This window comes from Carcharhinus amblyrhynchos, chromosome 6 (assembly GCF_965287045.1).
Source record: "Carcharhinus amblyrhynchos chromosome 6, sCarAmb.v2.hapA, whole genome shotgun sequence".
NCBI lineage: Eukaryota > Metazoa > Chordata > Chondrichthyes > Carcharhiniformes > Carcharhinidae > Carcharhinus > Carcharhinus amblyrhynchos.
The window spans coordinates 101,773,946-101,846,034 of NC_137329.1; the positions used below are offsets into that span (position 1 = coordinate 101,773,946).

The window sequence follows — 72,089 nt, forward strand, 5'->3', positions numbered from 1 at the left end:
GATACATTTGCCTTACCCCCATATTCAGCGAAAGACTTTCAACTCGTCATGAGCCAATCCCACAGTGAACCCAAGATATATAGATTTTTAGGTTGCGCCCACCCATAGATGGGTCTTCACTTTCTGAGGTTAAATTCTCCTACTTGTCTCCTCCTATTAATGCCCCGCTACTGCTTGTCCCTTAGAGATCACCACACAGCTAAAATCAGATCATTGGATGTCATTAAAGAGTGTAATGTCTGCCCTCAAACTATCCTCTAGATTTTGTAGGCAAGAAATGTGAACTCAATTCCTATTGAAGGAAAATTAGATAGATTTTGATAATATGATGACGTTCTGATCATCAGATTTCCTTTGCTGCAGTGCATCCAGGCAAGCTTTGTCTTTTAAAAGGCATTTAGACAGTTACATGGGTAAGATGGGTATAGAGAGACATAGGCCAAATGCGAGCAATTGGGACTAGCTTAGAGGTTGAAAAAAAAAGCATGTGGACAAGTTGGGCCAAAGGGCCTGTTTCCATGCTGTAAACGTCTATATCTCTATGACTGATACCCAGATGGTAAAGATGAAATGCCACCTCAATTCATTAATACCATCAGTACTAAAGTAGTGTTAACTAGTAACCATATCCAGCACACCAGCTAACATTCTGTGTCATCTATTTTAAATGGCTAAACAACAGAAAGCAGAGAGTTAAGATCATAGAATCATAAAATCCCTACCATGCAGAAGGAGGCCAATTGCCCACCGTGCCTGCACTGACAACAATCCCACCCAGACCCTATCTCCATTACCCCAGGTATTTACCCTGCTAATCTCCCTGACACTAAGGGCCAATTTAGCATGGCCAATCAACCTAATGTGCACATCTTTGGAGTGTGGGAGGAAACTGGAACACCCAAAAGAAACACACGCAGACACAGGGAGAATGTGCAAACACCACAAAGACAGTCACCCGAGGCTGGTATTGAACTTGGGTCCCTAGTGCTTGAGGTAGGAGTGCTAACCACTATGCCACTCTGAGTAAATGGGTCTTTTTCTGGTTAGTAAGAAGTAACTAGTGGCATGCTACATGGTTTGGTCCTTGGGCCCCAACTATTTATATTAATGATTTGGACCCAGGCATGGAGGTACAACAACGAAATTTGCAGATGACACTAAAATAAGTGAGATAGTAAGTTGCAATGAAGAAAAAAGCAATTTACAAATGGATATGGATAGCTTCAGTGAGTGGACCAAAACATGACAGATTGAGTTTAAGATGGATAAGTGTGAAGTTATCTGTTTTAGTCAGAAAAATAGAAAAGCAACTTATTATCTAAATGGAGAGAAACTTCTGACTGCTTCAGTGCAGAGGGAGCCAGGTATCCTCATGCATGAATCACAGAAAACTAGTATGCAATTTCAGAAGGTAATAAAGGAAGCAAATGGGATTTTGGTGTTTATTGCTGAAGGAATAAAGTATAAAAGTAGGGAAGTGTTGCTGCAACTGTACAATGCATTAGTGAGGCTGCACTGGGAGTATTGTGCACGATTTTGGTTCCCTTACTTGAGGAGGGATCTAGTTCCATTGGAGGCAATTCAGAGGGTGTTCATTAGATTGATTCCAGAGATTTGATTGAATTTAGTCCTATATGTTCCAGAATTTAGAAGAATAAGGGGAGGTATTATTGAAGTATGTAAAATAATACAGGGGATTGTTAAAGTAAACGTAGACAGCGGGTGGGATTTTACGACTTCACTCGGTGAGACTGGAAATTCCCGCTCAAGGTCAATGCTGATTTCTGTTTTTGGACCCTCACCCGCACCAATTCTGTGGCAGGGCAAAGTGATAGAGTTCCGGTCAGGATGCTTCCTCTTATTGAGTAATCTAGAATGAGAGGTCATAGTTTTAGGATAAGGGGGAACTGATTTAAAACAGAGATGAGGAGAAATTATTTTCCTCAAAAAGTCATTAATCTGGGGATTTCACTACCTCAGAGTGTGGTGGATGCCAGGACATTGAGTAAATTTAGGCAGGAGATAGACAGATTTTTCAATAGTAATGGGTTGAAGGGTTATGGAGAACGGGTAGGAAAGTGGAATTGAGGACGAGGCAAGATTAGCCATGATCATATTGAATGGCAAAGCAGGCTGAAGGGACTGAACTGCCTACTCCTGCTCCTAGTTCTTATGTTGTTGTGCTTATGCCATTGCTGAGAAAGAGTTAGCAATGGCAGATAGAATGGATACTAGAGGTTAGGCTGATGCCCTGGGCGGTGGCGGGGAGGGGGGGGGGGGGGGGGGGGGGGGAAGGAATTTATACTGTGTCCAGTCATAGCATTAGCAAGTGTAGGATATTGTTTCATGCTGTACTTCTACCTCCACGCCTTAGATAAAAGTTTCAAGATGATTTAGTAAATTTTATGCAGGATAGCATAATGGGTTAATTGACCTAGATCTTGAAAGCTGATATTGGTTTATATTGCTACTAGACAATCATCATGATCTTTTTGCACTATCAGTAATTGATGGAGAGCTATTACAGTAACAAGGTAATGACATTTAAATGAAGGCAAATTTAAAATATAATGGCAAAGATTCTACTGCTTTCACTTCTTGTGTGTGTGTGTGTGTGCGTGTGTGTGTGTGTGAGTCTCTATGTATCTGTGTGTGTCTGTGTCTGTGTCTGTCTATCTGTCTGTGTGTGTGCGTGTCTGTGTCTGTCCAGAAAGAAGGGGAGAAAACCACCTGAGGAGCTGTTTCATGCCATGTTAAACATGTTCCGAAAGAGCATCTCATTAAGCTAATAACAGTGGTTTTAAATTGCAAAAATAAAGAAATGAATTAAACTACACTTTTCTAATTATGTTTTGCCTTTAGTCATATTTGAAAAGATAATGAACGAGTGCTTTTTTTTCAAGAAATTCATGTTCAGACAATTAATGAACTTTAATAATCAAGTCCATTAATTTTCCTTGATGAGCTCATCTCAAATCACTTCCACTTTGAAACTTTTGCATAGTAAGGATTTTTTTTAATTGAAATAATGTAAAAGGGACATCCTTGTCAATTGCACATGTCCGTATGCTTTCTGCATTTTGTTTTGCAGCCACGTACGTTTTAACAAATCTTCTAAATTATACCACTTTTTTGATGATAAATTTTATGTCAATTTACCATCTGTGAAGAACCACAGTTTAGATGTTAACCCAAGTCACCAAAATAGCTTAAATTGATATTTATCTCATTGCTGATTATGAGACTCTATTATGTGTAGCTGACTGGCAACTTTGCTATAGAATGATGACCACTCTTCAAAACAAATTTATTGGTTACGAACTATTCTGAAACATGGAAGTTATCTCTTAAAGCTACTTTGTGAATTACAAACATCAGTTTGAAACTGTCATGTAGTGGTAAATGTTTTATGCAACCGAATAAATACACCAATTGAATAATTATTTGGGGACAATTAAAATTCATTTGATTTGTGTTTTGTAGTTGAAAAGTGCTAATTTGAATGTTGATGTATGCCAGAGGATTGAGATAAAACTGAATTCACTTGCCATTGGAACATGTGTTACAGCTATAAGTACCAGAAAAGACAGCATATTCTGATTATGGTGAATTCTTTCCATCTACTGAAAAATGACCCAAATTATGCAGTTGAAAGGATTTGCACTGTCCATGTCCAACACTGCATCTTTAAAGTTTACAGAGAGGCACATCTGACTTATTAATTCAAATAACTTGTCACTTGTACAACACTTTAAAAGATAAAACTGTTGTGACACCTTGTGGACTCCAGCTTTGATATGCTTGCTTTTGAAAGTGTGTGCTGTTTTTATGCCTTGGCCCACGTTCCTGCATTTTGTTTTTGATGTATTTGAATAATTAGTATTAACCCTTACACATTAACACAGTGGCAAAGTACTCTTTATCTTTGAGAAAGACAGAAGAACCCAGTGATCATTCATCGTTTCCTCTAGTGATCAATATACTTCAATTAAATTAGAATTGCTTAAACTTGGACACACTAAACTATAAACCATTTATAGAAAAATGAAAATTCAATTCTTATAGGACTCAGTCTACTGATGGAAATTGAACAATAGATGCAAGACAAAAACGTGGGGAAAAAGTCTTAAGTATAAAAATGTTCTCAATGTGTTCAATGTGCATTGCCTTTTAATTAACGTTCGTTTGAATCGGCACATTGAATATCGATGTAAACACAACGTTCAGTGATAAAAATAATGTAATGTTGCACTCACAAATCAAGTTGTCTTGAGTATAATGATGATAGCAAAATATACAGGTTAGTGAAGTTAGGTGAAATTAAGCATTCTACAACTTATTCTCAGACAGTGAACCAGCAAGTGCTGGCCCCTAGTAAAGTATAAAGTTTGTTTATTAATGTCACAAATAGGCTTACGTTAACACTGCAGTGAAGTTACTGTGAAAATCCCCTCATTGCCACACTTTGACATCTGTTTGGATACATTGCGCAAGGATTTAGCATGGCCAATGCACATAACCAGCATGTCTTTCAGGCCCTGAGAGAAAACCAGAGCACCCGGAGGAAACTACAGAAATGGCGGGAAATGCAGACTCTGCACAGACAATGACCCAAGCTGGGAATCGAAGCTGGGCCGCTGCGAGACAGCACTGTGTCACGGTCAGTTCTTGAACATTTTCATTAGAAATACAAAGCTGACATGATCATAGTGTTATGATTTTGATTGAGACCAGGATTGTTATTAAAGTAAGAAATCTGAAACCCCAGTTACTTACAGAGGGAATGAAGTCACAAGATTGCCAACCCACCTTACCTACACATCTGTAGACATCAAGGGGAAGTTCAGCATGGCCAATCCACCTAACCTCATATTTTTGGACTGTGGGAGGAAACCCACACAGACGTAAGACAAACGTGCAAACTCCAAACAGACTATCACCCGAGGCCAGAATCGAACCTGGGTCTCTGGCCCTATGAAGCAGCAGTGCTAACCACTGTGCCACTCTTGGGGGTAATAGTCTTAATGCAGTTTAGGAATGAAAAGCATTTTAGAATCTAATGACTTCTTTCATTAAAAATAAATAGCTCAGACTCCATTAAGTGTAGCTATCTTTGAACTTTAATTCTGGCATCCATTCGACATCCTTTATTACTGCTAATGTTTTTTTTATCACATTTGTGGTGTAGGTCAGGTTGATAGTTCACTCCTACTGAGTTGGTAGATTTTAGCAATTCCAACTTTACTGTCAATGATGGGTTGTATATCAGAATTTGCGGTGTTTCTGCCCACTTGATGAGATGAACAGATTCTCCACTGGGTAACTGCCTAAAGTTTTATATTGCCTGCAGTTTGATATTTCATTCATGTATAACCAATGAAGCAGGCTGTGTAAAAAGAAATTGCTTTTTTTTTGTAATATTAAGATCCCTACAAAAAAAAGAGCCAATATCAAAAAGAACTAATGGGTGTAATGTTATATACTTTGATATCGTAAACCACCAGTAATATTTTTGTAGTTAAATTGTCCATATTATCATTAAAAAAACTGCCATATTAAAGCATTCATTTGAAAAATTATCTCAGGAAATACAAAACTAGTGCTTGGATGAAAATGTCTGCAATTGTCTTTAAAAAACATTATGAATTGCAAACCATATAAATCGGTGCTTACTTGCATAATTTTTAACCAGTTTTAAAATGCCAAAGTAAATAACATGAAAAATTCTCAAATCTTGCATAATAGTTCTGACTAAACAAATATGCATCATCTGTATGTAATTTAATTTATGATTAGACCATTTGTGGACATGTAGCAAGACCAAGAAGATGAAACAATTAAAGTTACAAATTGTGGTATATAACTGAGGTTTGGGTGGAATTACATTGCAGGTGGACTAAGGATTTTTCTTCCTTTTGTGTGATGTAGGGGCCACAAGCAAGGCCAGCATTTTTATTGCCAATTCCTAATTGCCCTTTAGAAGGTGATGGCTGGCTACCATCTTGAACTGCTGCAGTTCATCTGGTGTAGGTATGCCAACAATGCTGTTAGAGAGGGAGTTTCAGGATAATCACCCAGGAGAGTGAAGGAATACTGATATAGTTCCGAGTCAGGATGGTGACTGGCATGGAAGGGATCTTCCAGGTGGTGGTGCTCCCATGCAGCTGCTAGCTTTGTCCTTCTAGGTGGTAGAGCGCATATTGTCGAAGATATTGTCGAAGGAGTATTGGTGAGTTGCTGAAATACATCTTGTGGATGATATACATGCTTGCCACTGTGTGTCAGTGGTCGGATTGGACGCTAAACGTGGTGACTGGGGTGTCAATCAAGTGGGCTGCTTTGTAGTTGAGCTTCTTGATTGGAGTCACACTCATCCAGGCAAGTGGAGAGTATTGCAATACATTCCTGACATGTGCCTTTTAAAATGTGGACAGGCTTTGAGGAGCCAGAAGGTGAATTCCCAGCTTCTAACTTGCTCTTGCTGCCACAGTATTGATATGGCAGGATATTGATAGTGGAAGGATTCAGCAATGACAAGGCCATTGAATGTCAAGGGAAGCCAGTTGAATTCTCTCTTATGCTGGATGGCCATTGCCTGGCACTTGTGTGGCATGAATGTTACTTGTCACTCATCAGCCTAAGCTTGAATGTTATCCAGGTCTTGTTACATATGGGCAGTACCTGAGTAGCAAATAATGCTGAACTTTGTGCAACCATCAGTGAACATGCACCTTTCTCACTGTATGATGGGGAGAAAGTCATCATTGAAGCAGCTGAAGATGATTGGGCCTAGGACACTACCTAAGGAACCCCTGCAGTGAGGTCCAAGGATTGAGATGATTGACCTCAATTAAGTACAATTATCTTCCTCTGTGCTTGGTATGATTCCAACCAGTGGAGAACTTTCGCCCCGATTTCTATTGACTCCAGTTTTGCTAAAGCTGCTTGCTACCACACTTCGTCAGTACTCCCTTGATGTCTTTCTCATCTCACCTCTTAAGATCAGATCTTTCATCCATGTTTGGACTAAGGCTGTAATGAGGTCAGGAGCTGAGTGATCCTGGTGGAATCCAAACTGAGCATCAGTGAGCGGGTTATTGCTGAGTAAGTGTCACCTAGTCACACTGTCAATGATCCCTTTCATCACTTTATTGATGATCTAGAATAGACAGATTGAATAGTAATTCACCAGGTTGGATTCATCCTGCTTTTTGTGAATTGGAATACCTGAGAAGTTTTCCACATTGCCAGGTAGATGCCATTGTTATAGTTGTACTGGAACAGCTTGGCTAGAAGTGCAGCAAGTTCTGGAACACAAGTCTTCAGTACAGTTGCCAGATAAGTTCATGACCTATAGCCCTTGCAACAACCAGTACCTTCCCTCATTTCTTGATATTAGGGGAGGCAGTAGCATTGTATACATTACTCAACTAGAATCCAGAGATCCAGGGAAATGCTCTGGGGACCCTGATTTGAATCCCACCATAGCAGATAGTTAAATTTGAATTCAGTAAAAATCTGGAATTCTAAAAAACTTATTGTCACATGTATTGGTATAGAGTGAAAAGCATTGTTTCTTGTGCGCTATACAGACAAAACATCCTATTCATAGAGTACATAGGGGAGAATTTAAGGAAAGGTGCAGAAATGATGGTCATGAAACCATTGTCGATTGCCATAAAAACCCATCTGGTTCACCAATGAACTTTAGGGAAAGAAATCTGCCTCCATGTGACCCAAGACCAAATGTGGGCAATTAGTGATGGGCAATAAATGTCCAGCCAGCAACACCCACATCCTGCACAATGAATAAATAAATAAATCCCAGGAATGAATCAAATCTGCTGAATACTGGCATCTGTGATGCTGGAACCATCCAGAGGAGACTGAGAGGGATCATCCAGTTGGCACTTCTGGCTGAAGATTTTTGCACTGATGTGCTAGGATCCCCCCATCATTGAAAATGGATTATTGTGGCGTGTCCCCCCTCTTAAGGGTAAGAACATAAACGAGAAAGTAAAAATAATTGGCACCAACAAACCACATTTGTGTAGAAAGAAATCTCTGCCAATTTACAAAAAAATGTAATTCACTATGCTTGAATAAGTAATAAGTAACAACATTGCAGGAGTTATACTTGCCATACAGGCTACAGCCATTCATGAAGAAGGCCCACCCCTAACCTTCTCATGTCTAACTAGGGATGGGTAATAAATGTGAGCTTTGCCAGCAAGGCCTGCCTTCAGAGAATTCATTTTAAAAAGGGATTCTGTTCCATCTGATATAACCATCCCATTATAAATAAATAATCTCATGCGCACTTATTTCATGGGATATGAACATTATTTACGAGACCAGCATTTGTCACCCATTCCTAATCACCCTTAAGAATTGTGCCTTCTTTAACTACTGCAGTTCATTTGGCGTAGGGACATCCACAGTGGTGTTAGGAATGGGGTTCAGAGATTTTGTCTGGGACTTGAATATTGGCTTCTAATTTGCTGCAGGTTTACCAACTGGCTGCAGGAATGTAACATTCTCTTATATTTAAGCTCATGGAGTTCCTCATCAGTGTCCCCTGCGGCAGAATCATCTCCAAGTCAGCCCTCCAGTGATCTGTCATCTGTCCTTTCCCTCTGACCTGACCACAACCCGTTGTCTAGTGACCCTCCCATACATTGATCCCAACTTTAGGCTAGCCTCTGAGGTACGCAGTGTGCTATAATCAGAGTTTGTGGCTGAGGTTATTGAATTAAGTGATGGTCCTCCTTCCAGAGGTCTCAGCCACTCGCTCTTGTCCTCCTGTATGTATTGTGCTAGTCAGGCAAGCAGTTCTTGGGGATTTCAGAAAATATAAAATCAGAAAGGGGTGGTTTAAAGTGATGAAGAAAGCAAAGATGATCAGACTATTTGCAGCTTGCACTTCATACCACATGGCAAGGTCTAAGGTAAAAGTGGAAGTCGGGAAGGAGTAAAAGACAGCAAAATACCACCAGCTTGACTGCTCTCAGCCAGGGCTGTCAAAGCTGGCCAAGTGATACCTGGAACTCTCTCTCTCTCTCTCTTTCATAAGGCTCAGGGGATGAAGATATTATGCGTACCCACACTCCACCATTTCAAGCTTTGCTCCCTTCTTTGGCCCATGAGAGAGAACAAAGATCTTTTGATTTGATTTATTATTGTCACATGTATTAATGTACAGTGAAAAGTATTGTTTCTTGCGCGCTATACAAACAAAGCATAACATTCATAGAGAAGGAAACAAGAATGCAGAATGTAGTATTACTATCATAGCTGGGCTGGAGAGAAAGATCAACTTAATGCAAGGTAAGTCCATTCAAAAGGCTGATGGCAGCAGGGAAGAAGCTGTTCTTGAGTTGGTTGGTACGTGACCTCAGACTTTTGTATCTTTTCCCAATAGAAGAAGATGGAAGAAAGAATGTCCAGGTGTGTAGGGTCCGTAATTATGCAAGCTGCTTTTCGGAGGCAGCGAGAAATGTAGGCAGAGTCAAAGGATGGGAGGCTAGTTTGGATGATGGATTGGGTTACATTCACGACCTTTTGTACTTTCTTGTGGTCTTGGGCAGAGCAGGAGCCATATCAAGCTGTAATACAACCAGAAAGAATGCTTTCTGTAATGCATCTGTATAAGTTGGTGAGAGTAGTAGCTGACATGCTGAATTTCCTTAGTCTTCTGAGAATAGAGAGGCATTGGTGGGTTTTCTTAACTATAGTGTCAGCATGGGAAGACCAGAACCGGCTGTTGGTGATCTGGACACCTACAAACTTGAAGCTTTCGACCATTTCTACTTTGTCCCCATTGATGTACCTTAGGGCATGTTCTCCACTAGGCTCCCTGAAATCAATGACAATCTCCTTTGTTTGATTGACATTGAGGAAGAGATTATTGTTGCCATACCAGTTTACCAGACTCTCCATCTCATTCCTGTGCTCTGTCTTGTCATTGTTGGAGATCCAACCCACTATGGTGGTGTCGTCAGCAAACTTGAAAATTGAGTTGAAAGGGAATATGGTCATAAAGTCATAGGTGTATAAGAAGTATAGTGGGGGGCTGAGAACACAGCCTGTGGGGCACCAGTGTTGAGGATAATCATGGAATTGGTGTTATTGCCTATTGTTACTGATTGTGTTCTGTGAGTTAGGAAGTTCAGGAGCCTATCTCAGAGCAAAAGTAAGGGTTAATTATTCATCACAAGTAAGGCTTACATTAACACTGCAATGACGTTACTGTGAAATTCCTCTAGCTGCTACAGTCCGGCACCTGTTTGGGTCATTACATCTAACCAGCATATCTTTCAGAATGCGGGAGGAAACCGGAGCACCCGGGAAAAACTCACAAAGACACAGGAGAACGTGTAGATGCCACACAGACAGTGACCCAAGCCAGAAATCAAACTCAGCTCCCTAGCATTGTGAAGCAGCAGAGATAACCACTGTGCTACTGGAGCTGAGGCCATGGAGTTTTGAGATGAGTTTCATAGGAATAATTGTGTTGAAGGCTGAGCTGCAGTCAATAAACAGGAGTCTGACATAGGTGTCCTTGTTATCTAGGTGTTCCAGTGTTGAGCGCAGGGCCAGGGAGATGGCATTTGCTGTGGACCTGTTGCGGTGGTAAACAAACTGTAGTGGATCCAGGCAGTCTGGGAGGCTGGAATTGATTCATACCATGACTAACCTTTGGAAGCACTTCATAATCATGGATGTTGGAACCAGCAGATGATAGTCATTGAGGCACGCTGCTTGGCTTTTCTTTGGTACTGGGATGATGGCCATCTTCTTGCAGCAGATAGGGACCTCATTGTTGTAGAGAGAGGTTCAAAATGTCTGTGAATACCTCCGCCAGCTGATGCACACAGGCTCTGAGTGCTCGTTCAGGTACCCCATCCAGGCCAGTCGCTTTCCTCTGGGTTGACCTTCAAGAAGGCTGCTCTGACATCTGCAATGGTGACCTCTGATACAGGTTCATCCAGGGCGGAAGGCATGCTCTGGCTGACCTCTTGCTCAAAATGGAATAGAATGCATTGAGCTCATCAGGGGCAGGTGCATTAGAGCTGACGATTTTACATGCCTTCATCTTGTAGCCCGTTATGTTGTGCAGATCTTGTCATAGGCAACAAGGTCTGTGTGGCTAGCCTGGGACTCTAGCTTGGTCTGGTACTTTTGGCATCTTTGATACGATCTAAGGAGATCTATCTGGCTTTCTTATATAGGTCAGGGTTACCTGATTTGAACATTTCAAACCAGCACAGACCCTTTAGCCTTCCAAGCCTGTGCCAATCATGATGCTGTACCCAAACTAAAACCCTTCTGCCTGAGTCCATTTCTCACTATTCCCTCCCTATTCACGTGCCCATCCAGCTGCCTCTTGCATATTGCTAATATGCCTGCTCTACTACTCTCTGCATGAAAAACTTCGCTCACACATCTCCCTTAAACTTTCCCCCTCTCACCTTGACCTATGCCCCCTTGTAATTGACACTTGCACTCTGGGGGAAAAAAGCCTTTGACTATTCACCCTGTTTATGCCCCTCAATTTTGTTGACCTCAAACAGGTCTCTCCTCAGCCTCTGGTCTTTCCAGTGAAAATAATCTTAGTTTGTTCAACTCCTCCTAGCCAACAGCCTGGGAAAGTGCAAAGCTTCCACATCCTTCTGGTAATGTGGGACCTAGCTACCTCTGCCTTTAAAATATTCACAGACTCTGGGCCTGATTTTACCATCACCAAATTTTCGTGCCCAAAAGTGGGCACAATGCAAAGTCTGGTGAGAGTGTGATTAGCATGATCCACACCCATGCAGTTACCCACTTTACCAAGGCCTAAAAGTGGCCACAATCCAAACCATGCCCAAAACAAGCATGATGTCTGTAATGAGCTGGAAGCTCAATCTTACCAGCATTCCCCTTTTACCATCGTGTTCCCCCGTCCAGATTCAGTGCGAAACAGACACGCTTGGCAAAGGTCTGTTTCAGGCCCTACAGTTTCTGAAGGGGTAAGTTCAAAGTTTCCAGCGGCTCTGACTCAGATCGGTGATTGGGGGAAAGGAGAGACTAGGTGCAAATTTTCAAGTTGTGTATATTGGGCGGGGGGGGGGGGGACAACAGACTTCCAAGTCAGATCTGAATTGCACCCAGATTCAGCACTTAGAATCAAAATAGTAAAAATCAGACCCTCTGCTTCCATCACCTTTTGATGAAGGGAGAACTTCAAAAGACTCACCTTCAGAGAAAATAATTCTTCTCATCCCTGTCTTAAATGCATAAGACCTTATTTTTAAACGCTGACCCCTAGTTTTAGATTCTCTCTCAGGCAACATCCTCTCAATAATACTCAGGACCTTAAAGGTTTCAACCATGTTGCCTCTCAGGTTTGTATCTACTGGAATTTAGAAGACTAACTTCTCCAACCTTCTCACATCAGACAACCTACTCATTCTTAGCATAAGTCTATTAAACCTTCTCTGAACTGCTTCCAATGCATTTAGACTCTTTCCTTCAATAAGGAGACCAATTCTATACACAATACTCCCAATGTAGTCTCACCAATGCCTTGTACAACAGAAACATAACCTCCCTCCTATTGTAATTAATTCCCAATTGGTGCAATGCTCCAAATACACCTAACCAAAAGGTTTTACATAGCTGTAACATGATTCCCCAACCCTTGTACTCAGTGCCCCAGTTGAAGGCAGCAAGCATGCCATATGCTTTCTTAAATCACCTTAGCAACCTGTGTTGCCACTTTTAGGGCACCATGGACCTTCACACCCAGATCTCTCCATATGTTAATGTTCCTAAGAGTTCTGTCATTTATAGTATAATTCACATCCAAATTTGATCCTTCAAAATACATCACCTCACAGAAGGCAGAATGTCAATGATTGTATTACAAGTGTTGGGTTGCCTACAGGTCAATAGTTGAGGTCTGTGGAGGAATCGGGAGGCAAGTTAGAGGCTGGAAGCATTAAGTGTAAAAGGGAGTATCTGCATTTAGGTGCAAGTCCTGGGTGTGAGGAACTGGTACCACAGAAGTGAATAGGATGTAGTGCATTGAGCAGCAAGAGGTGGTATGGATGAACAGAAGATAGCCCTTACCAATAAAAGGTCTTTATTTCTTGTGGCATTGCTGCCAGAGCCTTGCAACAAGGCTCCCATGAACTGATTTCCCTTGGCACCTGTGCCCATTTCCTCTTGAGGGATTGCTTCCAAAGCTTCCCAAGGGACTGAATTTTAAAAAGGGCCTGCAAGAGCAGGGCATGATGTGGAGGCTACAAAATGAAGTGACATATCCATCAGCTTCCCAGCACCATGACATTTTACCTGAGGTGGCAAAGTTGATGGATACATTACACATAAGAACATAAGAAATAGGAGCAGGAGTAGGCCAACTAACCCTTCGAGCCTGCCCTGCCATTCAATAAGATCATGGCTGATCTGTCGTGGCTCAGCTCCGCATTCCTGCCCTCTCCCCATAACCCTTAATCCCCTCGCTTATCAAAAACCCATCAACCTGCATCTTAAAAATATTTAGCGAGGCAGCCTCCACCACTTCAACGGTCAGAGAATTCCAGAGATTCACCACCCTTTGAGTGAAGAAGTTCCTCCTCAACTCCGTTCTAAACCGCCTCCCCCTTTATCTTGAGGCTGTGCCCCCTAGTCCTACTATCCTTTCTGAGCGGGAAGAGTCTCTCCACCTCTATCCTATCCATCCCATTCATCATCTTATACGTCTCAATGAGATCTCCCCTCATTCTTCTAAACTCTAACGAGTACGAGCCTAATTTATTCAGCCTCTCCTCATAGCTCAACACCAAGGCCAATTGTACCACTCAAGTGTTAAACCATAGTATTTACCCTCCTAATCAGGCACCCCTAACAAAGGTCACCCCCCTCCCTTGCCCTCACCAACCACCTGCTCCCTCCCCTTGCCAAAGCCTGCCATTGAGTCATTGTAGCAATTCCAGCTGTGGCCATCAACTCCTTTCATTGACTGACAGAAGCAGCCATCCCATTTTCTTTAAAATGGAACATATTTTGGCATTTTCTTGTGCAACCTTTTAAGCTAGATTAAATGACAAGTGAGGACATATGATGATAAAGCTGAATATGAAGATAACAAGGCTGAATATGAAGATCACAAGTTCCATTGTTGTTTTGTGGAAAGTTTACTGTTTTAGTAATGTCCATTTCATTTGACTATGTACATAAAGATTTAGCACATGGATCTTTTACACAAGATTAAAAATCTATACAAATTTTACAAATGGTTATTGCATACAAAACTTGTAATTATACAATGACAGTACATTTCAGTAGTTTAATGACCTTGAAGAGAGATTGGGAGACTCAATCATCAGTGCTCAAGCCCAAAAATTGTTGCACAAGTATTTAGTTAATGCCATCATTAAGCTGTCAAAATCTTCATTTCTTCCCTCATGTCAAAGCTAGCATATTATCTGTGCACTGTTAAAGTTGTAAACCCATTTAGGCTTTCTAAAAAAGACTGGCTGAGTTTTGAATGAGTTTTTCCTTTCCCATTCTATTCTACATGTTAAATCATTCATACAGTTACATTACTTTCAGGAACTCTACATTGTTTGAAGAACAGCCTTCTGTAGCAAGATTGCAATTTGATCTCTATGTAAAAAAAAATTTGGATATCACAAGTGTTCCACACGGCACATTAATCTCTGATCAGTTTAGGACAGTTCCAGCAGGTCCAAAATTGTATTCAATTACACTGATACAATCATCATCAGTTAAATGAATAAAGGCTTATTATAAAAGATCATAGGTTTCAACATTTTATACTGCCTGGATCAAGTCCTGCTTCCCCAGCACTTTGCCAGTCTATGTTGGCACTTGGTTCCCCCCACTGAGCATTTAGAAGTTTAAGATTCTCATCCTCACCTTTTAACCTGTTCACAACCTCATAATTCTCCACATCTATAGTGAGATGGGAACCTTCCATTTCTCTTGGCTCTGGAGGGTCTCTTCTGCATTTACCATCATACATTTGGCAGCCATGACCTCAGCCCCACACAAGAATTCCCTCAATTTTCCACCTCCCTTTAAGACCTTCTTAAAACTCAGCTCAAGTTTTTTTTTTGGGGTCGCTTCCTGTCCCCATTTCTTGGCTCAGTGTCCCATACGTTTTATTTCCTGTTACTTTAAAAGCACTTCAAAATATTTTGCATACAAATGAATACAGTTGTTGAAAACAAAAAGAAATAATTAAGAAAAGCTCTTGCAATGCCCTTTTGCTGATTGCAACATTTTTAATTATGCCTTTCTTGCCTACCAATCAACAGGGTCTGACAATTAATACATTGTAGGGAAGATAGCTCTGACACCAAGGAAAATAGGTTACTCTTTAAGATGGCTTCTGAGGTACATTTCTATTTCAAAAGGAAGATCACTGTTGTACATTATGAAATAAAGCACATTATGAAACAAAACAATGTAAATTCCAAGACTGTTTGCAAAATACAAAGTTTCTAAACATTCTTTAGTAACTAAACTTTTCTGAAGACTCCTTGAAATTGTGGGAGCTTTCTTTCAGTGTTTTGAGAAAAAAATCAAGAATGTATTAAGTGCTTCCTATAATATGCACTCACTTAATGCATTACTAACAAACTAATATACACATCTTAGTTATATTCTAAGAAAGGGTTCTTGTGTAATACTGCAACATAATTCTTCCATATTTCCAGAAAGGAAGAGCCAGTATATACAACAGTTTAAAAAAGTTTCATGTGGGCACTTATTTTTCAAAATGAACTCACCCTCTCCCTTTTGCTCAAAAAGAAAACAGAAATGGGAAGTAATGCATGATTCTAATCCACACCCAGTTCACCAAGTTGAAAATCTCCCTTGAAGCACAAGAATGTAGTTGGGACTCCAAAAAAAGTACATGGCAAAGGGTTAGGGGAGGAAACAATTATACCTTACATTTCTAAACGATACAAACATTTTTTGTATTCAGAAAAAATGCAATTCCAGCTGACTCTTCAATAAACCATCTAGTATCTATAACCACTCAAACTGGAGACAGTAATGTTGTATCTACATAAAATAGTTTATCCAACTCATTTTTGGCAGATTCTTATTTCTATTTTTCTGTCCCTATGTCTCCTCCACAAAATTAGACATTCATTTTCAAGAAAGTAACAACTGTTCACTTCAATTTAAGCCCAAGTTTACCAATCAATTTGCAAATCTATTTGGGGAAAGAAATATTGGAGCTTTACTTTCCCTATTAGTTGTGCACACTTTTACATATTTCTTCTGAAAATATGCAACTCTTATTTTGTCCATGCAAACACTAGATCTCAACTTCCCTCGTGAAGGATTATTAATAGCAGCACCAAAAGGTGAAATAAAGAGCAAACCTGTGGAGAGGATTTTAACCTTCAGAGTAAAAAGTTTAACAGCTTGATGTGCAACTGGCACTCGGCATCAAGCAGTACGCAAATCATTTTTAAGTAGTGAAATGATCATCGTCCCTCAGTGTGTCACAAATGATATTTTTCATAATTCCTCATCATCTGTACTGAAACTGCTTCTCCTGCTGCTTCCTTTAGATGCGCCAGGTGATGTTGCTGACAACAGGGGGTCAGCAGCCAATGGAGAAATTGTATTATCCATTAGGACGTTATCAAGGCGGTTTTCCTGTTTCAAAGCAGCACTGAATGACAAGTCTGTGAAATGGGACAATGGATCCAGGAAGCTACAGGATCCTTCATTGAGTTCACTCAACATCTGAGGCAAGGTTGGCTGCTGCAGGTAATCAGGGCAATTGTCTCCTTGATAGGACTCATGCTTGACCAGGTGGGTCACCAGTTCTGTTGGACTAAGAGTCGAGGACATCGTGGGTAACCCATGGATTCGGGCCTGCATTTCAAGCTCCTGAAAATGAGAGAAAACCACCTTAAGTTATTTATAAATGCAAAACAAAACCATAGTTTGCTTTAAAATAACAAACGAGAAAGATACAACCTTTAATTTTTATTGGTTGCAAGACTTTTCCAGTACTTGAACTAAGTTACAACAATGTGAAATGAAACCTAAGGGTATTTCTTTGAGGTTTTGGGTTAGAAGAGAAAGTTAAAGACACTTATCGAAATGGACCTGATGTAGGGCTTTGAGTGCTTTTGGTGCGATTATGTAGCTAAACAATTCTACCCTTTATCATAAAGGAATTGCAGTGTCGGGGTGATGGAAGGAAATTTAACACGAGAGTTGCTTTCACATCTTAATTGAAGCTACTTATTTAGGTGAAACATTTATTGGTTACATCAGACTGTGCTTTAAAAAAAACTGATCTGCAATATTAAGATTGGTCTGATTTTTATTTGGTATCATTTTCATTTGAACAATCCCAGTGAGTGAATTAATCTTGAGGGCACAAGAGAATATGATTTTTTAAAAAAAGTTAAAATCCCAAGAGAAACAGTTTACTAGCGCTGTCAGTGCATCAAGTCAGACCTCATTACAGCCTTAGTTCAAACATGGAGAAAGGCTCCAAATTCCAGAAGTGAGTGAGAGTGACTGCTGCATTTAACAAGAGTGTGGTATTAAGATGTCTAAGTAAAACTGAATGTAATGGGAATCACAGGCTAGAATCAAGTCTAGCACAAAGGGATGTTAGTCTAAGTGCAGTGGTTAGTTCTACATTTCAGTGTCTGAGTTAATCCATGCCTAAATGCAACAAGTCCTTGATAACATTCAGACTTGGAGTGAGATTTTGCTGATACACGTGCCTCAAGGCTGGAAAATTCCATCTGAAGTCAACAGGCCTTTGCATGTTCCATGTCTTGCTGCCACAGGTATTGGAACAATCAGGAAAATTCTGCCCCAAGATTGAAAAACTGGCAAGTGTCATGCTCGATTGAGAGAATCAGATTGCTTTTGAAGCTCATTGTGCTTGATTTGTTGAGTGTGGGTGTGGGCTACAGAAAGAGCTGGGGACCAGAACTGTACAATATGGAACATATTGAAAAAACCTGTCAGATTGGTGTCATCTCTGCATTGCTCAGATGTCAACATACAAGTAACACTCACTTTGCCCACAGGCTGGACAATGATCATAGTCTAATCATCTCCCCATGATATTCAACAGCATTTCCATCACCAAATCAACATTCTAGAATGGAAAATGCTTGGGAGACGCAGTTGGGACTGCCAATGTAAACAGAACATTTACTCAAGTGTAGCATCGTGAATCCTACCAAACTAAATTTGGGGGGGGTGGGCAGCGGCGGTGGTGGTGGTGGTGGTGATGGAAAAACCACACTCCAACATACATAAAAGGAAAATGGTTTTGGTTACTGAAGATTAGTCATCTCAATCCAGGGGCATTGATGCAGGAGGTCATCAGGTTGGTGTTCTAGATCCAATCATCTTCAGTTGTTTCATCAATGACCATCCCTTTATCATAAGGGATGAAGTGGAACATTCAGATACTTGAACAACACTCAGGTTTGTGCAGACAAGAGGCAATTGACATTCATGCCACATAAATGCCAAGCAACAGCATATCTAACAAGAGCAAATCCAATCATCCATCTGAATTGGAATGGTATTATCATTCTAAATTACCACTCTGTCAACATTTTGGGAGTTACCATTGACCAGAAACTAAACTGGGTTAGTCATATAAATATTTTGCTACAAGAGCAACACAGAGCTGGGGAATCCTGCAGTGAGTAATTCACTATCAATTCCCCAAAATCTGCCAAACACACAGAAGGCACAAGTTAGGAGTCTGATGGAATACTCTCCCCTTGCCTGGGTGAGTGCAACAACAATTCTCAAGAAGCTCGATACCATCAGAATCAGGGACAAGGCAGATAGCTTGATTGACACCCTGCCCACCATCTTAAACATTCAGTCCATCCACCTCTAATGGACAGTAGTAGCAATGTGTACCATCTGCAAGATGCACTGCAATTACTCACCAAGGCTCCTTCAACAGCATCTTCTAAGCCTACAACCCCTCGAAGAGCAGCAGACGCAAGGGAACATCACCTGCAAATGCCCCTCCAAACCACACACTACCTTGACTTGGAATTATACCACTACTCTCTTTCACCATCACTGGGTCAAAATCTTGGAATCCCTACCGAGAGTGTACCTAAGCATATGCCTGCAGAGGTTGAAGGCAGCTGAGACCAATTAAGGATGGGCAATAAATGTGTTGTCAATAACACCCCACTTGTGGAATGACTGAAAACAGTGTCAAATGTTTTTTCAGGAAGCTTCACACCTTTGCGGATATCTAATTCAGGCTGTTGTAGCTGGGAGAATATCTTTTGTTTTCACAATTAGAAAATTGGAATGCATTTTTGAATATTTTGTTTAATGTTAAAGGAACACAAGCCATTCCATGATGCGTTTATAAACTCCAGCCTGAGTTAATAATCACAGGTTTAAAAATCACACAAGCTACGAGCTGCTAATCCCCAGTCACACAGGGAACATAGAAAAATCACAAGTCTTCATTAAAACAGACCCAGATAAGAGTCAAGGACCATAAAACTTGCAGTTACAAGGATGGCCTCACCCAGGCAGCATACACACAAGGCTGTCATTGAATTATACATAGCTGCAACTTGTTAGTATCTATCCTAACAAGGGACAATGAAGTTGTTTGGGGGGGGGGGGGGGGGGGGGGGGGGGGGAAAGAGATGTTGGTATAACTGGTTCAAGATGTAGCTATCATGTTTGGAAGGAAATAATTAAAAAAATATGTTTGGTGATATTATGATTAGATAGATGTGCACAAGTTGTAATTGGATAACTAATTTATGTTATACATTAACTTGTTTATTATGAGCTGATATAGATGACTTTTGTGCAAGTGTACATCTAATTGAATTAGATGCACCAATCTGGATGTATATCTGTCAGAGTGATGCTGTATTTGATGCTGTGGACTGCATCACTGCCATGTTGGAGTCTGAGCAATTGCTTGTAATAAAGGCCGATTTTAAACTCCAAAATTCTGTCTGATCTCTGGTGGGCAATGCAAAACAACAGCTTTCTCACCAACATCTCAAAAACACTGCCTATTTCATTTTAGACTTGGGGCTAGATAAATTCTGATAGCTGTAATCAGAAGTGTCTGGGCAGTGACATTGAGAGTTATGATTAGTTTACAGCTCATGAACAGTACAACTTAATTTTGAGAGTCAAATTCTTAATGGAAGTTCTTCATTCAGATTAAGCACAGAAGTATCTGCTAATAGGCTCCAGAATAGAAAAGGCTGTTGAGGGGAAAACTGTATGGAAACAGGTAAAGAATTGAATGTTTTTTATACAACTATATATTATTATTTATAGCTGGATCAGAAATAAAAAATGGTTCCAAAACCAGAGAAGTTATATATATTTTGGAAGAAGGAAACTATAAGTAGAACAATACTATTTTCAAAAGGGTAGAACAGAGGCATTTGCTGGGTGAATACATAGAAACCTTTGCAGAAGGTCAGACCTAGTTTGAAGACACTTTCAAAAATATGTTTCTAGAATCATTGGTATTACTAGAATTCAAATTATAGAACAGGCCTCAGCTGGAGAATCAATTCAATTCTAGACACCACACACTAGGAAGATTATCAAAGTCTCAAAAGGGTGAAGATATTTTCTAGATTGTGCTGAGGGATTTAGCAATGTGACTGCATGACCTGGTGCATCTCTCAATGTTGTCATTATTAAACAACATGATCAATGTTGGTGTAGAAGAGCATGCCAGGAGCAGCACCAGGCACACCTTAAAACAAAGGTGTCAACTGGAGGAAGCCATAACATAGTGTGTGTTCAAGCAGAATATAGACAGCCAATTAAAATGATTCCATAACAAAAGATCAGATGCAAGTTCTGTAGACTTATTGCATTCAGTCATGAATGCAGGTAGACAATTAATAATGGAAGGAGATGGAACCCAGTGCACAAGTGGGGAAAAAGAAAGTTGAAGCACTCAGTCCCCTTCAGCTACAAATACCAACTGAATGATCCAAAATAGGCTCCAAAACTCCACTTGATAAAGAAACAATTAAGCCTACTGCAAACAGCAACAAGTACAAGCCCTGACCACGCACAGGCTATGGCTATATTATCAGTAACTTGCACTGCAGAAATAGCTATTTCCCTAGCCAGTACAGCTATAATTCTGGCATCCATCAGGGAATGTGGAAAACTGCCCAAAATTGGCAGTCAATCACAGGATAAAACCAATCCCCCCCCATATCCAATTGGTATACGCTTAGCAACATCCCAATCTACACACACATGCAGTTTGGATTCTCCCTAGATCACATGGTTCCAGACCTTGTGCAGCTTTGTTCAAAGTGTGGAATTCCAGGGGCAAGGTGAATGAACAGGTTGAGGGTTTTGCCCTGTGTTCAAATAACAATCACCATGAGCTCACACAGGAATGACAGGTAAGCAAAATTCTGATAAGCAGCTTTGACAGCAATAAGTGAAAGCAAAAGGTGGCACAACAGTTAGCACTGCTGCCTCAGTGCCAGGGTCCCATTTCAATTCCAGATTTGGGTCACTGTCTGTGTGGAGTTTGCACTTTCTCCCTGTATCTTTGTGGGTTTCCTCCAGGTACTGGTTTCCTCTCTCAGTCTAAAGATGTGTGGGTTAAGCTGATTGGCCATGCTAAATTGACCCTAGTGTCAGGGGGATTAGCAAGGGTAAATGCATGGGGTTACGGGAATAGGGCCTGGGTGGGATGGTGGTCAGTACAAACTTGATGGACTGAATGTCTTCCTTCTGTTCTGTAGGGATTCTATGAATACCTTTGACTCCAAGATAGCATTTGACCAATTGTGACGTCTAGAAGCCCCAATAACATTGGAACAAATGAAAATCAGGGCAAAAACTATTCAGCGGCTGGACAAATTTTGCAATGCCTTGGGCCAAACAATTTTTAGCTGCTTCAGTGACCTGCCCTCCAGCGCAAAGGTTAGAAAATATTGACCAAAACTCCCCAGCTGTTTGTTAGTAGTGGATTTTCTAGTCCCACCAACAGCACAACCTTCACTGCTCATTTCCTAGTGGTGTTGGGTGGCTTAACCTAATTGACCCAGACCTTACTCCTGTAACCTCATGCATTTACCCTGCCACTAGCAGATGGAACACTGCCTCTTGCTGCTGAAGAACCCGCTGATGAGAGGCCAGAGAGTTCTGACCAATTATGTTTAAAAATACTACTTGATGAATGCAGTGTTTAATTCCATTTGCAATTCCTCAGCTAATGAAATAGTCTATGCCCACATGCAGAAGAACACCACTAAGGGCTGGGCTGAAGGCAAAATCATCATCATGCCCCAAAAGCACCAGGCATTCTAACAGGATTTTAGCTCCCTAACCTTGATGTTTTTGTATCATCCCGGGAGTGGGTGGGTGAAGCATGGCAGGAGTTTGCCATTGACCAGACTGGACCAGCCACAAGCACATCACATTTTTGGCCTTGAGGATCCTTACAAACCTGAATTCGCAGCAGTAGTCTCCGGTTAGCTTGTTCCAGTTTCTTTTGCCTGTTTTCTAACTCTCGGACACGGTGCTGTTCTTTCTGGAGCCACTTGATGTACTCCACAGATGCTTTCAAAATGGTACCTTTGTTCCAACGCACATCACTGCAGAGCAAAAGGTCATCTTTTAATAAAAGTCTGCCTCAGCAGAATTTTATCAAAAAAGGAGAAATTTATTCAAATTAATATTAAAAGCTAGGAAATTGCTGAACAGTTACTTTAAAAGTCAAAACAAAAATGACAATGTAATGAGTGTTGTGGATTCTCAATTAAATGCGAGTTCTGAGACAACAATAGGATATGCATTTAATATTTGCACTTAATTCACCAATGAAACACGTAACAACTGGTCTTAACCCTCAACCTCAGAGGATAGCATCATTTTCAGACTGGATGCCAATTTATAAGTAGTCTAGTCCATCAACAGACTGGGGATTAGCACCCTATGCAGTCTGGTTTGAAACCAGTTATTCATAGAATCCCAGGCCCATTCCTACAACCACATGCATTTACTCTGCTAATCCCCCGACACCAATTTATCATGGCTTATCAACCGAACATGCGCATCTTTGGCATGTGGAAAGGATGCACATGTTTTTAAATATACTACCAAACATTTACCTCAGTGCCTTTGTCCCAATTTTAATTACTTGGGTTAAAGTGAGTTATTCAGAATGAATTCTGTTGGATCAATCCTATTCTTTAATATCAAAAGCAAGTTTCCAAAAATAGAATCTGGGATCTTCCACATAACAGGCTATGCTAACTGGTTTCTGTCAATGGATTTTATAGCTGTTAGTGCTCGTTTCTAAAGCATTTAGATCCAGAAGGATAACTTGCTTACAAGTTCAGAAGTATACTTCAGGGTTGTAAGTCACCGATTCAGGTTTCCAGAGAAATACAACTGAAACCCAAATATTAAGAAGAGTTTGATCTATATTCATCTTTACTTACGGATCATTGGACTTTGGAATTAAGGTACCAAGCTCTTTGATACGATAATTGATGTTGAATCTTCGTCTTCGTTCAACTGTTAAATAACAAGAGTTAAACTAGTCACACAAGGTAGTTAAATTCAATTAAATATGAATAAAGCCTGATGGAACAACTACTTCTCTATTAGCTTTCTTTCCATACTTACTCAAGTTGTGATTATCTTTCTTTTGCCTTTCTTTGACAAGTGCACGTGTTTCAGCATCTGCAGCAGTTAGAGGGTTTTGTTAGTTTCATGTAACCATGAGCTTCATTTTAAATGAAAAAAATTCAACTATATGCATTGATAGACTATTGAAATGGCAGGCACAAGTCTATGATAGTCATTCATAAACACATCTTGGTAAACCATCTTTGCAAACAACTTCTAAATAAGTCCCCATTTCTGAATTAATTTATTCCACAGGAACTTCCCAGAAATGAAATTAAATTTTCTTATATACAGCCCCCACTCAAGAATATCCAGAGAGAAATAGTATTTGTCATCACAGCAACTAATCTTAATCCAGTTAACCAGCAAAATCTACTCAAGTGCGCAATTGTGAATTTTTATAAAAAGCCAGTGTTTGAAGTAAATCACAATCTGAAAGACTGCTATATTGATTTAAATATTGAAGGGAGGAGTTTACTCAGCTTCCTAAATTCATTAGGCTTTAGTAGAGCATGATGTTAATTAAAATGTCAGACAGAGGGTCTTATTCTTGGTTACAGAAAGTGCTTAAAACACCAGCTGAAACTATCTTTTTATGTTGAATTAGTGGAATGAGATAGAAGTCTTTTTGTTCTTTAATAGATTAAGTTTTTCACTTTCCCTAGGACTACAGGCAAACAGATTGCAAAATGGATGGGATTTCCTCTGTCTGCAATTTCTGAGGAGGGTAATAGAGTTGTACAAATGTGTCACAAGCTAGAAAAAAAATCTATTCTTTTTAAAGAGCACAATTAACGGAGTACTCCTTTTATAAGAGCAATATGCCTTTGTCACTTTCAATAGGTCCAGTGGATGTGGTTTATTTAGACTTTTGACAAGATTTCACAAAACAGGCCACTAGTAAAGTTAAAGCTAATGGGATTGTAGGTAATGCCTTGAGATGGATAGAGAGCTAGTTAGCAGATAGGAAGCAAAAAGTTAGCATAAATGGGTCTTTTTCTGATTGGCAGTCAGTGACTAATGTGGTTCTGCAGGGATCTGTGCTACAACAACTAATTACATTATATATTAGTGATTTGGAAGAGGGAACTGAATGTATTATCTCCACATTTGTAGATGATACGAAGTTGGATGGAAGAGTGAGCTATAAGGAAGATGCAGAGATGTTTCAGCGTGATTTGGACAGGCTGAGTTTGTGGGCATCCCCATGGCAGATGTAGTGTGGATAAATGTGAGGTTATCCACTTAGGCAGCAATAATAGGAAGACAAATTATTACTGGGCAGCACAGTGGCAAGCACTGCTGCCTCACAGCACCAGGGACCAGAGTTTGATTCCCCGCTTGTGTCACCATCTATGTGGAGTTTGCACATTCTCCCCATGTCTGCATGGGCTTCCTCAGGGTGCTTCAGTTTCCTCCCAAAGTCCAAAGATGTGCCTGTTAGGCCGATTGGCCTTGCTAAATTGCCACTTAGTGCTGGGGGACTAGCGGAGTAAATATGTGGGGTACGAGGATAGGAGCTAAGGGGGAATTGTGGTTGGTGCAGGTTTCATGGGCTGAATGGCCTCTTTCTGCACTGTAGAGATTCTATACTTGAATGGGTGCAAATTGAGGGGTGGATACTCACACCTTCCGTGCATCAGTTGCTGAAAGTAAATGTGCAGATACAGCAGGCAGTAAAGGCGGCAATAGCTTTGACAAAAGGCAGATGGGACTCGAAACATCAGCTTTTTTCTCTCCTTACAGACGCTGCCAGACCTGCTGAGATTTTCCAGCGTTTTCTCATTTGGTTTCAGATTCCAGCAACCACAGTAATTTGCTTTTACCCAAGAGGAATACTATGTTGGCCTTCATAGCAAGAGGATTTGATTATAGAGATAAGGATGTTCAGCTGCAATAGTACAAGATGTTGGTGAGGCCACAACTGACATACTGGCAGTTTTAGTGTCCCTATCTAAGGAAAGATGTCCTTGCTATAGAGGGAGAACAGTGAAGGTTTTACAGACTGATTCCTGGGATGGCAGGACTGTCATAGGAGGAGAGACTAAGTTGGTTAGGATTATATTCACTGGAGTTTGGAAGAGAGACAGGGGACCTCATAGAAACTTATAAAATTCTAATAGGATTAGACAGGATAGATTCAAAAAGAATGTTCCCAATGCTGGGAGAGTCCAGAACTAGGGGTCATAGTTTGAAGATAAGGGTTATACTTTTTAGAACTGAGGTGAGGAGAAATCTCTTTTTTACCCAAAGTGTGGAGAGGCTGGGGAATTCTCTACCACCGAAAAATAGTTGAAGCCAAAAACATTGTCCGACTTCAAGAAACTAGATACAACTCGATGCTAAAGGGATCAGGGAGGAGGAGAGGAAAAAAAAAAATCAGGATATTGAATTCAATCATCAGCCATGATCAAGCTGAATGGCAAAGGAGGCTCAAAGGGCCAAATGGTCTACTCCTGCTTCTAGTTTCTATGTTTCCAGGTCCATTGTACAGACAAGAATCATAGATCATAGAGTGGGGCCATCAAATCGGCACTCAGAGAGCATCTTACCCAGGTCCTCCCCCCACCCCTGCTGCAACACACGCATTTAGAGTCATTAGCCTCGTTCGCTCCAAAACTGGAAAATCCCATCCAAAAAGGTCCATGAACCTTCCCATAGTCCGCTCCTCACCCATTGCAATTCCTGTGGTGCGTGGGATGGTAAAATTCACCCCATAAAGTCATAAAATGCAGAGAAGTCCCTCAGCCCATTGAGCATACTGACAATATCTACCTCAAAGTGCACTAATCCCATATCCTGGCAGAGATATAGAATACAAAAGTAGAAATGCAATGATGAAACAGGAGACCGTAACTAAAGTATTGTGTGCAGTTGTGGTCAGAGGTGCAACAATATACGATAGAGTCAATGTAAAGCTCTTCAACATCTGAAAAATAGTGATAGTAGGAAAGAAATTATGGGAGGCATAAACAATCCTTTGGGAGATGCTGAGATTATAAACAGGAGTAAGAGGCTACATTTGATTTCAATGCTGTCAGCCCTTATGGATGAGGAAAGGTTTGATGTTCTATTATAAACATATCCCAGTAAGCTCCCTTTGCAAACAATAAGTCCCCATTTTTGGATTACTTAAGTTATTCCAGTAGAACTTATCTGAAATGCAATTAGATATTCTAATAACTGTCCCACTCAAAAGTATCCAGAGAAAAATAATATTCATCTCCAAAGCTATTCCAGTTATGTCTGGAAACAAATAAGTTCAAAGAAACAGTTCATTGTGATGGAGATAAGACAACAGAAACAGAGCAAAGGAGAACAGGAATAATCTATTAAGAGTCAAGTTTTTGTTTTCATTGTGTCGGGAAGCACAATTATTGTCAGAACAAGCCCCAGTTGTGGAATGACAGACAGGCATCAGGTGCCTTTATATGGCACAGTGGTTAACACTGCTCCCTCAGTGCCAGGGACCCAGGTTCAATTCCAACCTCACATGATTGTGTGTGGAGTTTGCATGGGTTTTCTTCATGTTCTCCTCCCACAGTCAAAAGATGAGAGAGTTAGGCTGAATGGCTATGCTAAATTGCTCTTACTGTCAGGGGAATTAACAGGATAAATACGTAGGATTATGCAGATAGGATCCGATTAGGATTATTATAGGTGCAGGTTCAATAGGCCAAATGGCCTCTGTCTGGATTGTAGCAATTCTATGATATCACAACTGTCAACAGTGCAGAAGCATTGTCTGCTGTCCACCAACACCAAGTTGTAGCATCAGGTTCTGACCTTACAGACAGAGTGTGGGAGCCTTTAAGGATTGTAGTCTGACATTCAGCTTCACAGCTATCAAACCAGGTGCAAAAAGAAAGAAGAACTTTAAGTTGGGAGGGGCACCATCCCTTACTACTCCCTAATAGATTTTATATTTAGCTGCAGTTAATGCAATTATTTTTTGAAAAGGGAATTAGGCATCTAAAATATAGAAATTCTGAGAAGAGAAACTCTACATTCATGCATGCAGAGTGTTCTTTAATAAAGAAAATTCCATGTTTCACCAGGCAATTTATATAAGATATGGCTTGGCTGAAAGCTAAACAGCAACTATTGGCCTCAGAACTGAAACACAAAACGTATCAAAGGACTTGAACATCAGAGAATTAAAAATTGCTAGGGAAAGGAAGATGCTTCTTGGAATCACCTTTTCCAACAAATGATAGAGAAGTTCCAATTCCAATCATTGGAAATAAAAAGATGAAGGTTAATAAAGAGGTGAAGCCAGATGTTTAAAAGAGGCAGCCAGTGTTTACTCTTGTTAGAGACAAGAAATTATCCTTAAAGAAACACTTTCATTATTCTATTCAAAAGGATGAACAAAGGAGTAGATCTTTGCCAGTAAACTCATTATTAAAAGATACATATAACAATGTATAATAGCTTAGTTAAGTGTTTTAAATTTGCAAGTAGTAGACAAATTCTCACAATTGTACTCCTGATACCCAGCATGGAGGATTCTTGTACATCACAAAGCATCTCATACATTGAGATTTAACCTAAAGTGAGAAATAATTGGAGTATCCTTTGCAGACATAATCTCAATTAATTTACAACCATTACAAGTATCAGTCCAGGAAAAACACTGACGTCTACATCCAGGACATGTGCTGCCTGACCATAACAAGAATTAATTCCATCTGTGTAGATATCGTGGATAAGACACTACTTTTGAAAATAATGCAGCTAGTTTATTTCCCTCAGATATACCAGTCCAATTGTTCCTAATGGTACCTAATACTAACAGCCATGTGTTTACTAAAGCACATTTGGAATACACTTTCAAAAACAAAAAAAAACACATTTGGATTAATTTAAGCAGATTACTATCAGAACTAGCTTTTGTCCCATCAGAAGTTTTCTAGATGGAATCTAAAACAAAGTCAAAAAGCTTGACCACAATGATCACACAAGGATTTCCATTGCACTATTGATTAATATAACACTTACTTCCAGGCTGCGTAGCTGTAATTTCTCTTTTCATTGGAAGATTAGTAGAGCAAGAACTACCAGTGAGTCCAATAGTAGTTGCAGTCATTCCTGGTTCTCCAAAAACATCTAGAATACTGCTGGACAACGGCATCTGATAAAGCAAGAGGAAAAGAATGAAATAGGCAAGAATTCAAAGCTTTGAAAGTAGTGTCAAGGTGTTGCTGTCTGACACTTTAAGAGTATAGATCTACATTTACACTTATCTGTCACTACTGTGACAACATGCTCAGAATTCCCCTTGGTTTGAAAACACTGGAGCTCTGAAAATGAGTAAATGTAACCTATCATGCTGAAAGCAATTACTTCAATTACCACCTATTCAATAGTTTTCAGCAGCTTTAAAAATAATCAAGTGCACCTCAACTTAATTGAAAACAATCACAGGTGAAGCCAACTATTTAGATTCCATGCTTTTACACAATTTACGAAGCAAGTATCTCTTATGCATCAATTAATCAATTATTATGATGGATCAATGGCAATTATTCCATAGAAAAAGAATGAGATGTGCTATGTGGAAGAGCTACTCAGCAGGCAAAATGAATGCTATAGAATGCATTGGAAAAATAATAACCCCCCTTGTCAAATGCAAACATGAATGTGCCTTTTACTTAAATTTATGAGGATTTATATCACACAGTTATCCAGTTTCATCCCACTTTCAAGCTCTTGGGATCTAACTCTGTAGGCTTCTGCACTTTGAGTGGCTCTCTTTTCACATCTGCTTACCTGAGTTACTTTTATACTTAAAGGTCTGATTTTAATCATTAGTCACTAATCTCAAGTCAGTTACAATTTAAATGGCTATTGTTATTTTATTATGATTGTTGGAACCAAAAGGTTAGCAGAATGTTGTGATGTATAAAATTATGAAAGGCATAAATAGAGCAGACAAGAAGAAAGCTGTCCCCGTGGTGGAAGGATCAGTGACTAGGATGCATAGAGTTAAAATGAGGGGCTGGAGATTTAGAGAGGGTGCACTGAAAAGCTTTTTCACCCAAAGGGTGGTGAGAGTCTGGAACTCACTGCTGAAAGGGTGGTGGAGGCAAAGGCCCTCGTAATATTTAAGAAGTATTCAGATGTGCACTTGCAATGCCATGGCAGACAAGGCAAGAGACCAAGTGCTAGAAAATGGGATGAAAATAGTTGGGCAGTTTGTCTTTGACTGGTGCAGATACAATGGGCTGAAGTGTCTTTCTCTGTGTTGTATACCTCTGTCTCTGTTCCCAGCTTGTCCTTAGCCCTGGGTTCAGTTGCCTGTTGACCTCTCCTGCTGCTTCTCTCAACAACTGACCTCACCTCCTGGTGGTTTTCGGCACCTCTATGTTGTCGACCTGTTTTGGGTCAAGTCGTGAACCTACTTGCCTTTCACAAAGTAAAATTTCATCAGCTTGTGCTCCACCTCCACCTAATTACCTCTCCATGCATTGTGCGCATGCACCTCAATTAATCATTAGTACGGTTCAAATCAGTGTTTTCCCTCTCTTTTCAGCAAATGCAAAATAATCAGGCTCTGATTGGAAGCTCAGTGCACTGTCCAGTATGGGCCTCCCTTCCTATGCCCAACCCTGCATTAGTGAGGGCACTGTACCCAGGACCATTGTATTTCATTGTAAATCTACCTCTGGAACTGAGATGGTTGACCTTCAACAACCACAACCATCTTACCTTGTAATAAGTATGACTGCAATCAGTGGAGAACTTTCCTCTGATTCCCATTGACTAGAGTTTTGCTCAGGCTCCTTGATGCCACATTCAGTCAAATGTTGCCTTGATGGCAAGGGCAGTCATACTCACCTCACCTCTGAAATTCAGCCCTTTTGTCCATGTTCGAACCAAGTCTGCAAACAAGTCAGGAGTTGGGTCTCCACATAACTTTCCCCTACACTAATGCACCACTGTGTCCAAATCTTGGACTCTATCTCATCAAATCTGAGCCAAATTTTCTCAAGCCACTGACATTTATTGAAGATGTGCTTTCTGTGGCATCACACAGGTATCCACCAGACTCACATTCTTCAGTTACAACACCTCACCTATCCTGCCATCTTGGTTTTGTTTGTATTTGATTAATTAGGTTTGCAGTTAAGAAAATCACTTCACAATTGTATATAATGTACGTAAATTTGTTCAGAACTGATTGTAGCAACTGCCCAAACATTTAGCCAATTCATGTTGTGTAGAACCAGTCATATATAAGTTAGGGCATAAAGGGACATCACTTTTGTGTGTCTTGTGCAATGCATATGTACAGGATTCAATCTCACAACTCATTGTGTCCCTACCATGTGACAAAGTAGAAGGATTCCTTCACATCCGCGAAGACCATTCAGGACTTGCATACAATCAGAGATGCCTTGTCCATGTACTCATTTGACATTGCTAGCCAATTCACCAATGTACTGCCTAAGGAAATCATAGATATTTACTCTGCATCACGATATCATGATAATCTAGACCTGGAACTTCGCATCTGCATTAGTCCACAAACAAGCATCATCTGGGTACTGAAGTTCTGTGATTGAGGTTGGATTGGAACAAAGGTCACGGTGGTTGGATAGTTTACTGTTTCTCGGTGACTGATGGAGAATTTGTTAGAGGAGAGGAGCAGTCTTGCAGAAAGGGAGGTGTAGAAGAGGGTTGCTGCAGTGACAGCCTTGTTTGATTCCAAGTAGATAGTGACCAGGAAAGGAAACGCTGACTCTCCTTTCTGTAGCATCTGAGATAATTCAGTTGATTCATGGCACAGAGGTTCGCACTGTTGCCTCACAGCACCAGGGACCCAGGTTTGATTCCCGGCTTGGTTCACTGTCCGTGCAGAGTTTGCATGTTGTCCCTCTGTCTGCGTGGGATTCCTCCCACAGTCCAAAAGATGTATAAGTTAGAATTATAGAATCCCTACTGTGCAGAAGGAGGCCATTCAGCCCATCAAGTCTGCACTGACCACAATCCCATCCAGGCCCTATCCACATAACCTCATGCATTTACCCTACTAGTCCTCCTGACACCAGGGTCAATTTACCAGGGCCAATCGACCTAACCTGTACATCTTTGGAGTGTGGGGGGAAACTGGAGCACCCAGAGGAAACCCACACAGACGTGAGGGGGTTCTTTCGGGTCAAACCAAGTAAACAAGCTCAAATTACATTAGGACAAAGAAAAAGGGGACGGATCCCCAAAAGGGGAACGGCCCGAACAGAAACAAAAAGTACAAAGGAAACTTAAGAGACGTCAAATCAAAATGTGATTGTCGGGGTCTATAACGCACCTCAGCCCCTGCGGTGCCCAACGGGCACAGAAGCCGTCGACTGTGTCCGCGGACACCGCATGCTCCCTCTCCAGGGACACCCGGCCGCGAACGTAGCCGCGGTAGACGGACAAACAGTTGGGACAGACGGCCCCCCCCCCCCCGATCACCCGCTGCCTGGACCTGTTGATGGCACATCTCACCAAGCCCAGGGGCAGGTTCACGCAGACGTGGGGAGAACATGCAGACTCCACACAGACACTGACCCAAGTCGGGAATCAAACCAGGGTCCCTGGTGCTGTGAGGCAGCAGCGCTAACTACTGCGCCACCTCGCTGGCCCTGGTGCATTAGCCATGCTAAATTCTCTCTGTGTACCCAAACAGGCACCAGAGTGTGGCAACTAGGGCATTTTCACAATAACTTTATTGCAGTGTTAATGTAAGCCTACTTGTGACACTAATAAATAAACTTTGAATTTTAAAACAATATAAATCATGAACAAAGCTGTATTATCCAGGTACGAATGGATGAATACAGTTCTCTGTGGACTCCAAATTCTTTCAAGATTTTCATTCATCCCATTGGCAACTTATGAAACTTATTTTCCCTCCAAGAGCACCTGGAGAAATTTCTAGTCACTTATGCAGCATTTATTTAAGAGTTATTAATGAGGTTTTACTGCATAGCTTCAAATCAGGGTTCTTACAAACAGAGAAAGGAGTGATCTTGCATTCAAATCACACCTTTGCAGTCTCAGGACATTCCAAAATGCTTTACTGCCTTATGAAATACCTTTGTACTGTAGTCCCTATAATTTGCATATGGCAGATTTGCACAGACAGCAATGAAATAAGTGAACAAATAATCTGTTTTAATGATGTAGTTTGAGAAATAAATGTTAGCTGGGACACTAGTAGAAATCTTCCTTTCTCCTTCACATTTTGCCACACTGATTAACATCTCATCTGAAAGATGTCATTTCCAACAGTGCAACACTCATAGAATCGTAAGGACGCCATTCAGCCCATCGAGTCTGCATTGACAACAATTCCACCCTACCCCCACAACCCAAGTTTTACCCTGTTGGTCCCACTGATGCTAAGGGGCAACTTAGCATAGCCAATCAACTTAACCTGCACATCTGCAGATTGTGGGAGGAAACCAGAGCATCTGGAGGAAACCCAGACACGAGGAGAAAGTGCAACCTCAAACTCCACACAGATAGTCACCTGAGGCCAGAATTGAACCTGGATCGCTGGTGCTGAGAGACAGCAGTACTAAATACAGTGCTAATCCCTCCATGCCACAATGGAGTGCCAACCTATTTGATTAAATCTCTAGACTTGGATTTGTATCCACAGCCTCAGGACTCAGAGGTGGGAGGGTTATCACTGAAACCAGAATGATGAGGCTAAGAATTCTGTTATGGTATAATTAGGGAGAACAGATTTTATATCAGCAATGGTGTGGAATTAAGTCCCTTATCATTTTCCTTTTACTTGAAGTCACACCTAAGACAAGCATTGTACTTAACGCAGCACCATTTGTAACCTCATGATGTCCCAAAGAACCTTTCAGCTACTGAAGTTGCTTTTCTGAAAGACAGACACCGTTACATTGTCGAAAACACGGCAGACAAATCGCACGCAAGTGAGCTCCCACAAACAGCAATGAAGTAATGACACCTTTCCTCCGGACTGCGAGAGGAAACCGGAGAACCCGGTGGAAATCCACGCAGACATGGGAAGAATGTGCAGACTCTGCATAGTGACCCAAGGCCGGAATTGAACCCGGATCCCTGGTGCTGTAAAATTATATTGCTGAACAACAAAGATTGGGCGGCGGTGGGGAGAACTCTCCTGGCTCTTCTTTGAATAATGACATGGGTGATTTTAAACTTGCTCTTTTGATTTATCCAGCTTCTAATGTTTATCTTTCACTTGTGAAAGCTCTCGAGAAATGTTGCAATGCCCTGTCCATTATTTCCACATTGTTTCACCATTTCCAAAAAGTACGGCTGGCGTGATATGGGGAATTTACTGAGAGAGAAGCATTGAATTAAAGTGCCAAATTCCATTCCGCTTTAACCTCTGTGTTTAACCCTGCGTAAAGTAGTCAAATTGCAAAAAATAATGGATGAATTTTGAACTTACACCAAATTGAATTTGTAGCAATACCGCAGACTAACTAATGCAGTTTTGAAAGATTGCCTTCACGAAATGTCACGTTCCAGTATTACAGATGGCACAGTGGCATAGTGGTTAGCACTGCTGCTTCACAGCACCAGGGACCCGGGTTTTATTCCTGCTTTGGGTCACTGTCTGTGCAGAATCTGCATGTCCTCTCCATGCCTGCGTGGGTTTCCATTGGGTGCTCTGGTTTCCTCCCACAGTCCAAAAAGCAAACATTGGCCATGCTAACTTCTCCCTCAGTATAACCGAACAGGAGCCGGAGGGTGGCGACTAGGGGATTTTCACAATAACTTCATTGTAGTGTTAAAGTCAGCCTACTTGTGACATTAATAAATAAACTTTAGAAAATTTTAAGACAGCTTTTCTACATGGAAAAAATAATGTTGAATTTAGCTAACACTTTGAGAAATCTACCCAGAGGGTAAAATATTGCAGTGACACGTTTAGTTTATAGTAGGCATTCATATTTAAATGTTCTTACTGTCAATCATTTTTATTTTGCCTTTAGAAAATGCTTAGATTTGGATTGTTTTGAAAAATACAAAAAAAGAGAATTCAAATAACATGACCACTTACTCATTCTATGTTATAGTCAGCAATTAAAGTCATTGCAAAACTACTAATAATTACATCACATAAGGCAAGACATTGTGCTCTCCCTTTTATACTTTGTTACTTTATAATCTATTGATAACCTTTGAAAGTTGAAAGGCCTCACAGCAGAGAACATCTAAACTGCATTTGAAACATTGTACCATGCTAACACTGACTGAAAATGTTGCATTGCTATTTTTGCATTACCCCGCACTATAATACCCTTAAAAATATGGCCATTGTATTGTCTGATGTCCATTTTAAAAAGGCAAATAACATTGTTCAAACACGTTTCATTGTGGACTCATTTTGAAAGCAGCTTCTGAAAGTACAGTGGCCTAAATTCCTTGTTCGCGACTGGTATTTTCCGGTGCTACTGAAAGTGAATGTTTCATATGGAACATGTTTTATATGGAACATTGAATTTTCCGTCCTCACCTGCCCTGGATAAGGCCGGAGCATCCCGCTCACTTGGCTAAAGAAAAACTATCAGCAAATTCTTACTACTATATTAAAGGAGAAATATCAAAAGCTGCACAATGCCAAGAATATTCTAAATTTGCACCATTATTTGAATAAGCAAAGCCACTGTAAGTTTGCTACTCCTTTACTTCATAGAAATCCTACAGTGCAAAAGGAGGCCATTTGGCCCATCGTGTCTGCACTGACAACAATCCCATCCATGCCCTATCCCCGTAATCCCACCTATTTAGCCCGCTAATCCCTCTAATCTATGCATTCCACGACACTAAGGGGCAATTAAACATGACCAATCTACCTATCCTGTACTCTTTGGACTGTGGAAGGACACCGGATCACCTGGAGGAAACCCACACAGACACGGGGAGAACATGCAAATTCCACATAGACAATGACCCAAGCGGGGAATTGAACCCTGATCCCTGGAGCTGTGAGACGGTAGTGCCAACCACTGGGCTACTGTGCCGCCTTCTGATGCACAAATGATGATGCTACTGCCCTTTCAGGAATCTGCCTTCAGTTTGGCAGTTTTGTACTGAGGTAATGTACTCCATTATGGTTTTTCTCAGGTAAGATATTTTGCTTTTGCACATATCTCTCAATAAAATATTTCCAAAATCTACTGATGATTAGAAGTATAGTCCAAACAGCAAGAACATCTCTTTCTTACCAGTTTTATTTTCTGTGGCTCTATCAACTCCACAATAGCAATTGTTTTGCTCTTTTCCTTCATTTTAACCTCTCTTCTTTCTTGGAGCGACGATGCGAGCCGAAGTTAAAGCACATGTAGTGAACATCAATTCACATAAACAAGTGAACTCTGGCTCCTTGGACTTTAACACTAGTCTGATATAGAATTTATTAAGAGCAAAATCGTTCTCCTGCAGGCTAGTTCAGCTCTTTGATGTCGCATCAAGCAGCGCAATTGTTAATGTTTGCCGGCTTGCAAGAAACTATTTAAACAAAAGTTAAACAACAGTGCGACTAATCAATAGAGCTGTCTTTCACTGTCAGATATTTGAAAGGGAATCCCAATTTGGATATTAGAGATTTTACTTTCCAGGACTTGTCATGAATAAGTTACCTTTATCTTTAATTTTTTCTTTGTTTCTGGAAATATTAATTCCGAGCTGCATTCAGCATAGTTAGTACCAACAGTAATTTTGGCTGTCATACTTGGAATGCCTGGGAATAATGCATCAACACCTTGCAATGTTGAATAGGGGGATTGCAAGGCACCTGCTTGATGTGTACCATGCTTCAATTGATATGCACCAAAATAATGTAACATTTGCCTATCCTATTGAGACGTTTCAAGTTTAGTTCACTTCACCTTGTTTTTTTCAGTTCACTTCATGCTGGGGTGGCACAGTAGTTCGCACTGTTGCCTCACAGCTCCAGAGACCTGAGTTCAGTTCCTGGTTTGGGTCACTCTTTTTGTAGAGTCTGCATGTTCTCTGCATGGGTTTCCTCTGAGTGCTCCGGTTTCCTCCCACACGCCAAAAGACGTGTTGGTTAGTTGCATTGGCCATGCTAAATTCTCCCTCAGTGTACCTGAACAGATGCTAGAGTGTTCTGACTAGGGGATTTTCACAGTAACTTCATTACAGAGTTAATGTAAACCAACTTGTGACACTAATATTCATTGCAACTGACAAAATAATAATAGTTTCAGGACTTTCGGGGATTGTGTTTTATTTGATAAACAATATATTCACTGCGCAATTTAGAATCATCCATCTGTTCAATATGGAAAAACATAAGGATGATATTAGTGTTTGTTGTGCCCATTTTTCAGATGTAAAATGGATGCAAAACACAACCTGGATTGTGATTACACAGAAATATTAATTCTGTTTCTGTCTCCATCGATGTTGCCAATGTATTTCCAGCATTTTCTGTTTTTAACTATCATCATACAAATTGGCATTTGATAGTACAGAAGTTGAACATTACCGAGAAAAAGGGGACCATTTTTGTTGAAGCATTTTGTCTTGTAATTGATGCAAAAAGTTTCTTCCCTGCTGCCATCAGACTTTTGAATGGACCTACCATATATTAAGCTGATCTTTCTCTACACCCTAGCTATGACTGTATCATCATATTCTGCACACCTTCCTTTCCTTCTCCCTTATGTACTCACTGAACAGTATGTTCTGCCTGTATAGTGTGCAAGAAACAATATTTTTCACTGTATCCCAAGACATGTGATAATAATAAATTGAATCAAATGCACTCATCAGGAGACTTTGCATGAATACCAATATCAGGGCAAACAACAAATGTGTGCTTTCTGAGAAGAAAATGCTGATTTGTTGTCAAGTGGGGACTTTTATTGGTAGAAGCATTGTAATGGAGATTGGATCAGTTAATGGTGATTGGCAGTTAACTGAAAAGCTTTGTTTGAAATGTAAACCAGGCAATTTAGTTCTACTGGGCAAGGCATTGCCTTGGCAATGGTATTCCTGCAGAGATCTTTCAGCAATATTATTAGACTGGTTTATTTCTAGTAACAGATTCAATTAGTCTGTATGGAATGGAAGACTAATGAATCTGTTTACATAGTTTCCCTGATTCTGAGCATTGCACAAATTTCTTTCTTACTCTCTTTGCACTCTGGGATCAATAACATCTATTGCCAAGGATTAATTTCCTTTGAACTATTCCGGATTGAATCAGTCTTCCAATTAATTTTCATTAAAGGCCAAAGATGTGCAGGTTAGGTTGATTGAACATGATAAATTACCCCTTGGCGTTGAGGGGACTAGGAGGGTAAATATATGAAGTTACGGGGATAGGACCTGGATGCGACTGGTGAATGTGCAGGCTCAATGGGCCAAACAGCCTCCTTCTGCACTGTTGATTCTATGATAATTTTGCTTACTAGGCATCTTTTTGGGGAAGACATCTTATTCAATCAAGGATAAGCTTAGGAATATTCCCTTCCCTTTTGATACTTTTGGCATTGGTAGCCACTAGAGAGCGAAAAACATAATCCAAAGTTATTGCTTCTCATCTCTAGCCAATAGCTTCTTCTGAAAGGGTTGTGTTTCAAAGACAGTACTATGCTCAGCTATGACATCCCTAATAGGAACTTAGGAATATAAGAACAGGAGTACACACCATTAGGCCTCTCGAGCCTGCTCCACTATTCAATAAGATCATGGCTGATCTGGTTGCGGTTTCAGCTTTGCTGACTGACCCCCATAACCCTTGACTCTCTTGTCTAACAAAAACCTGACTAACTCTGCCTTGAATAAATTCAGTGACCCAGCCTCCACTATTTTCTGGAGAAGGGAGTTCCACACACTAACAACCCTTTGGGAGAAAAAAATTCTCCTCATCTCAGTCTTAAAGGACAGAATATGTCCCCTGGTTTTAGTACTCCACAAGAGAAAACATCCTCTAGATATCCACCCTATCAAGGGCCCTCAGGGTCATATGTTTCAATAAAATCACCCCTCATTCTTCTAAACTCCACTGGGTATAGGCCTAACCTGCTCAACCTCTCTTCATACATGTGATGACTCTCAGGACATATGTGGGAAACCCTGATTGACCTCCCAGTAGGACTCATAGAATATGGGTTCCTATGGTATTGGTAATTACCTAAACAGGTGGAACTCATATCCGAAGTCATTTATAAGGCAGGCCCCTGAACAGGTCCAATATCTTATTGTCCAGGATAGGACTTCTGTCCATGTACCACAGGCTTGTTGTTTAACATTTCCTTCATTACGTGGGTTTCCTCCGGATGCTCTGGTTTCCTCCCACATTCAAGATGTGTGGGTTAGGTTGATTGACCATGCTAAGTTGCTCCTTACTTGTAGGTATATTATGTAGAACATAGAACAGTACAGAATACAGTGCACAATGCAGGCCCTTCAGCCCTCGATGTTGTGCCAAGCTATGTCCGTACTCAAGATCAAGCTATCCCACTCCCTATCATTCTGGTGTGCTCCATGTACCTATCCAATAACCGCTTGAAAGTTCCTGAAGTGTCCGATTCCACTATCATAGCAGGCAGTGCATTCCACACCCCAACAACTCTCTGAGTAAAGAACCTACCTCGGACATCCCTCCTATATCTCCCACCATGAACCTTATAGTTATGCTCCCTAGTAACACCTATATCCACCCGAGGAAATAGTCTATGAACATCCACTCTATCTATCCCCTTCATCATCTTATAAACTTCTATTAAGTCGTCTCTCATCCTCCTCCACTCTAAAGAGAAAAGCCCTAGCTCCCTCAACCTTTCCTCATAAGACCTACCCTCCAAACCAGACAGCATCCTGGTAAATCTCCTCTGCACTGTCTCCAATGCTTCCACATCCTTCTTATAGTGAGGTGACCAGAACTGCACACAATATTCCAAATGTGGTCTCACCAATGTCCTGTATAGTTGCAGCATAACCCCACAGCTCTTAAACTCAAACCACACTATAAGCCTTCTTCACGGCTCTATCCACTTGAGTGGCAACCTCCAGAGATCTGTGGATATGAACCCCAAAATCTCTCTGTTCCTCCACACTCCTCAGAACCCTGCCGTTGACCCTGTAATCCACATTCAAATTTGTCCTACCAAAATGAATCACCTCGCACTTATCAGGGTTAAACTCCATCTGCCACTTTTTGGCCCAGCTCTGCATCCTATCGATGTCTCTTTGCAGCCTACAATAGCCTACCATCTCATCCACTACTCCACCAATCTTGGTGTAATCAGCAAATTCACTAACCCACCTGTTAGCCCCCCTCTTCCAAGTCATTGATAAAAATCACAAGTAGCAGAGGACCCAGCAGTGATGTCTGTGGTATACCACTGGTCCAGTCTGAAAATTTTCCCTCAACCACCACACTCTGTCTTCTATGAGATAGCCAGTTACTTATCCAATCGGCCAAATTTCCTTCTATCCCACACCTCCTTACTCTCTTCATGAGCCTACTATGGGGAACCTTATCAAACGCAAGGGTAAATACGTGGGGTTACGAGGAAAGGGCCTAGGTGAGGTGGTTGTTGGTCCATCTTGATGGGCCGAATGGTTTCCTTCTGCACTGTAGGGATTCTATTTTATGACGATTAAAATAAAACACCATTCTTTGCAGTTGAGCCATCACAATAAGGCAACACTTTTATCTAAGAAATAAGTCAAGTGAACTTCCTCTGAACTGCTTCTAAAGCAATTATACCTTTTTTTAAATAAGGAGACCAAAATGACATAAACTAGTGATCACAGAATCTATTGTCACTTTCTGTTTTAGAACATGCATGAACAATAGATTATGGCAACATTGCAGTGAGCAATCAGAATCCTTCAGCACCCACAGCAGAGACGGGGTAAAGATTCATAATGACATTTGAAAAAAATAAATCAAATGCCTGTTTGGACTCATCAAATTACAGCACAAACATGCTCTTCCGGCCAAGTGATTTTTGGAATCAGAATTTTATTTTAATACCGTCATTGTAAAACCTGCTAAGTGATCATAGCAGCACTGTTAAGTTGAAATCTGCAACCTGAATGTTTGGATAGAAAGTAATCTAATGTTAATGATATACAACAGTATGTTTAATTCAACTCCCCCACCCCACTTCCCTTTCCTTACTTGTCTGCCACATAGAAACAGAGTTAAGTATTCAATTTACATGAGAGTGGGAAGCCATTATGTGGCATGGACAGCTCTACAAACACTTTTTATGATATAACAGAGGAAGCTAAACCCTCCCTTAAAATTAATACAAAAGTTATAGCTTTTTTTAATAAAGAACTTCTTGTACATATTTAGAATCAGGCACAATATCATAGTAATTTAGTCTTCTCCAGCACAATAATAGAATTTGTTTTTTATTCATTTGTGTGTTGCTGGCTGGCCAACATTTATTGCCTATCCCTAATTGCCTGAGGGCAGTTGAGAGTCAACCACGTTGCTGTGGCTCTGGAGTCACATGTAGGCCAGGTCAGGTAGGGGCAGCAGATTTCCCTCCCTAAAGGACATTAGTGAACCAGATGGGTTTTCACAACAATCCACAATTGTTTCATGGTCATCAGTAGATTCTTAATTCCGGATTTTTTTTATTGAATTCAAATTCCACCATCTGCTGTGGCAGGATTCAGAACAGTGGCTGAGTTTCTGGATTAATAGTCTAGCGATAATACCACTAGGCCATCACCTCCCCTAGATGATGTAATACTGGTGCATTTTAAAGCAACTAATATGCAACAGGATATAAAAAATGCTTTAGCATAAACATTAAACAACATATTCAAGACATCCATGAGTCCAAAAGATGTGCTGGTTAGGTGCATTGGTCATGCTAAATTCTCCCTCAGTGTGCCCAAACAGGCGCTGGAGTGTGGCGACTGGGGGATTTTCACAGTAATGTAATTGCAGTGTTAATGTAAGCCTAATTGTGACACTAATAAATAAATTAAAGTTTAAGTGGAAGGATAGAACTACAGCAAGCTTAGAGCACAGAAAGAGACCATTCAGCCCATCATGGAGTTGCTTTTCCATCTGTTCATGATTACTTGAGCTACTTTCCTTGTAGTCATGAAAGAAATGCCATGGTGAATGGTAAGAATAAATGTTTTCACCCATTTTAAGTGATATAGAAGAAAAGAACAAAATATTTGGAGTAGATCCAACATTGGATCCTTAATCCTCCCCATACCCTTTCCCAAAATCTATCGGCTGCTAAAGATGCCTCCCTTGCCACAAGGAGTACTTACTGTGTTATTGATGAGAGAGTGTGGCTCCATACAGCTGAGAGAATCTTCATTGAAGCAACTCGATTCCAAACTGATTATATCATCGATGACATCATCCATCTAAAAACAACATGTGTTGTGCAGGTGAAGATGACATTTTCAGTGTAAAGTGCCCTCAATTTCATTTTAAATGCAAATCAGAAAGGGAATGGGCTATGAGCTGTGATACCTCACAGATCCTGAGTAGTCAATGCATTGCCCACGTATTTATTCATAGTGATGAGAAAGTGCAGACGAGGAAACCTATGTTGGCATGACTATTACAACTTGCATGTACAGTGTTTTCACTTAAAAGCGTAGCTTTTAGAAATGGGAACAAAACACAGCTCCATTAAATACTCGCACATCCGAGTTGAGTGTGCACAGTAAGAAGTCTCACAACACCAGGAGATGTCTTAGTCTGCCCACCCCAGTCCCATGCCGGCATCTCCACATCAGGGTTAAGTGGAGTTAGGGTTTAAGCTCAAAACAATTGCATTGTTAATGTGTTGCAGTTTTTGTATTTATGACACTGATTCGAGAAATTAAAAAAATATATACTGTTTTGTGGTCATGAGGTACTGCCATTGAATGTCTGGATAGCCTTGGTTTGCAAATTACTGTCCACTAACTTTGTATGGATATTACGTCAATGTTAAGCCTATAAAGTTCTTGTTGATCACAGTTGACTTGTGTGCATTATCAATCAACTGCAAGTCGTCTGTCAGTCCCAAATGTTCCAACTTGCCAATTGAAGAGTTGGCGTCTTCTTTCTTTTTGTTTGTTTGGTGTGATGGATGCTGTCCACTTGTTGAGCAGAGACTCTTAAACTCCATACACCTATCAGAGTGGATGGAGCGTTGATGGGTCAACACCTTACTAGACAAAGATTGCCCAACTTGAGGTGGGCAATAGCTGACCAGTGGGACACATTGTTCCTTCCCACTGTCAGGGACAGTCCATTGGATCCATTCGCAATGCCAAGCGAGCCCATAACTGCTGCTGTCTCTTGTGTTGTGTTAACACTTTGCAGTGATACTGGAGTGTAGTCTCCAGGATACAAGCTTCAGAAAATTTTATTTTGGACTGCCTAACATCAGGGTCCTCATCAGTTACATCCAAAGGAACACAAAGAGTGATGTTTTGCACTGGCTTGTTTGCAGGAGCTGCTGACAATATGACCTTCTTAGACATCTGGGCACCTATGGGCTCTGCTCCAGGTATTTTGTCAAGATTTACTCCCTTAACCTTCAACTCTCCTGATGTATCCACAAGGCACTGGAACTATTCACTCATCGCTGGGAGATTGATTCACGATGCCTGGGTGTGTCTACTTGCCAGTGGGCCTGCATGTTGCATGTCTAGGGGGCCAATCATTCTCCAAGTTCCTCTGAACCTTTAGCATGAGCTGCAAGGAACTCAGCATTGTTGTTCATTCACTTGTATTGACAAAGCTCTAGATGCTAATGGTAAACTGCATGAACCCATGAAGCATGGGAAATCAGCACTCCGGCAGCATTTGTCAGTGTGAGGAAGCAATGTTCCAGGATATGTTTGGAATGCAAAGATTGTGACTCCGGACAAGGACGGGGACAACTGTAGTGATTGCTACAAATATCAAGGCACTCCCTACTGAGTGAGCATCACAGGAAACATCCATTACCTTTGGCAGGAGGCGGATGTTGGCTGAAACACATGAACCTTGAGTACGAATGTGTTTCAGAACTGGAAGATCTACAATTGATCTTCTCAGTATGGCGGCTGCAGGAGAAATTCCATGAACGAAAGTGACCACTATATTTGCCTTCACCAGTCTCACCAAGGTACTTAACCATGTGAGCAGAGGTGATCTATTTAAGCTGCTGGAGAAAATTGGCTGCCTGCCAAAGCCACTTTCCATTACATGATGGGTACAATCACTATGACAGGGCAACATCACAACCCTTTGAAATTTGCAGTAGAGTCAGAAAGGGTTTTGTTCTGGCACTAACATTGTTTTGCACATTCTTCTCTTTGCTGCTTTCCTATTCAAGGCCACCTACAAAAGATGTCAACTTGCATACTAGAACCAATAGTGAACTACATGAGGTTGAAATCAACAAGCGTATTGCAAAAACTCCAGCTGTTACGAGCAAGCCGAGTAAGAGAATGTGGAACAACATCAACCTGACTGAGAACACCAAACTGCACATTTACCAAGCCTGCATCATCAGTACATTCCCTTACAGTGGTGCGACTGGACAACAGCAGTAAAAATTGCTGAATTGTTATCACATTTGCAGTCTTGGATATATCCTTGGCATCTCTTGACAGAATAAGGCCATAGAGATACTAAAGTGTGCTAATTCATTGCTCAGCCAATGACATTTGCATTGGCTCAGCCACCACTCATTGGATGAATGATGCCGTAATCCAAGAGATTTTCTGTGCTGTGAATTGGCCACTGGGTCACAATCCCCTGGGTATTTATACCTCTGCTACGGGTCTCCTGCAAATGAGATTTGAAGATAGCGGATATTGACACTGACAACTGGAAGATGATTATTAACAATCATAACCTCTAGACACTGGCTGTTTAGAAGAGCATTGAAAGAGGTAAGTGGAAATGAACATCTCAGCTGGCTGAGAGAACAACTCAGAGAAAACAACTGACAGCAAATTGTACACCTCAGCCCACTGTCTTCCTCTACAGTAAATACAGGAGAAACTGCCATGCCAGCTTGGGACTCCTGAGCCACACCAGATAATGGTTAACACAGAGTTGACCACCATTTTACAGGACGGAAGGTTGACTCCATCAGTTATCCTCCTGCCATTTAATTTTATCCAGCAAACAGCTTTACGAACTCAGATAAATTGTCACATGCTACATGCTGTTTTTTAGCAGCAAGTATTATTTTCAATGAGTGGCATATAGCATATAGTGTAAATGGAACACTGGTACACATTTCCACGTGTCTATGGGAAGTTATATAGCATTGTATGGGACATAGTTGCCAGAATTCTACCGCCCTGTTCGTCACGGAATTGGACCGGATGAGGAATGGAAAACAGAAATATCTGTTGATGTTGGGCGAGATTTTCCACTCTGCGAGGACATAAAATTCTGTCCATTATGTTGTTATTTACCCAGGAAGCATGGCCAGAATTATAGCGTGTCTCATCTCAATGGATGCAATGAGAAATGGTAAAATCCTGGCCCATATCTCTCTTTACAAATAAATGTCAATGTTGCAAATGCCTTTAAAAGACAGCGTCATGCCATCACCAATCAGGAGGTATTTCATGTGAACCAGCCTTAGTTTCACTTTGGCCTGTGAGCAGAACGCAGCACACACAGCCCTGCAGTTGATGTCTTCAAGCTTTATATTCATGTATATATGTTCCCATGGTTAAATAAATGAACCTACAATGTGTTTTCCCAATCCTTTTTGAGTGATGTGTGTTTTAATATAATTATTTTTAAAAATGACATGGTATTCAGCAGTGGTCAGACAGACTGGTACCAAGACTAAGTACAGATGCATCATGGTGAACAGCCTTAGATCATGTGACATGGCACGAGAAGACCCTTTCGATTTTTCGGTCAGTGTTGGAAATGCAGTGGCTGACTGCGAAGAAAAGTCAGTGTTGTGCCTTCAAAACAACACTGACGCAGGCTCAAGTAAAGAGCTGGTAAGCAGTCAGATCCCTTGTGATGAGATTGTAGCACATAGCCTGTGAGTGGGACAGTGCATCGAGAGGATCATGTTAATTCAGTCACAAAAGGTGCATGACAAAGACGTGGGCTGGATTGAAAGTGAGCATGGGAGAGTAAGCACAAACCATCATAAAACCAAGCCAGCGCAGATTACTATTATAATGGGTAGAGCATCTAAAATGTGTGATGCCTGGCCATTCTCCTGCCTTGCCTCTTAACAAAAGTTCATATGCACTCTGTCATAGTCTCGGACAGCTCCCTGCGTTCTAAGCTGGAATATTGTCCAAGGCACAATGAAGTCCAGAGAAGAAATTTTAAAGTTTCATTTTAAAAAGTACTTGCAAATTGTATGGTGAAGTGAGAATTGAACAAAATTTAAAGACAGTCCTGATGTATTGATGATTTAAGAGGAAATCACTGGGTATGCAGGATGGAGATCCAACAAGCTGTGCCATGAGTAAGGTATTCCCACATAAAGACTGAGAACATTAGGAGAAAGTGTCACCAAAGACACCCTCAGACATCTCCTCACAAATAGCTGAACAGTGGCACTGGCGGACAACTTGGAGAAAATTTCCCACCTGTCCTCTGAACTGCAGAAAGTGCATGGTAAAAGAGTGAAGAAAATTTTTGTTCAAAATAATGAAAAATATGCTGCAATAAATTCCATACTTCAGCAAAGCTTGTTTTGTTGTTCATCAGTGGCAGAGGATGTTGTCCTTGACTAACATCAAAGTTATGTAATTTTAATGAACTTTTACATGGTGCATTTAGAAATAAAATCATTTTGAAGCAGTTAAATTAAAATGACCAGCTTTTTAAAAGTAAATCATAAATCTCAAATTAATGCAATTGTTAAATTGCATTAATTCTCCTTCCCTGAACTCACTAGCCAGGATTTTACTATCCCACCCCCACGGGAGTCAGAGCGGCAAGCGGTGGACCACGGGACAGCCTGTTGGCGTTGGGCAGGCTTTTACAGTTTTGGGACGAACGAGGTTATAAAATCCAACCCACTATCTTTTCCCTTCACACCAATGTTAACTTGTGAAAATGTCAGCTTGGTAGACTGTGTATATTGAAAACTATGATCGTCATCTAATTTAATTTCAACTTAAAAGTTCATTTGCCATTATATTTCCCAATCTTTTCTTTACGTAGTGGGATATAATCGGAAGGGCATGTTTTGTCATTATAATTCATGTAAGTGATGAATGCTTATTGCTGTGTAACTTTTACATTGCCTCTTCCTCCAAATGAAAAGAATCCAATGATGTGCATAGACATTCTTTACAGTCAATGGAAAATGGTCTTTCTGCTAATTATTTAGCTCCAATGACTATGTGCAGGTTCTTTTACACTGTGGAGAAGCTGCACTCTGAGAAATGCAGAGTTAAGTAACAGAATTATATACTCTAGATGGCTTGACACCACTATATTTTTAAACAACGAAAAAATGTATTGGACTATTTGTAAATGAAGACCAGGCTACTTAAATATGCTCAGTATATATGCAAACTGAATTAGTACTACAGTGAGTTCATTGTTAACACTTCTCAAACAAATTCACGAGATTTGGCAAAAACAAACAAAACTTCACTTAAACAGTTTATTTCCACCTCAGTAATATTGCCCAGCTTCAACCCCATCACAGTTCATGTGCTGCACTTACCTCATCCATACCTTTGTTACCTTGAGACGTGACTATTCCAACACACTCCTAGCTGATCTCCCAAGTTCTACCTTCTGAAAATTGAGTTTTTTTCAAAATTCTGCTGCTTGTGTCTTAACTCACGGCAAGTCTAATTCTACTATCACCCCTGTGCTCGCTGACCTACAACGGTTCCCTGCCGAGTGATGCCTCATCCTTGTTTTGATGGCCCCTCCCCTCCCTATCACTAGAATCTCCTCCAGCCCCATGATCCTGCACTCTCTCTAATGCTAGCCCCTCGCAAACTTCCCAATTTTAATTGCTCTACCATTGGTGGCGATGCATTCAGTTGCCTAGGCTCCAAGCATGGTAATACTATGCCTCTCCACATTTTTACTTCCCCTTCCCCCTTTAAGACTCTTCTTAAAATCTATCTCTTTGCTCAAGCTTTTGGTCATCTGCCCTAATATCTCATTATGTGGCTTTGTTTAATAATGTCCCTGCAAAATAGCTTGTCATTACATTACAGGTGTATAGGAATAAGTTATTGTTATGCTGTTCAAAGCAAGTGATGAAATAGTTTACTGCATAACCCAGACATAGCTCATGAGAAAAGTAACCAGAAGTCAAATAAAAATTATAGACACACGCGTATACTTTTGCTCTAAGCTGTAACTAATTGATCACAAGAAAGAAATGCAAAGATACTAAAAAGAAAGATTACCTCATTTTCATGATTTACTCCTAGAGATAGCAGTGTGATTGGACTGTCCGGCATATTATTTTCATTGCCAGGGGGAATGTGGGCATTTCTCATTATAGGCGTTGTTCTAACAGATTCTCCAGGGTGTGACTGAGAAATGGAGAATGTCTGATTGGAAAGCTTGGTGCCCAGTGCCAGGTACTGTTTCACCTGTTGTCTCTGTGTCTGGTGAAGATGGTACTTTGTTGGGTTTTCCAGGTGTGTTTGAACCTGTTGAAAATAATGCAAAAACCTTTTTTTGAAGCCATTTGTTAGAGTGTTGGTTTTTTAATATATTTTCACTCCATATGGCGAGAAAGATGTATTTCTGATCTAGGTCGCTGTACCTGAACTACTTTACTGCTGTCACTGTGCCCGGGCAATAACAGAGATAGAGGGTCATTAGTCTTTGTAATTCTCTTCCACAGAGGACAGCAACAATTGATTCATTGAATATATCCCAGGCTTGCATTAGACAAGTTTTTTGATCAATAATGGTGTTAGAAGTTATGGGGTAAAGCCGGGGAAGTGGATTTCAGGACACATTCAGATCAGCCATGATCTTATTGAATGGCAGAACAGGCTCAATGGGCCAAATGGCCTACTCCTGCTCCATTTCTTATGATTTTATGAAATATTGCAATAAGATAAATAGTAATATCAATTATTTGACTGCAGTTTTGTTTACAGGAATCCTACATTTTGCTCTTGCTTTGTTCTATAAGAGTGTATTTTATACACAGAAAGATTTCCAAGACCTTGCCTGTGGTAGAAAATATTACCAACTGGATAATCTCTGATTCCCACATGACATATATTAACTCTGTGTTGTGTAAAGAGATTCATCCAAGATGCAGTTTAAAAATGACTAAATAAGCTTAATTTTATCCGAAGGTTTTAACTTCCACTTGTTAAATTGCCAATAAGCTATTCAATTAATGCCTTAGTAATATTATACAACTTCATAATAAAGTTTCTCTAGACTAGCCACATTCTTCCTAACACTGCAGAAAGAGATTGAAACAGAATAATGTTTTAAAAATCCGGTTTAAGCTAAAAGATTTCCATGTTCACGATATGCAACAAAAATCTAAATCTGTTCGGAAATGAGTGGGTTTGCTATGTGGCACTGGAGGAAATCTTCCACCCTCACCCACCCAAGTGCAACTGGCTGTTGTCTCCATACTTATGAATTTCAGGATTGCTGATCTATTTGTAGGATTTATTGTAAAGGATATTTAAACTTATGACATTTCTTGAAGTCATAAAATCTGTTGAATTCATTAATCTGGCTATCTTTAAAAATGGCAAAAATATCTTCTCTAACTTCACAATAAAGTAATATGCCGAAACTTAGAGTAATTTATCTCTTAGCGAAATACTTTAAATCATCAATGGTAATAACTGGATTAAATTGAGGTCATACTGCTAGGCTGTAATTGCACTTCGTTTTATACACAAACGCACACACCAAATTAAATAAACAAAACCTCCTCAGGTTCTCCTTGCAAGACCATTGTATCATTGGGAACACAGAGGGACAAATGTACCTCAATCAGTGCAATGTACTAAATATTTGAATTTCTCAGTTCACTACTACAGTCAGTGACAAAGGTTAAACTATTCATCATAATGTATCTAATTCTCACCTTGCAATATGCATATTCTGATATGTGCGGCATTGTGGATCACCAGAAGAAGAGTACGTAGCTTGCTTGAAATTTGTGAGGGCAACAATTCCACACTTGTTCTGCTGAATTATCTTTCTGCAGCCAATCTTCGGAAGAATGTTACTGCCGAGGCCAAGCAGAAGACTTTATAAACTGACAAGGAATGCTAAAGGATCTAATTGGCGCAGCTAGGACCATTCTTCCATTACACAGTGTGTCAATTACTTCAAGAGAGCTACTGATTTGGAAAGACGTCACTTTCCCTGAGTTTGATCACAACAGTAATTCTGTATGGTCTTGTTACCAAGAAGTCCACAAACCAGCACTACTCTGCCTGTTATTAAGTCGCAACTATTTATTCAACTGTCTACAGCCATACTTTCCTCCAGGGTCTCTGAGGATAATACATTATTTGTTCTTCCTCTTCCAAAACATGCTCCAGTCATTTGTATTACTTTAATTCTACAGCACATTGTGTTGCTCATATTTACATAGGAGAGTATACTTTCATCATGCTGTCTCTGAAATGGTAAGGGCACAATCCCACTGTAAACAAAAATACCACATTATGCTTTTATTCAATTTGCTCATTAGATTTGAAGACGGAGTTGCTTTCACCTTTTTTACAAAGCCCCATGAGGGACAGTTTGTATTCTTGCTACAAAGCTACCTTAGAGCTGAAGTGTTGCTTTTAAACCATCCTCATACAGGTTTTTTTTTACACGATGTTCTTGTGGATTTTTGAGCCTAATTGGACAATGAATTTCTTATTTTCAGAGCTAGGTTTCCAAATGCAAAAGTACCATGTTCTGAGGTAAATTTTATTTTGTCCGTTGAAGAATACTGTGCAAATGTATTTTCTATGAATTAACAATTTTGTTATGTTCAGCTATGGACGGCACGATGGCACAGTGGTTAGCACCGCTGCCTCAGACTACCAGGGACCTGGGCTCTATTTCCTGCTTGGGTCACTGTCTGTGTGGAGTTCACATGTTTTCCCTGCACTTGTGTGGGTTTCCTCCAGATGCTCCAGTTTCCTCCAACAATCCAAAAGATGCACTGGTTAGGTGCATTGGCAATGCTAAATTCTCCCTCAGTATACCCGAACAGGTGTTGGAGTGTGGTGACCAGGGATTTTCACAGTAACTTCATTGTGGCATTAATGTAAGTCTACTTGCGACACTAATAAATAAACTTTACTTTATGGCGGCGCATTGGTTAGCTCTGCTGCCTCGCAGTGCCACATTGCGGGTGTGGGTTCAATTCCTGGCTTGGATCACTCTCTGTGTGGAGTTTGCAAGTACTCCCCATGTCTGCATGGGTTTCCTCCGGGTGCTCCAGTTTCCTCCCACAGTCCAAAAAATGTGCCGGTTATGTGCTTAGGCCATGCTAAATTCTCCCTCAATGTACCCGAACAGGCGCCGGAGTGTGCTGATTAGTGGGTTTTCACATGCAGTGAACTTCACTGCTGTGCTCATAATTATCGTACAAGAAAAAGATGTGCACATGTAAGGTCTGAAAATCAATGGCATTTATGCTAAGGTATTGCCTCAAAAAGTTTAAATCAAACTAGATGAGAACTAAACTTTCTTTTAAATTGCTGTTACTTGTGATTTTGATGATTATACTCCAAGACCATAAAATTCTGTGGTCATCTTCCTCTATCCCCTGCCTATTTACGTATCTATCCAGATACCTACTGAACATTGTTATTGAATCTGCTTCCACCATCTCGTCCGACTGCATGTTCCAGGCATTCACCACCCTCTATGTGAAAAACTTGGGCTATTTTTCCATACAATAGAGGAGACTCAATACAGGTCAATAAGATTAGCAATGGGGTTAACAGGATAGTTACAGATAAGATGTCTTCACTTTTAAGGAAAACTAAACTATGGATCACAGATGTCACCCATAAATCTGGCCAGAAATTCAAATGAAATTTCTATGATAACTTGGGGAGTAGTAAGGATCTGGTAATCATGATCTCATGGGGAGGTAGAGGTGAATAATATAGATGCATTTAAGAGGATGGAAGATAAGTACATGGGGACGAGGAGAATAGAAGTGTATGTTGATGGAAATAAACCTTGGAGGTGGCTCATGTGATCCATAAACACCAGCATAAACCTGTTAGGTCAAATTACATGTTTATGGGATGCCATTCCACGTAACAATCAATAAAAAGTTATCCTATGTTTATCGAAATTTACCAATGTGGAATGTTAAAATTGCCCCCTTTAATGAAGCTTTTCAGAAGATCGTGCAGTAGCATCAGTATGGATGGAAATTAGGAATAGTGTAAGTAAGTTTGGGGTAATATATTATAATGAACAGAGGATTGGTTAATGGACAGAGATTGTTTAAGCTGGTTGGAGTATTGAAGTAGAAACTTTCCTGCTTCTTGACTGTAATACTAAGACTCAACAAAAGTAATTCTGACAAAATAACTAGTCTTTATTTACGAAATACTGCATGCAGTATTGGCAGTAACTTGAGTTTGGAGAGCAGTCGTTATGACTTGCTAGCTCCTTCTCAAGTCCCCGCTTACCTAAAGAATCAGTTCAGTATTTATGTATAATCATTATCAGTTTGCGTGACCAGAGCTTATTCAGGGATTTGATCAGTAATAGCGTCATAAGTAATGTCGTAAATCATGGTACAACCTCCTGACCTCCTAGAACTCTTTGTCTTTATTATTCATTCCTTTGTCTTGTCCTTCGATAGAACAGAAGAAGGTCGGTGACTCCTTCATCTCTACCTTATCTTGTCTTACTCATACAGCCCTAGGTTATGCAGAGTCAGCCTTATCGGGTCTTGAGCTTCTCCGGATTTATTCATGTCTTAGGTTATGCCGAGTCAGCTTTCCTTATTTTGCACCAAATAATTGACCAATTTTCCCATCATGCCATTACTTCATTCATACAACTTCACAGGGAAATCTAAAGCTCGGGAGCAAGGTCTCAGGATAAGGAGCTAATTGTTTAGGATCAAGATGAAGAGAAATGACTTCACTCAAAGTGTTCTGAATCTTTGGAATTCTTTGCCCCTGAGGGTTGCTGATATTCCTTCATCAAACACATTAGAATAAGGTAAACAGATTTCTAATTTCTCAAAGCAAAATGACATGGGTAGTAGCTGGGAAAGTGGTCTTGAAGCCTAAGATCTGCCATGATGGTGGAGCAGGTTCAACAGGCCTTATGGCCTATTTCATTCCTGTTTCTTGTGCTGTTGTAGGCTTTACAGCTCCTCTTGTCCTCTATCAGAGATCCTAGGGAGGACTGTATGGGCTGCTCACATGCCACCTGAAGGTTGATAGCAGAGAAGGAAAGACGAATGTGAATGAATTACGAGATAGGTGAACTGACTTTCAAAAAGTTAGAAATCTCCTGTAAAGCATGAACGCCCTGTGAGTACATTTCACTTAGGGAGGAAAGCAGCTTTTTCTTTCAACGTTTTCCAGTCTGCTGTTTTCACAGAACTATATGAGTGCCTGCTGCACCCTGACATTGTTGACCCCAGTGGTTTTCATATAGCTCAAGAAATCCATGTGCTGGTTGTTAAAGCAAGAATGCTGGATTAAAGTCTGCATTAATTTCTTTCTTACATATTTAAAAGTTCCACAGGACTTCCCACACTCCTTCAGTGTCCAAAAGTGAGCAGGATTACATTGTGTTGCAGATACATCAGCAATTTTTGGTACTTACTTCCCCCTGCCTCTCCACACTTCCCTCCTCACCACCAACTCTACCAGGAATTAAAAATCTGCCCCATAAATAGAGAAAAACACTGCCAAAAATAATAAACTTCAGAAACTGTCCAATTCATCAAGATACATTCCAAAGCAAGCTCAGTCCTTTTTGCTATCTTACACCCTTATTGTGAACGTGGTATGTGGGGGACGGCACCTTGCCCAAGCCTGTCAAATACAGGATTCCGATTTTCTCTGATTTTATCCATGGCCGGTGCACAGATGAGAGATTGAAGAATTTGGCGTTCCAACCGAAACTCCACTCACTTTGAGCGGCACTGGAGATTCCCAGCCACAAATGGGGATGGAGCTTTTCGGCGACAGTGTCACAGCTCATTTCCATTATTTACCTTGGACAGAAGGCAATTTATTTACCTGCATTGTCTCTTTGTTCCTGTCAAAATTAAGCACTTTCTAAACCAGTCTGAAAGATGTGCTGGTTAGGTGTATTGACCATGCTAAATTCTCCCTCAGTGTACCCAAACAGGTGCTGGAGCGCAGCGACTAAGGGTTTTCACTTCATTGCGGTGTTAATGTAAGCCTACTTGTCACTCTAATAAATAAGCTTTAATAAAAGTAAACATTTTAGTCAGCACCTTGTTCAGTGTGTCAGCCATTGTTCAGTTGGTCACATTTTTGCCTCTGAGTCAAATATTATGGGTTGAAGTCTTAAGCAAATAAATAGTTGGAGCTACACTTTTCAAATACAACATTAAACTGGGGCCCTTTCTGCCCCCACATGTAAAGGACTCCATGATACTATTGCAAAAAAGAGCATGGGTGTCAACCCTACACTTATAGCTAATAATTGTCCCTCAATCAGCATTACCAAAAGGAAATTATCCAGTTATTATTGCATTGGTGGAGATTTGTGGTGTGCAAATTGACTGACGGCCCTTCCTGCAGTGACTGCATGTCTAAAGTGTAAATCACTTTGGGAAGCCCTGACGTTGTGAAATGCACTGTGTAAATAAAAGTCTTTCCTTCTCACAATGATATACACTGGAATTCTACTGCCCCGCCCACCACGAGAATCGGAGTGGGCGAGGGGCAGACAATGGAAAGGACTCGGGCTAGATTTTCCTGTCTCAGATTGAGGGAGGTAGTAAAATCCCGCCCATAATGCCAATTATTCGAAAACATCCCAAGGTAGACCCCAAGAGTATTAAATCTGACGAAATTGACATCAGGACAGTGAAGTATATGTCAGATGTTATCACAAACATGGCCAAGCAGATAGGTTCAACAAGAACTGGAGCAATATAAAGTTATTAGAAGATTGAACAGCTGCTGGACATCACCAAGAAAGGGAGGGACACAGTTCTATAAAGGGATTTAAATGCAAAGGGCGGGATTTTCTATGCACCCCCCTTTCCCAAGATATGTTTTGCAGCGGTGGCGGTGGCCCGTCATTGGCCGGCAGCAGGTTCATTGCCGGCAGGGACAGTTGGAAAATCTTAGCCTGGCTACAATTCTAACATCCAGGTTCTGGTACTCTGGAAGCCGATATAGGTCAGCAAGCAGAGAGGTGATAAATAAGCAGGCCTTGGCCACCAGTAGATTCTGAATTCCAGATATTTTTGTTGAATTCAAATTTCACCATTTGCTGTGGCAGAATTCAAACCTGGGTCCCCAGAACATCAGACAAATTTCTTGATTAATAGTCTAGTATTAATATCACTAAGCCATCGCCTCCCTGAGTTTAGTATACTCTGGAAGGCGAGTACAATATGTCAAAGCTGAAGGAGGAGGAGTCAACTTCTACATCAAGTACAACCAAAGAGTTATGTGCAGGGCTGGAAAAAATAGCATTGTCTTGTATGCCTGGTTGATTTATATGCCGTGATCGATGGCACATTACACAGCCTATAGGATGGAAATTTGTTTGATTGCTTGGGTTATATGATGAACTCTAGGTCATACTGAAAGTCCCAAATCTTTTCCTGTTGGACAAGTAAAATGCCCTTCTAATTTGTCCTTAACATGATTATGTATAATTTGAAATCTAACTTTGTATTCTACATATTCAAGATAGGTAGGGAATAGAGGGAAATAGACTACATAGAGGCAAAAGGCCTTTAGTTTAGAAAGGTGTCATGTGTCAGCACAAGCTTGGTGGGTCAAAGGGCTGTACCTGTGCTCTACTGTCTTTTGTTCTTTGTCTAATAAATATTTCAGAGCACCTAAAGTTTTTCTGATTCCAAACGGATTGCTAAAGGCTTGACTGCTGGCTAGAGTGAAGCCAACTGCTTTTAAACCCCTTGCAGCTCCTTCCCTCCAATAGGGAAGATCTACGAGGCCCGGGGGAGATCTATTGATAATTCTCCATGTCCATCATAACACAAGGGCTGCAGTATTTTGATTTTTCACAAAACATACATCTTTAGATGTGCAGGCTAGAAGGGGGGATTGGGATGGGTAGAAAATCAACAATCCAGTAGACTGCGGAAGATGAAAGTAAATTTCAAACAAAATCTCCTGGAGGAATCAGCTCTGATTGATGCTAAGGGAGATCCAAAAATTCTGAATATTATCCCTTCAAAATCATGACATAAAACATTAACTGAAACCATTACACATTATCTTATGACCCAAGACTAACCTCACTGGCATTGTAAAACCCAAGCTGGGCTCTATAGAGGCATATGGGCTTCCCTGAGCAATCCTGAGAAAGCAGGAAAAACTGTGGGCAATGAGGGGTTTGGTGAAACAAAGCAAGGAGACCTCTGATGTTTGGGAACTTAGAGCAGGATCATGACATTAAGCACTTTTGGGTCTTAAACACACAAAAGCCCACAGTTGCTGAATAAGGACAGCAACCTACATTACCCTTATATCTTTAGTCAGACTGGAATTGAGACATAATTGAATCCTTTTAGCATGAATAATGAAAGACTATTCAGTGAAGGGATTAATTCACCGATTTTTACAGATGCACCATAGAAAGTATCCTTTCTCGGTATATCACAGCTTGGTATGGCTCCTGCTCTGACCAAGACCACAAAAAACTACAAAGGGTTGTGAATGTAGCCCAGCCCATCACACAAACCAGTCTCCCATCCATTAATTCTGTCTAGACTTCCTGCTGCCTTGTAAAAGCAGCCAGCATAATCAAAGATCCTACGCACCCTGGACATTCTCTCTTCCACCTTCTTCCATCAGGAAAAAAATACAAAAGTCTGAGGACGTGTACCAACCGACTTGACCAGCTTCTTCCCTGCTGCCATCAGATTTTGATTGCATCTACCATATATTAAGTTGATCTTTCTCAACATCTAGCTATGACTGTAACACTCCATTCTGCACCCTCTCCTTTCCTTCTCCCCCATATGCACTATGAAAAGTATACTACGTATGTATAGTGCGCAAGAATCAATACTTTTCACTGTATCCTAGTACATGTGACAATAATAAATCAAATCCAATCCCATAAGCTTTCTCCAGCTCTGCGAGTAATGTCGTTGAAACAATTTACCTGGCAGCACCTGAAACACTTCACCTGATGAAGGAGCAGCTTCCCAAAAGCTTTCAAACAAATCTGTTGGACTATAACCTGGTGTTTTGTGACCTCTCACCTTGAAACAATTTAAATGAGACCAATGGAGATGGGTACCTTTTCCCATTTCACTTTACCTTCTACAAAAAGAAAGTGGGCATCAACTCACAATATGAGTTGCAGATATGGTTGCATTCAAGGGGATACCAAGGAGATTAGAAGAATAGGTTTTATAAGTTTATAACTTTAATTATCAGCGCCACAAGTAGGCTCATATTAACACTGCAATACAACCAGAACTTTTAGCTATGAGGCAGGATTGGAAAGATTAGGATTTTTTTGTTGGAACAGACGGGGTTGGGAAGGTCTTATTCCATTTAATTGAGGGATCCACAACAAAGGATTTAGGGTAAAAGTGGGAGGTTTAGAGGGGAATTGAGGGAATTTTATTCATCCAGGGAAAGGTGGGGATTTGGAACTCACTGCCTGTGCAAAAACCCTCATAATCATTCAACAGATACGCGCATAAACTGGATGGCTACTGGTCAGCCAGCATGGGTACGAGGGGTTGAACAACCTCCTTCCGTGCTGGAGATATCTATGATTTCTTTAACAACATTATGTTCAGAATTCTACCACTTTGCCCACCTCGGAATTGGTACGGGTGAGAGTCTGATAACAGAAATCTCCATTAACCCCGGGCAGGAATTTCCGGTCTTGCCCGAGCGAGGCTGTAAAATCCCACCCTATTAGGCCAGAAGTGTGGTGTAGAAAATAGGTTTTAAGGAGTATCTTAAAAGAAAAGAGAGCTACAGTGTTGGAGAGGTTTAGTGAGAATTTTAGAATCTAAGGCCCAGTCAATTGAAGGCATGGCCACCAATGGTGGAGTGATTAAGTCAGGGATAGTCAAGAGATCAGAAGTAGATAAATGTAGATAGCTTGAAGGGGTAAGGGGCTGCAGGAAATTAAAGAAATGGGAGTGCGTCCAGCAGGTGGGGTGCAGGTTTGGTTATGATTTTAGCTAAGAATTGACACTTAAACTCCAGTTATTTTTTTGGAGTAGGGCTCTTGCGACAAGAAGTCTTCATTCCAGTAGCCAATGATGCCTGAACAATTTTGGAAGAGTAACTACTGGGTCCCTGATCTACATTAATGATCTTAAATTTGCGGATGTCATACAACTTGGATGAACTATAAGAAAAATAGTGATAAATTTGAGGAGGAAGTAGACAGGTCAATACAACGGGTGGCTAAGTGACAGATGAAATTTAATGCAGAGTGTGGGCGGTGATACATTTCGAAGGAACAAGCAGAGGCAATATAAATAAAGGGTACAATTCTGAAGAGGGTGCAGGAGCTGGGGGTATATATGCACAAAACATTGAAGGCAGCAGGGCAGGTTGAGAAAGCAGTCAATAAAGCTTGTGGGAGTTTTATAAGCCGGGGCATAAGTACATTAAGATAAACATATTTTATTCTCCAGTCTTGCACTCCCTGCTGCCATTGTCAGCAAGAATGAAGAATTTGGCACTCAGCCAAATCTCCATTCACTGCAGCGGAAACGGGAGAATCCCAGCTGCGGGCAATGTTGGAGAATTCCGGCCAGGTTCTACCTCAACTGGAATATTGTGTCCAGTTCTGGTCATCACACTTTAGGTGGGATGTGCAGGCATTTGAGAAAGTTGCCAAAAATATTCACAAGAATGGTTCCAGGGATGAGAAACTTTAGCTACTTGGGCAGATTGGAGAGACTGGGGATTTTCTCATTGGAGACAAGGAGGTTAAAAGAAATTTTTAAAGACATTCACAATTCTGAGGGGTTTGTATAGAGCAGGCTCAAGGACCAGAGAACACCGATTTAAGGTGATGGACAAAAGATGCAATGGCAATGTAAGTGAATGGTTAGGATCAGAAATACTTGGCCTAAGAATGTGATGGAAGCAAATTGAAGTGTGGCTTTCAAAAGAGAATTAGACAATTATGCGAAAAGAAAAATAATTGGGGAAAAGGCAGGGGGGTTAGGTCCAGGTAAATTGCTATTGCAGAGAGCTGGCATGGGCTAGAAATGGCTGCTTTCTGTGCTGTAGCTGTTCAATAAGTATCTGTGAGCTTCTTTAGACAACTATGTTCTTGTCAAGTAAAGATTACACTAATGAGTTTCACAGCTGATCTAGAAGAGAAAGGTCTATTCACTGCCAGACTTTCCCAACTTTTGATCTATAAACTAATCTCTTGATATTTGCCCATAATTACCATGCAAAAATTCATCATCTAAAATGGGATTTGTTGCTAAACGATAAATAGCCCAAATGTTTAATGCCACAGAACGTTATTATAAACTGCATAACTTATGGATTTTAGCAACTAAAAATAGCAGGTCAAATATATAAATTAACATCTGTGATACTCTGGCTGATCCAAAATGCCCCAAGCTTAAAATGAAACACATATTCAAAGCTGCCAAAGATCAGCAAGTTTATAAAGTGCACAAACACATCTGTATAAAAATAGCATTGTGGAGGGTAACAGACTTTAGATTATTTATTACAAGAAATGCAGTGTTCTCAAAAGGTCGTTGGTTAATAATATACAGATAGTAGACAGTTGTTGACATTTGAATGTGTAACTTTTACTCTCGGAGCTCTGTATTTCCCCATGCTCATCTATCATAAGCTGCTGTTTAGTCCGTCCAATGCGGAAATGGTAAATGTTACACGGAGCACTAAGTGTTCATTAAGATCAAATCCAAATCTTTTCATGAATTAAAATTAATATTACACTAGCAACAATTACTGAATGCACTATGCGCTATTCATAATTTTGTGTGACTTGGCTTGAGCCGCACATACAATGCAAACACAAATTCCCCATTTTCAGCTTATTGGCAGCAGGGCTGGGAACGGTGCAGGCTAATGACCGTCTACCGGGTAATTGAACAGCATGAGTGAGCACTATTTACATCAAGGGATGACAAAATGTAACACGTTTCCTGTAACGAAACAACATTTGGGCCTGGGAAATGAATGGCAAACCTCTTGTTTGGTTTTGGTACAAGACACAAGGGTCAATCGTTTTGATCACAAGGGGCGGCACGGTAGCACAGTGGTTAGCACTGCTGCTTTCACAGCTCCGGGGACCTGGGTTCGATTCCCGGCTTGTGTCACTGTCTGCGTGGAGTTTGCACGTTTTCCTCGTGTCTGAGTGGGTTTCCTCTGGGTGCTCTAGTTTCCTCCCACAGTCCAAAGATGAGTGGGTTAGGTTGATTTGGCCATGCTAAAATTGCCCCTTAGTGTCCTGTGATGCTTAGGTTAGAGGGATTAGTGGGTAAAATATATAGGGATATGGGGGTAGGGCCTGGGTGGGATTGTGGTCGGTGCAGACTTGATGGGCTGAATGGCCTCTTTCTATATTGTAGGGTTTCTATAATTTCTATGATTCTATGAAATTGGCCGGGGATCCTCCTAACCAGCTGCGCTGCTCGAGTAATGCAGTGGGCAGGGAGACACAAGCAGCTGGGAAGTGGGGGGGGGGAGGTTCCAGAATGTCGGAGATTCATTTAGGTATGTATACCCAAAAAAAGATGGGAAATTCTCTGTTTTCCAGCCCATTGGGTATTTAGTTTTATTTTCAGAGAATCTGGGCCATTGTATCCAATGCCACAGTGACTGTATTTTGAATTTTGAAAGAGGAAAAAATACATTTGTCAGTTAGTCCTGGAGTTGATCACCTCTGGACTTTCTTACTCATTCCTATATCCTACAAATATATATTGTTTTCACAGCACATTCAGCATAGTGTCTGAATAACTTTGCTACTTAATATTTACTGTATTTTGTAGCACAGTCACCTATGTTTTGAAAAGTTCTAGACCATTAGTTAGAGCATTAGTTGGCAGCACAGTGACACAGTAGTTAGCATTGCCCCTCACAGTGCCAGGGACCCAGGTTCAATTCCAGCTTTGGGTGACTGTCTGTGTGGTGTTTGCACATTCTCCCTGTGTCTGCGTGGGTTTCCTTTGGGTTCTCTGGTTTTCTTCCACAGTCCAGGTTGGATTGATTGGCCATGGTAATTTGCCCCTTAGTGCCAGGGAAATTAGCAGAGTAAATGCCTGGGATTACTGGGAAAGGGGTTGGATGTGATTGTTGCCAGTGCAGGGTTGATAGCCTGAATGGCCTCCTTCTGAACTGTAGGGATTCTATGACTATCAATCACTCACCAGCTTTAAAAAATCATGGTGAAGTGGCACAGTGCAAATTTCCTTACAAAAGGGTTGTTGAGACAGCGTGTTGGTATTCCAGCACATATGGAATGAAGTGTACTTATGGCCAGCATTACCACACTGAATAAGTTGATCTTTTAAAATGGGGCACAACATTTTCTCAGCAAAGGCTACTCAGTTATATTTTTGGTTAAGGAGAAAATGTCTGCTAATTTAAAGATTTAGAGGTGAGACTGACATTCAGCAGGGGCACAAAACAGTTTATAGTGGATCAACCACCCATGGTGCACCTTGTCCAATTTTCTTTTTTGTGAGTCTTATGTCTTAATTTACCAATTCAAATTTGAGTTATTGCCATGTATATGAGTGGATTTTCTTCTTTACTAGGCCTGAGAGTTCACCATTTTCCATGCACAAAGAAGAAGATATTCTGGAGTTATACCAGATATCTTCTCCCATTGTTTTGCCCAGGATGTTCCCCGCAGTCATCAGCAGGCCTGGCTCTGTAGGAGGAGCAGACCCAACATTACCACATTAATAAGACAGGAGAGCTCATACCTGACTATTTGTCTCATTTTACTACACTTAGAATTGCTGGATGCTCTAGAGTAAAAACATCTGATAAAACTCAGTACATCCTGCCCTGGGATGGTATAAGACCAGAGGATCTGCCATGGTCATGAAGCAAGCCAGAGACTAGAGGCAGAAGGAAATAACTTGACCTGTGGAGAATACTTTTGTTTTGGCTCTCCAACAGGCAAAAAGTCACAATGTCAGCAGCCATTCTGAGGTCCTCTTTCTCTGAACTGATTACTCCTTGATCCTCCAATAGTAGATCCAGCTCCAGTCAGATAGAGTGTACCTTCCTGTGGTAATAAATTTGTATGCTCCCACTGAGAAATCTCTCCTCTAATGATTTTTGTTGCTTTGTGCTATTTTATGAACAGTTAATGCTGCTCGAAATTAAGGTGCTTAAAGCACCCTCTGGTGGCCACTTGTGTTTGTATGTATATACAACAAAACTAGAATAAACTAGTCCGGCTAGAATTTCAAGTGGACAGACCAACACTTTTCTCCTGCCAAAATATTAGTCTGGCAATGAGTTGTCAATTGATGAACGTTATGTTATGTGGGGAGCGAGAGTGATAATTCCTGAAAGGCACAGATCATAGTTACTATGCAATCTTCATGATCAAACTCAATTTAGGGGTAAGCTTGACAAAGGGTTTAGTGAGAAGCTACTTTTAGTGGTCAGGCGTAAGTGAGGACATAGAAGATATAGTGAAACAGTGAAGCGTATGTAAAGCAATAGAAATGAAGTCATCATCGGTATCTTTGCAAACATGGAAATGGACAACTAGAATGTGACAAAGGTTCACATAGACTTAAACAAATGATAGATAACAATTGGAAGTCATGTCAGTTTCCATTGAAACACAAACTGGCGATTTTCTTTGTGTATCTATCATAACACATCTCACAATGCCACCAAATTATTAGACGCAGAAAGAGACAATTTGGCCCATCTGCCTGCACCAGCTCTCCAAATAAGCACAACTCAGTGCCATTCCCTTGCCTTTTCCCAGTAACCCTGCAGATTGTTTCTATTCGAGTAATCATCGAATGCCCTCTTGAATGTCTTGATTGAAATGGCCCCCACTATAATTTCGGGTAGTGCATTCCAGACCTGAACCACTTGTTGTCTGAAAAAGGTTTATTTCAGATTATATTTACTTCTTTTGCAAATTGTTTTAAATGTGTGCCCTCGTGTTCTTGATCCTTTTACAAGCAGGGACAACTTCTCCCTATCCACTTTGTCCAGTCCCTTCATGGTTTTGAACATTTCTATCACATCTCCTCTTAGCCTTCTTCTCTTCATGGAGAACCTCTATGCTCATAACTGAATTTCCTTGTTCCTCGAATCAGTTTTCTAAACCACTTCTGCTCTCTCTGCAATGTGTTAACATCCTTCCTGCAGTGTGGTGCCCAGAACTGTGAATAATATTCCAGCTGAGGTCTAAATACTGTCTTATATAAATTCAGCATAACCTCCTTGGTCTTGTACTCAATTAATAAAGCCCAAAATACTATGGTTGGAATTTTACCACCTCACCCACCATGGGAATTGGAGTGGGTGACCGGTGGACCATGGAAAGGTCCATTGACTTTGGACGGCACTTTATGGCTTCAGGACGAGTGAAGCAGTAAATACAATCGTCCGGGCTCACTTGCCTCTGTGGCCTCGCCGCGAGAGGTTCCCTCCAGCAAGCAAAACACCTGGTCCCCACAAATGGGGAACAGTAATGTTGGCCTCACTGGTAGAAACAGAGGCTGGTGATCCCACTCATCTTTTAAAGGAACCAAATGCTGCTTTGAGTCCTAGGATGTTTGGAATCTCAGCCGCCAAAAAAAGTGTTTAAAATTTATTTGTTAGTGTCATAAGTAGGCTAACACTGCAATGAAGTTACTGTGAAAATCCCCTAGTTGCCACACTCTGGTGGCTGTTTGTGTACACTGAGGGTGAATTTAGCATGGTCCGGTACATCTTTCAGACTGTGGGAGCACCCAGAGGAAGCTCATGCAACAAGGCGAGAACGTGTGGATTCCACAAAGACAGCGACCCAAGCTGGGAAGCAAATCCAGGTCCCTGATGCTCTGAAGCAGCAGTACTAACCACTATGCCACCAGGCCACTTACACTGTGCTGTGTGGGAGCCTTCTTTCACTTAACATTTGTTTCTTACAATTGTCTTTGAGTCATTAAGAAACAAAGTGTTTTTGATGGGCCAGGATGCAATGGTAGAAGTGGAAACCATTGAGGCTCCCGAGGAGGTCGAGAGCATGGTGGGTGCCCCTTGGGCAGTGCCAGCCAACTTGGCAATGCTCACCGGGCATGACCAGGAGGCAGAGCTTACAGGGTGGGATCTGAAGGGCAGGATCAGTTCAGGGCAGGCCGATCAGGCAGGAAAAGAGGGGATCCGCTGAGACTCTACATTGCAATCAATGGGGTGGGGGCACACTGCCACTGCATCGCGATTATTGGGTGAGGGGAGTGGACCGGTCTGGGCAGTATGGGGTGCAGGGATAATATTTCCAGGTAGTGTGGAGCTCGCAATCAGCCTCTGTGACTCAGGGGGGCTGGGTCACAGAGGTCTGCACATGCGCAATAGCACCTCCAATGCTATCGCAGTCTGACTGGTGATTTAAGCCCTGACCTCTTCCCCTACAGGCAGGGAATGATTTAACCCTTTCTTTCATGCACTAAATGTATAACATTCTGAATTGGAACTGGCCCAGAAAATGGGTGTGAAGCTGTCCCATTTTCCCAGCATCCTGGACTTAGAATCTTTTTGGTAAGATTGCCCTTGTAACTTTTTTCATTAAGGGAGACAGAGTATAATAAAGCATGCACGTGTGACTATTTGAATATGTATGTATAGAGGTAAAATCAGAATAAACCAGTTCAGTTGAGTACTAAACGCTATAAGTATGCATGAGTGTTATTGTCTTGCCAAGATATCACAAGGTTTAATTAAGAAAAATGTGTAGTAGCATTTGCTGCGAATATAGCCATGCATTTGTTCTCTCGTCTTCATTTATAATGAATGAGACAAACTTGAACATTGATCCATATTTTCTCAACTATGCTAAATAGGGAACTTCTAAAAATGTGTTCATTAATCCGAGATGAATTAAAATGAAATTACATTGAGAAGCCTTTGAATGGATTCAATACCCAAAGTTTACCAAGAGTGTGATTGAACAGCACCTAATCTGCTCAAGCTTATTGCATACAAGTTTCATAATTGCTGTAATATCTACTAAAGGCCTGCATCCATTATTCCTAGCTAGGCTGAAGCCTGGCCTCTGAATGTGAGGGGAGAGTTTTCTAATACAGTCCATAGGATTTACTACAGTTTAAAAAAACATGTACTTAAAAAACACAGGATGGAATTTTCCCTTTTTTATACAGTGTGGCAGCAGAGGTGAAAAGATGCATTGGTCTCAACAGTGGTTTGCTCTGCCGTATTGTTTAGAACCTAGTTAACAAACTTATGAAAGATGAGTCCAAAATATCAGAGCACACCCCACCGGCAACTTAGTTTTTTTAAAAAATCAGGGTGCCATTTATAAAGGCCAGTCCAGTACACTAAGTGAGAATGGAACTTCCTTCCTGCACGCCCCCCTCATGCAATACCCCAGCACATCCCCCAGCATAGTGTTTAGCTATGTTTATTGCTATATATTTTATATCTGAGAGTTATGCAGTGGTGAGGGCAGCACGGTGCCACAGTGGTTAGCACTGCTGCCTCGCAGTGCCAGGAACCCGGATTCCATTCCTGGCTTGGGTCACTGTCTGTTTTGGGAAGTTTACACATTGAAGCCATAGAGGTTTACAGCATGGAAACAAACCCTTTGGCCTGCTCATGCCGTCCTTTTGTTTAAGCCGCTAAGCTAATCCCAATTGCCTGTATTTGGCCCATATCCCTCTTTACCCATCTTACCCATGTAACTGTCTAAATACTTCTTAAAAGACAAAATTGTACCTGCCTCTATTACAACCTCTGACAGCTTGTTTCAGACAGTCACTACCCTCTGTGTGAAAAAAGTGCCCCTCTGGACACTTTTGTATCTCTCCCCTCTCACCTTAAATTTCTGCCATCTAGTTTTAGACTCCCTTACCATTGGGAAAAGATATTGACTATTTAGCTGACTTGTGCCCCTCATTATTTTATAGACCACTATAAGATCACTCCACAGCCTTCTACATTCCAGAGAAAAAAGTTCCAGTCTATCGAGCCTCTCCTTATCATCCTTACCATCAAGGCCCAGTAGCATTCTAGTAAATCTTTTCTGCACTCTTTCTGGTTTAGTAATTTCCTTGCATTCTTTCTAGTTTAATAATATCCATCTCCCCGTGTCTGCATGGGTTTCCTCTGGGTGCTCTGGTTTCCTCCCACAGTCCAAAGACATGTGGGTTAGGTGGATTGGCCATGTTAAATTGCCCCTTAGTGTCAGGGGGACTAGGGCTTAGGATTCGATAGGCCAAATGGCCTCCTTCTGCACTATAAGATTCTATGATAAGTAAAAATGCTTTTTGCCATCAACCTGGAGTGAGCTGCTCTACAGGATGAGTTATGGCTACTATTGTATCCAGGTAAACAGGGGCGGGGAAGCTCCAAACTTAGTTGGAGTGCTGCCGCAGAGGGACTGCCTCAGGCAACTCAACTGGCCCCTGTTACCTTTGGTTACAAATCTCAATCAGCCACCCTTAACTGGTCTAAAGTGACTCTTAATGAGTCAGATCAGCAACCAACCCTATGTGGGGAGGGAGTAAAAATGGTCTAGCATCTCAGCATTGCACCATCAGTTCTGTCTCCTCCTAGACTCCCTTACTTTCTAAACAACCATTACAGGCACAGTGGTTAGCATTGCTGTCTCATAGCACCAGGGACCTGGGTTCAATTCCAGCCTCGGGTCACAATCTGCATGGAGTTTGCACATTCTCCATGTGTCTCCATGGGTTTCCTCTGGGTGCTCCAGTTTCTTCCCACAATCCAAAGATGTGCAGGTTAGGTTGATTGACCATGCTAGATTGAACCTACTGTCAGGGAGATTAGCAGGTTAAATATATGTGGTTATGGGAATAGGGTCTGGGTGGGATTGTGGTCGGTGCAGACTTGATGGGCCAAATAGCCTCCTACTCCACTCTAGAGATTCTACGATCCTGGTCCATGAAAAACACTTTGCTTCTTAAGGAATCGTGGACAAGCAGTAACAAAAAAATGTTAAGTGTAAGAAAGCTCCCTCTCAGCACAGTGTAAGTGGCACGATGGCACAGTGGTTAGCACTGCTGCCTCACAGTGCTAGGAACCTGAGTTCAATTCCCAGCTTGGGTCACTCTCTGTGCATGTATCTGGTTTTCTCTCACAGTAAATATGATGTGCTGGTTGGGTGCATTGGTTATGCTAAATTCTCACTCAGTGTACCCAAATAGGCGCCAGAGAGTGGCGACTCGGGGATTTTCACAGAAACTTCATTGTAGTGTTAATGTAAGTCTACTTGTGACAATAATAAATACATTTTAGGAACTTTTTTGGAGACTGAGGCTTCAAATATCCTGGGATCCATAGCAGTATTTGGAGCTTTGAAAAGACGACTGGAATCGTAAGATGCCTATTTTTTTTTACTTTGCCCACATATAATTCTCACCCTTTTAATTTATCTTTGAATTTATTGATTACTTATTTACTCAGAGCAAAATATCAGAATGGTGTCAAAGCAATATCAAAAACAGTCGATATTTCGTTCAGCATTTGGCACAACACATTTTTATTTTGAACACTCATTTACGCAGGTTAGGCTGGTTAAATCCTTATAGAATGCTGAGGGACCTTGCTGGTGAACATCCTTCAAAATGTCCTTTTACATCGACGGAATACTAAAATTAGATCAAACTCATGAATAGTTTTGCACAATACAGTACTTTCATCTCTCATTATTACGGCAATAAATCTGGCCAGGACGCAGTCATGACCATTTCATTTGCAATTCTACACTTTAATTCGAAAAACCTGTTACTTTCATTCATTTCCAGTGGTTTAGTTTCCAGTCAACATGTTCAGAATCTGAAGAATGCATTCAAGCATTTTATTCCATGATCTCATTCAGTGAGGTGTTTTTAAATCCTTGTCTTTTTTTTACTGTTAGGTTCGAAGCTGCATCTGATCATTTTAGTTTAAAGAATAAGATGCATTTATTCAACTTGATGAGAATCTTGACTTTAGTGTTAAGTGATCGCAAGCAAGATGCAAGCATGTTTACATTTCTCTCCATGTTAATTCCTGCTGAAGTCAGTGTAGAGAAATATTATGAGAGATGTACAGTGAGCTGCCGTTTTCCATTATTACACAAGGGGTGGCATAGTGGCATAGGATTAGCACTGCTGCCTCACAACATCAGGGACCCAAGTTCGATTCCTGACATGGGTCACTGTCCGTGCAGAGTCTGCACGTTCTTCCCGTCTCTGCATGGGTTTTCTCCAAGTACTCCGTTTTCCTCTCACAATCCGAAAGACGTGCTGGTTCGGTGCATTGGCCATGCTAAATCCTCTCTCAGTGTGCCCGGACAGATGCTGGAGTGTGGCGATTAGGGGATTTTCACAGTAACTTCATTGCAGTGTTAATATAAGCCAACTTGTGACACTAAAAAATAAACTTTAGGTTAAAATCTATCCCAATATCTTTTGCAAGCATCATACCTAACTGCACGAGATCACTGAGGTGCAAAAGAACTGCACCCTGCAAGGCTAATCATGCAGTTGATTTAATTATGGAATTCTGCACTGCTGAGAGGAATTTTTGTGGAAAAGATGTCTTTCATGACTAAAATAAATGATGTTACGGTAACTCATCTTAAAAGTAGCCTTTATTTTTATCAGAATATAGGATTGAAATTCTAATCTGAGCAAATAGCAACTCAACAAATAAGTCTAGACAGCTTCAATTGCATGTGAATACTCAAAACACATGCTCAGAGATGTACTGAACAGAATTCTCTTTATGAATGGAATGCAGACATTTTGTTACTCTGACCCAAAATGCAACCCTTTGATTAATGACCGAGTTGATTCAACAAGTGTTATTAATTGAAGGTTTTGATAGCTTGCCTAAATAAATTAATTCAAAGTTCTGCATTTTTTGCTCAGTAGGAAAAAGAACGTGAGATCGCTATAAACTATTTAAGGGATCTTAAAAACAAGGGCAGAATTTTTCTCTGAAATTTACTGTGTCACCTTGGGTGAGAAAACCAGTGTAATCAGATTGCAATTACTAATTTTTTGGGATAATGGTGAGTTTTGCATTGGTTCTGAGTGTGGCAGGCCCAAATTCACAGCTGTCAAACTGAAATTGTGGACCTCTACACCTCCCCTCATTGAAAGGATGTTTACCACCCCACTTCCCAATACCAATCACTAGTATTGGGGCCCTTCATTGGGTCCCTTTTCATGATCCCTCTCTTCATGACCACCCTTCACGCTCCCACTTCATGACCCCTCAATTCTTGCTTCTTTTCATGACCCCCCCCCCCACAGTGTCCCAGTCCGTTCATGTTCCACCATCCCTCATGTCCCACCTCCCGTGGCACTGCCCACTGCACCCCAACAGGCAGTGCCCACCTGGCATTGGCAGGTTGGCACTGAAAGGGTGCAAATTGGCACTGTCAGGCTGGCACTGTTAAAGATGGGCAATGCCCAGTCATGTCCCTAGTCATCCAGGCTACGGACATTGCTTCAATGGCCTCCTAGCACCACCTCCCGCAACCCCCCAACCTTCCCCCCCATCTTTACTGACATGGCCATCACATCTGGTCTGTTTGTATAAACCAGTAGTGATTCTTACTGGGTTTCTGCTGGGCCCGAGAGTCGGAAAATCCAGAGAGAGGGGAAGATCCAGCCTCAAATAGATTCAGCATATTAAAATACTTATTGGGCAGGAACTGATTACATCTGGGAGTGGTAGGTGGAAAGATACTGATGGGTTTTTGCACCAGCACAGAGCATGTTAAACCACTCACCCGCAATTCTTCAGCCTTACTCTGCACTGAGCCAGACAGTCATAGTCAGAATATTCCTTTGATGGTCTGATAAATTGCAATACCTATTGCTAGTTTTCTATCTTACTGTTCATTTCACACCAACACCTCAGAATGGGCTTTGGTAGAATCATTTCATTCTAAACTGTTTTGGTGCTATAAAGTGCGACAAATATACACAATAATTGTTTAACACAGCCAAGAGGCCGATTGCCCATTTTTATTGTATTAATTCTAGCAAGACATTTGAGAGCTATTTAAAGCCAGCTTACATTCCTTATTGCCACATAAACAGTGTGGAGAGAATTATGAATGCAACAATATGTCTGAGGGCTGCCTCCACATTTTCAGATGCCTTTCATGGGGAGGTCAGGAAAGTACTATTCCCCCGTGCGTATCGGTGCACATGCATAGGGGACTCTCCAGCAGGCTTACTCAGAAGTGGATGACAACATCAGTACCAGTGGTAATGGTGGAAGGTGGGGGGGGAGGTGAAATTAGGCTAATAAACACAACCATAGATTTGGGAATACTAACACAACACTAACTTTAGAATGAATGATCTTGGATTACGGCAACGTAAGCCAGCCAGGGCTGTTGCCATAGAAGACAGCTCTGAACGATTAACAAATACTTCTCATTTAAAACATCTATTTTGAGTTTACAAGGAGAATGCGTTTTGCTTCTGGTTACATTTTGTGAAACTTCAGTCAGTAACAAAATACAACAGGCCAGGTGGGAGAAATGAGGAACAATAGATCCCCTTAAAAGCAGTAATGATATCAGCAGTGGTCGGGAACAAGATGGCTACCACTGCCAGCCTTATGAATGGGGTCATACAACTGTGAGAGATAAGCAGGTGGCAAGCAGACATGAAGTGTTTCTCAGGGTCAGACGAGAGTTACATGGGTTCAGTTCGGTGGGAATCATTTCACTGTCCAGTGTCCCATATTGCTAGGCAACAGAAGGGAGTTAACGTCTGTAAATTAATAACAAATGAAATCCTATTAGGTCATGATGTATATTATTATTGGCTGGAGTTAATGACAGAATGGTTATTGACTGATTTATATTAATGTTTATTGGATAATGCTCACTCGAAAGATGGGCAGTATGATTTTGGGAATGTATAATTGCCTCCAAAGGGGCATTGTTCTTCAGATTGATGTCCAGCTACCCACAATCTATACCATGAGTGCAGCGTTTCCTCATATCATTCTCCCATTTGATCGTTTGATTAAATAAAGTCATGTCTTCAAAATCAGTACATTGCATTTTGAATCTTTGTATTTAGCTTAAGTCTGAGCAAGTACATAGCCTTGAAAGGAACCCCCCGTCTACAACCTGCAACATCATCCTAGTGCGTGGGTGTGATGTAGGAAGAAATTCAATTACTTTACAAGATCAACAACGGTATCTACAGCCCATCCACTTTCTCTGTCTCTGCACTTCTTTCACCCTACTCTCCCACCATTGTCATCCATTTCCTCTTTACTGGGGAGGCGCTGGCCAAGTGGTATTATTGTGAGACTATTAGTCCAGAAGCTCAGCTAAAGTTCTGGGTACCCAGGTTCAAATCCCAACATGGCAGATGATGGAATTTGAATTCAATACAATATAGATGGAATTAAGAATCTACAGATGACCAAGAAACCATTGTCGAAGGAAACCTATCTGGTTCACTAATATCCCTCAGGAAGGAAATCTGCCATCCTTATCTGGTCTGGCCTATACATGACTCCAGAGCCACAGTAATGTGGTTAACTCTTAACTGCCCTCTGAACAAGGACAGCTACGGATGGGCAATAAATGCTGGCCAGCCAAAGACGTCCATGTCCCACAAATGAATAAAAAATAAATCCATTAATATAAAATCACTTGGGCACATTAAACTTCTCCCTTTTTCATTTCAAATACCTTAAACTTCTTTGCTCCATTCAGCCCATACACTAACAGACTTTTTTTGCCTATCTCCTAGCATTTGCACAGAAAACAACTTCTCCCAGCATCCTTTTCCCACTTTACATTCCACACATAGTTGGGTTTATATTTATCATCTCCAAGCATATCACACATTCCTGCTCCTTCAGCTCTTAATACACAAACCCCCACGTATCTCCACTCACTAACTCTTATCCTCCCTTTCTCCAGTCATATTGAAAGGAAGAGGTGAAAAACATGGGGAGGACATAATAGACACACACAAATTGAGCAGGAAACTCTGAGATTAGAGGCAGGAAAAAGCCTACAAATCAAG

The 72,089-nt window shown here is 40.9% G+C and overlaps 2 protein-coding genes across 3 annotated transcripts; both read right to left on the bottom strand.

The window, feature by feature from the left end:
- Positions 1 to 14,182: 14,182 nt before the first annotated feature.
- Positions 14,183 to 36,046, bottom strand: LOC145344166 (transcription factor EC-like). Of its 2 annotated transcripts, none has more exons than XM_080191081.1 (6): positions 35,931 to 36,046; positions 28,705 to 28,837; positions 23,701 to 23,757; positions 23,514 to 23,589; positions 22,517 to 22,664; positions 14,183 to 16,926 (listed from the first exon to the last, which is right to left on the bottom strand). In XM_080191081.1, exons 1-6 carry the CDS (start codon positions 35,991 to 35,993, stop codon positions 16,549 to 16,551), a joined length of 855 nt encoding a protein of 284 aa, XP_080047207.1. In that variant the 5' UTR covers positions 35,994 to 36,046; the 3' UTR covers positions 14,183 to 16,548. The 2 variants fall into 2 exon arrangements, with proteins under 2 accessions (XP_080047207.1, XP_080047206.1); XM_080191080.1 differs by having other exon boundaries at positions 22,517 to 22,697.
- A 2,123-nt stretch (positions 36,047 to 38,169) lies between these two features.
- LOC145344368 (transcription factor EC-like) lies at positions 38,170 to 49,823 on the bottom strand. Its single transcript, XM_080191495.1, has 4 exons — positions 49,752 to 49,823; positions 48,085 to 48,333; positions 41,992 to 42,090; positions 38,170 to 38,235 (listed from the first exon to the last, which is right to left on the bottom strand). Exons 1-4 carry the CDS (start codon positions 49,782 to 49,784, stop codon positions 38,170 to 38,172), a joined length of 447 nt encoding a protein of 148 aa, XP_080047621.1. The 5' UTR covers positions 49,785 to 49,823.
- Positions 49,824 to 72,089: the final 22,266 nt, after the last annotated feature.

Coding starts and splice junctions, on each gene's coding strand:
- LOC145344166 (XM_080191080.1), bottom strand. CDS start 35,993: ATGAAGGAAAAGAGCAAAACAATTGCTATTGTGGAGTTGATAGAGCCA. Junction 28,838..35,930: donor AGCCACAGAAAATAAAACTG/GTAAGAAAGAGA, acceptor TTGCTTTATCAG/ATGCCGTTGTCCAGCAGTAT. Junction 22,698..23,513: donor ATTCCAAAGTCCAATGATCC/GTAAGTAAAGAT, acceptor CTGCTGAGGCAG/ACTTTTATTAAAAGATGACC.
- LOC145344368 (XM_080191495.1), bottom strand. CDS start 49,784: ATGCCGCACATATCAGAATATGCATATTGCAAG. Junction 48,334..49,751: donor CAGAATATGCATATTGCAAG/GTGAGAATTAGA, acceptor TATTTTCAACAG/GTTCAAACACACCTGGAAAA. Junction 38,236..41,991: donor ACTCTCTCATCAATAACACA/GTAAGTACTCCT, acceptor TTCGCTCTCTAG/TGGCTACCAATGCCAAAAGT.